The sequence below is a fragment of the Thermobia domestica genome, chromosome 6 (genome assembly GCF_964235325.1).
Source record: "Thermobia domestica chromosome 6, izTheDome1.hap1.1, whole genome shotgun sequence".
In the NCBI taxonomy this organism is placed as follows: domain Eukaryota; kingdom Metazoa; phylum Arthropoda; class Insecta; order Zygentoma; family Lepismatidae; genus Thermobia; species Thermobia domestica.
The window spans coordinates 59,428,480-59,500,568 of record NC_137459.1 but is presented as its reverse complement, the minus strand read 5'-3'; the positions used below and the strand labels follow the sequence as shown (position 1 = coordinate 59,500,568).

The following is a 72,089-nucleotide window of genomic DNA, read 5'->3' as shown; positions in this document are numbered from 1 at the left end:
GAACCCAAATTTTAGAAAACTGTTAAAATCAATGCATTTTTACGTATATATGAAGTAAATAGAACGAAATTTACTTTTTCACAAAGAAAAACTTATTTATACTTAGAATTCACGTAAAATTTTAAGTCTGAGTTGTGAATTTGTAACATGTCAGCTGGGAGGAAAATTTTTATTCTTGTTATCGGCAACATTTTACGGTAATTTGTGCATGTTTGGCTGAAGTAACTTCGAGCTATTCAAGATGCTTCTTTTTGCTACAAGCTGCAGTTGAAATAGCGTTTACAGGATAAAAATTGTTTGTAATATCATTAAAGATATAAACGTCAACTTGAGTGTCCTGCCCGTGACAGAAAACTACCAAAAGTTATTGTACTGAATTACTAAATTTGTGAATGTGGTTCGCACTTAGTAGAAGTAACAATTTTTACGTGTACTTCACATTTACCAAATTTTGGACTAATGCTAACAATATATTTCGATTTATTTCAATTTGAAAACTTGTCCTGCCCGTGACAGTGGGCATGCCACTGGTGGGATAGTTTGTGTACATTGGTTATTCACGATAGAAAATTATTCCATGTGTACTAAAATAAAGTTTTCTAAGCATGAACATTATTTACTTAAATAGAGGATTATGTATTACTGTCAGTATGATGTTTTAACTTAAAGTAAATGTCATATAAATATTATTATTAGTGTCACCTTTCTGTTAGTTTCAAGGGAGCAGTAGATGGGATTGAAGTACGTACAAAACGGCCAGTATGGAACTTTGTGAAACAAAATAAAGTAATTTTACAATGTGCTGCTTATTTCGTAGCAGCTTTAAACTCTTCGTTTCAAAATATATCTGTTTTACTACTATCATCAGCAGAAATTGAAAAAAAAAAAAAAAAAAGACGTTTTGAATAAAAGACGGGAAAATGCTCTTGTCAATTGAATGTCCCCAATCAAAAGTTATTTTTGCAATTTGACAGTGAAAATTTGGTAGTTCGTCGAACTTTTAAATTAGAGCTTCATCCGTATAAAATCTTTAAATTTCTAACAGACTTTTATTCAGATTCTGAAAATGGTGACTCCAAAAGCCATGAAGGTATCCTGAGGGACGACTTACAAGGCTTGTGCATGTTAACAAGGCTTGTGTTAGACCAGTTGTTGAAGATATAACACAATAAACATTTTTGTTGATGGAATTTTTTTCTAGTGGACAGAAAAAGAAAGCATAGACATGCAACTATCGCACAAAGCCCAGTAGAAGAGAACAAAAAGTCAAGGAAATTCGTATGAAGACCGTAAGCGATTGCGGTAAAATTTTCAAGACTGTTGAAGATGTGTCTTACGTGCATTTCGATCAAATAATACCTTTGATACCAGCAGTCCTGTGCCCCGGGGGAGGAGGGGGCGAGCGTGGTGACGGCCCCGGGCGTCAAAGTACGGGGGCGCAAAATTCAGGACGAAAAAAATTATATATATATATATATAAAATGGAAGGAAAACAGTATTAGAAAGTGCTCAAAATCAAGGAAAAGCAGAGTTTATTTTTGAAAATTTTCTTACGCATCGCGCCAATCATGGTGACGCTTTGCGGCTGGTCTGTCGATCTCACTCATATTTACGGGGGCGCCGTCGCGACGCGTCGTATACTCTCGCCCCGGGCGCTGATTTTCCACGGCACGGCACTGGATACCAGCACCTATTTTATATACTGTTAGACAGTGTTTTGTACGAATTTCCCTACAAGGTGGGTGCAAATGGGCAAATAAAACCATTTCCTAAAGTGTAGGTGGTGAGAAATAAGTGTACGACATATTATTATTTTTATGTGGTAAAAGCGGGCATCAACTAAAGTAAATATAATTATTTATGTAAAATGTTATAACAGAACAGCAGAAATTAACTTATTTTTCATTTTATTTCATTTTTGAAATCATTCTTATTGAGATGTTGTGTGTTGATTCACACGGTGTCCTGCCCGTGACAACCATGTGTCCTGCCCGTGACACAGTAAAGTATTGTTTATTCATCAAATAAATATTTGGCAAATTTCTATTATGTGAAGTTTGTTTAAAAATTTCATCATTTATACATTTCCGTTTAAATAAAAACATTTTGAGCTAAGAATTCACAGAGTTTTGTAACATTCACTTGGTGTGTCGAAAGTCACTTCTCTTTTTTGTCCCCACCCGTGACAGACATTTAGGAATTAATATTTTCTACTCTAAACAGAAATAAATACTGAAAACATCAGCTACATATACTTGTGTCTGTACTGCTCATATATCATACAATTAGTAGAATTTATGTTGTACTTTTAGGAATATACAACTTTAAAGCATCAAAAATGTAGTGCAAATGTCCTGCCCGTGACGATGGAATGGCCCTAGAGTCTCAATGCGTCCCTATATTCTCGCGAACATTCTGACATGGCCAAGTTAGTTACTTTTTATTTATTTATTTATTTTTTTGCAACTATTGTTTATTGCTAGTCTGCAGAGTAGTCCTTATATTAATATGCCATTGTCCTTGATAATCATTGCGTATTTACAAACAGTTTGTTATTACTGTTAGAAGATATCAAAAAACAACAGATAAAATCTACTACTTAACGGTTCATATTATTGTTTTACAGTACATAAACGATTAATAATAATAATAATAATAATAATAATAATAATAATAATAACAATAAAAATAATAAGAAGACTATTCCAGCATAAAAGTTATCAATTGCATCACACTGGCAACAAGCGACGCATATTTTAACTTCATAAAAACTCGTTTCTCACGATTTTCTGGAAAACTACGTATGATAACATCTTCATTATGTCAAGTTGTTTATCTCAGTGTGGTATATGTCTTACCTCTGGACAATATCACAGTAAAACAAAAATTAAATATTAGGAGTACATCGTACTTTTGGACTACATCTCATTAGCCATGGGAAGATTGAGTAGTGTATACTTTAGGATGTAAGTTTCAGCTTAACTTGCATCATACATTCTTAGGATTACAGAAAGGAAATTTGTTCGTTTGCATTTGAACAAAATTCTTAGGATTACAAAAAGAAAAAATAATTTTTCAGAATTCCGGATTTTTTCCGAATTCCGGAATTTTTCCGAAATCCGGATTTTTCCGAATTCCGGAAATTTTCCGAAATCCGGAATTTTTCCGAATTCCGGAATTTTTCTGAATTCCGGAATTTTTCCGAAATCCGGAATTTTTCCGAAATCCGGATTTTTTCCGAAATCCGGATTTTTTCTGAATTCCGGAATTTTTCCGAATTCCGGAATTTTCCGATTTTACTTTCCGGATTCCGGAAAGTAAAAATTCCGGAATTGGCCATCCCTAATATATAGATAGATAGATAGATAGATAGATAGATATAGATATAGATAGATAGATATTGATAAATGTTCTCTATGACTGGAATGTACATTCTGTAAATTTGGTTACCGCTTATTACCTTTTATGAGTAAAAATTATCAAACATTCAAAATTTGATGATGTTTGACCTATTATATTCTCTTTGATAAAATTTTAGTGTATCATATGTTTAAATGGATGAGTGCAGAGGTCAATTCTTTTTCATAGAAAACGGCATCGGAATCGCCCAGTTCTACATAACTGCAGTCAGCCACTGGTTCTCCAGGTTGGGGGTTGCGTTGAGCCGATCACCCGGCATTCAAAACCTGTGATCGAGCAAAGTACAAAGATAAAACTCGGTTGTGCACTGCATTTTCTGGACCCCAACCTTGCTATGGCCTGTTTCTGATAATTATATTTCGTCATTTGGAAGACGCATGTACCCGGAGCCATGGGTCGAAGGGGTGAAGTGCATGCTCACCTAAACTGGATAGAGTGCGCTAAATGGTTAGTGGGAGTCTTGGGAAGTGGATAGTCCGTGGACGTCTTTCTTCATCTTGTGTGGACGTGTACCCATCCCGGCTAGCTGTTGTGTGCGTCCAGTGTTCGTGTTGTCCGGTGCCCAAGTCTTAGAAAATATAAAAACATACAAAAAACTATTAAAATAAAAAAGTTAAAAGTAAAAATGTTAAAGCACAAAATATAAAAATCAGTAAATTTTCTCTTGTGGGCTGATGAGGTTTATCTCTTTTATTCGACAGGTTCTTTTATTTTACTTCTATTTCTCGGGGTCATGCATTTCTGTCGACGGGAACGGTTTTCTTGCACCTCCATTCCCTTTGACCTCATCGGTCACACGCTCATCCTACAGTGAGGGTGTGCTTATGGCATAGCCAAGGGAGTAGCGCAAGTTCTCGCTAGCGTCCCGGTGAAACGTTCACAGTTTCTTTTCACAAATGTATGTTTAATAGCAATTCTTAGTGGGTGCCAAAACTTTAAAAACGGAAAAGCTGACCCACTCGGAAAAAGTAAAAAAAATGACATTGAAAGAAACTCAAGGTGTAGATAGTGTGCAAAATACATGAATTGTGATACCCGCAGTCCGATATTTTGTAATTAAAGATACTGATAGAGCCAATGCTGAAGCAAATCATCTGAGTGCTATTAAGGGCGTCTTCGAATGTCCCCATTCTAAATTATTAGTTGTTACTTATAATGCCGGACAAATTAAAGATATCAAGAAATTATGAAATGGCTCTTTATTAATGGAAACAGTCGACGAGAATAAAACAGCGAAGTTACTCAATTTGAGTAACGTTGGACCAGTAAACGTGTCGGTAGAACCTCATCGTCTGCTGAACGTTTCTCACGGTGTAATATCATGTTGGGACCTTCTAAACGCCACCGATGAGGATATTAAATCAAAGCTGGCTGACCAACAAGTTGTAGAGGTAACTCGCATCAAAAGTAAGAATTCAGGTGAATTCGTTACTACACACTCACTGACTCTTACTTTCAGTTTACCTATATTTCCGGACTATGTGTAGACTGGTTATTATAGACTTAAGGTGTGTTCGTGTATTCCCAGTCCTTTGCACTGTTTCAAGTGTCAACACTTCGAGCACACCAGCACGTGGTGTAATGCGAATGCTGCTCTTTGTGTGAACTGTGGCCAGTGTAGTCATGGTGTGGAACCTTGTACAGCGACCAAGCTCTTTAGTGTCAACTACAAGGGCGAGCACTTTGCTTGGTCTCGGGACTGTCCAACCTTTCAACATGAGAAACTTTTCCGAGAGCTAATGGTTATTGAGAAGATCTATGCTGCTGATACGAAGCATTGCTTAAAAGAAAACACCCCTTCCTCAGTTACTGTGCCCTTTGTTATTGTTGCATCTACTTCTGTAAATCAATGGGAACCCAGATATGTGACTTTCCACCCAAATGTCCAGAAATTCTGACCCCAGCCGAATCGGCTAGTAAACCCCACGTGTTTCTATTAGTGATGGTATTCAGCGAATAGCGAATACCAGCTCATCGGCATCCACCTTTTGTCTCCGACCTAAAGCTTAGCTAGCATATACGAGAGTTCTATGATACGGTTCATTCCCAAAAGACCAAAATCTACGTCTGTTCGTAAGCCATTTAATTTCTATGAAATCTGAGATGGTGGAAGACGAATGGACACTGAGAAAATGGTACTTGACTCACGTGGAAAGGTTCGCCTCAAACGTTGGTTTCTGATGTTTTATTGTTTTTACTATTATTGTTAAATATTTTCTTTGTTACTATTATTAGTATTTATTTATTATAAATTTTCTACAGTTACTATTATTATTATTTATTGCTATTGATATATATTTTCATTGTTATATATTCATTTTCTTTTAGCTTTTCACTTTTCTCTTGCAGTAATATTTGTTATATTTTCATGTTATAAATTTTACTCGTCTTGATCGGGACGGAGGCAAATAGCCTAGATGCTGACGTCCGCATAAAACCTCAATCAATCAATCTTTCATAGGATATGGCTACTTCGGAAATTTAAGAGGTCTCATTCAAAATTTAAAAGAAAAGTACCATTGTACTCACATCCTATAAAAGAAAATTGACACCTATACTCATTTATTAAGCATATAATACACTAAAACTTCATCAAAGATGATATAATAGGTCAAAGAGCTCCAAATTTTGAATTTTTGGTAATTTTTTACCCGTAGGAGATAATAAAAGCTGCCCTAATTTACAAAGTTATATATTTGAGACCTAGAGAATATTTACAAGTTTTTTTTTTTTTTTTTTTTGACACTTTCCAAATTTAAAGGGTGGTCCTATGTATACCTCTCAAATTTTAAGAAGGGAGCATCAAAGTAAACGTGTCCTATGAAAATAAATTTGGTCAAAACCAACCATGTGCCAATACTAATGTTTGACAATATTTTACCCACTAAGAAATAAGCAGAACTACCCATATTTACAGTGGTATATATTAGGGTCCTAGAGAACATTTGTCCGAATAATTGTTTCTTGACAATTCCTAAAATTAAGGGATGATCCTAGGTGGGGTGACCATAAAGTTTTCAGCTGAAAACGAGACAGGTTCCGGCTTTTTAAAAATCATGAGAAATGAGAAGCAGGTCAGTGCGTAAATTAGTCCCTCTTTACCTAATACATTTATTTTAATATAACATAATACCTATAAGCTACAAAATATAAACAGCATTTAACCTACAATTTAGTAGGACATGATGCTGCCTGCATTTGCTCCTTTGCCCCAGCTTGAACCCTTGATATTACATCGGGTAAGAAGTTGACCACTGAAGTGAGCAGTACTGCTAACTATAGATCACATTTAATGTACGGAATTTCAGTTCAATGCTCGCCTCTTTATTAATTATTAATACTTTTACAGGATTAATACTGGGTTTGTTATTTATTTCACTTGCATAAAACGAGACAATACTATTTTTTATCTATTGACGGGACGGCCGAGACACGCCCCTAAAATGAGAGATTCCCGTTCAACATGGGACATATGGTCGCACTAGTCCTAGGTACCCCTCCGGAAATTTAAGAGGAAGAGTCAATGTGCACATATCGTATAAAAGGGAACGGTCTCCTGTACACACCCATATAACCGTACAAGGTAATAAGGCCTCGTCAAAGAGGACAAAATAGATCAGAAACCTTCGAAATTTAAATTTTAGGCATTTTTTACCCATGGAAGAGAACAAGATGGTCCCCCAAAATTTAAAGAGGTACATACTCCCGTCCTATGCTACTATACCAAATTTTTAAATTAAGCAATTTCCAAAACTCAATAGAGGTGGTCGAAGATACCCCTTCCAAAACTTTGGAGTTGGGCCAAGTTTTCTGCCAAAATCAAGAGATAATTGACCCCTATGACCTCGTTCCATATGATCAGGTCACGTGAAGTTTCTCAGCCACCCAGGACTACATGGACCTAGTTTAAAATAAATCCGAACCACAGTATTGTTGAGCTGAGCGAAGCGAAGCTCTTATACTCGGGTTAGCCGTTTGGTTGTCCGCGAACTCCTCCTAGACCGTTTGGCCGATCTCAACCAAACTTAGCACGCTGATAGAGTATGTCGTGCTGAGTGACAACATAGGTCGAAATAAAAAATCCGATGTACCATCGAGGAATAATCACCGAAAAACGCTTCCTCCTAGACCGTTTGGCCGATCTCAACCAAACTTAGCACGCTGATAGAGTATGTCGTGCTGAGTGACAACATAGGTCGAAATCAAAAATCCGATGTACCATCGAGGAATAATCACCGAAAAACGCTTCCTGATTACGTAGTTTAAGCTCGCTCAGCTCATTTCATTGCAATCGGGTATATCCATTGCATTCCTAGTATTAAAATTTTAATGATTTCTCGTACGCATTCAATTTATATTCCCACCGGAAATCAAACTCGGAAATACGTGCACTGAGGGCGCACTCACTGGCCACTAGATCAACAGGGAGGGCTTTATGACAGGTATATATTGCATTTCTAGTGAGAAATTCTAAATATCACTTAAATGTTTAATTGTAGCACGGTTGACACTATCGTTTAAAGTTTGCATTTACTTAGGTTACTACATTGCATTTATATTTCCCTTAATAACTATTAACATGGGTGTGCTTAAGTGATGTAGTAATTATAGTCTCACGTTTCTAAACTAATATTAAAAGTAATATTAATAATGCTATTGGCAGACAAAAATGTTTCCGATGAAGGAACATTACAGCTTGTGTGAAGTGCTTTAAATTTAAGTTAAATAAAAGATATATATTGTTAAATCTAATAAACAAACTCCATGGCTCTGGATAAGTAGAGTAACAAATAAAACAGTTCTGACCAGAGTAGAATGAAATATATTAAAAACTATACTTACAATGTGTTACAGTTTCACGGACCTAACGTCCTCTTCATCAGATACAAACACTCTCAGTGTCTGATGAAGAGGACGTTAGGTCCTTGAAACTGTAACACATTGTAAGTATAGTTTTTAATATATTTCATTCTACTCTGGTCAGAACTGTTTTATTTGTTATTGTTAAATCTAATGCATTACTTTACCTATATTTATAGTTCCCTTTCATAAGTCTGTTACATTTTTTTCGTACTTTATACAGGAAACTACTATTAAGTATAAGGACTGAAGTTGAGGCCGCGGTAGAGTGTTCACCTCTGGTGCATGGGGTCCCTGGTTTGATTCTAACTCTCATCAAGTGTACTTTATTGTGCACAAACAGTGTCCATGGGTTTTCTCCGGGCTTCCCGTTTCCTTTCACTTTCGTCATTCCACCATTATCACACCACCAGCCTCCTTTAGCCTGAAATGCATAATCGTGGGCCGTTGTGTGTCTGTGTGTACAGTTCGCAGAAAAAAAAACTGCAACATGAGCATGCAAGTTTATCGTGAAATTACGCGTAACAGCGCAGGGAATCTACATAACGTCTAAGTGCCAAGAATCACGCCAGGAGAAACCTCGACATCCTCCCCTGAACACTTATTTTGGAGCAAAAGATTTCGTCGTTTAACAATAAGCTTAAATGCTTATGTTGCAGGGTTTTTTCTGTGGACTGTACAAACTGAACAAACATTGTGCAGCTGTAGAATTCCAGTAGATATTGCGTCTTATTCAACTAATAGTGATCCATAAGTGCTAATTTAATTACAGGGAAGATGAAATGATAAATGAAAATCAAGGAAGTGAAATTGTTTAAAAAATTACTATTAAATTTTCGTCAAATCTAAATGTTCCTTTTTGGAAACATTGGGCAGAACAGGAATTCCTGTTCTGCTTTAAAAAAAAAAAAATGGTACAAAGTGCTGAAGCGTCATTAGAACGATGTCATTCCGTAGAAAATTCTGCGTACAGTAACGCAACGCAAAACATGCAAAAGGTCATTATAACTATCTTTCTTATCCCAAATATTGCGTTGCCTTTACGCCATCCATTACAGAATATGCCCATACGAAGACTTTTGATTTGATTTTAGTTTAGCGTCCCGTTCAGCAGCGAGGCTATATTAGACGTGGACCTACTGATTAACGTGGAATCCGAACCACATGAGTTCCCGCAGGGAATCGAACCCGGGTCTCTCACGCCAAAGGCGCGTACGCTACCCACACGAAGACGTCACATTAAATAGTGTAGTAAACTTTTCTTTCTTTTTTAAAAGTAAATATCATGAATACATCAGACATTCAGAATACACAATGCTTTTGCGAATACATAAGGCTTCGCCTGGGGAAAAGGTAGAAAAAAAAGCGAAATTTCACTTGTTTCAGTAAAATGTTTACTCCTTTTACACAGACAACTACACTGAATTTGCAGGCAATACTGACATGCAAATGATCCCAACTAATACCTGTATCGTATAATAGCCTGAGTTGATTTTGGTATTTAGCATTCCAGTCAGCATCGGGGCTATATAAGAGATGGAACTATATGCTAACGTGGGATCCAAACCACATTAGTTCTCACCGTGAATCTAACCCAGGTTCTCCACGTCAAACGGGCGTACGCTAACTGTATAACCACGAGAGAGTTAATAACGTGAGCTTCTGAACAGCCAAAGCATTAAGACCACCTACTTAATATCTGGCATGTATACTTTTGGCTAACAGGGAAACAGTAATGGAGTTCGGCATTGAAGCCTTGGTACGCGCCTAGGTGCATGGCGCACCACATCTGCACACAAGCCACTTAGGCATAATTTATGTATATTTCATGATCTCTGATCTGACGTTTAATGACATCCAAAAAGTGATCAGGTTAATTGGATTAAGATCAGGTGAATTTGGGGACCAATGCGGCAACTGAAATTCACCACTGTACTCCTCGAACTATTACAACATAGCGTTGCCCTTATAACAAGGAGTCTTGTCCTTCTAGAGAATTCCATTGCTAGTTGGAAACATGTCCGACATAAATGGCATACATGGTCAGCAATGACCTACCGATAACTAGGAGCTGTCACGGTGTTCCACACGCACTACTGGGCCCATGATGACAATGTGAGGTTCCTAAAATTATAACATTATTACGGGTCTGTCGTCGCCCTATTATGCACATCTTGGGCAGCTGTTGCCCTAAAACAACGACGGATTCTGACCCTTCCATAGATGTGATGCGGTTCATGGACCATGCAACGTTGTGCCATTGCTCGGGGGTCCAATGACAACGGTCACATTCTTATTACAGTCGCAATCGGCGATGCCATGAGATTAACATCAGTATACGTGTGGAACGTTGGCTGCGGAGGCTCACATTTAACAATGAACGGTGAACTGTGTGCTCAGACATACCTGTGCTTTGTCCACTGTTAAGTCTACAGCTAGTTGTGCTCTCTCCTGTTGTACTAACATCGACAGTTTACTACGACCGACATTCCTAACCATATGTGGTCACCTTATGTCTTGCGAAAAAGTCGTCTTAAAGCAAAGTACTGTTCTAGGGAGAGTGGAAACTTGTGTTTCAAGGGTTTTATGGTGGTTTCACCGTCATTTTCTTACTTTTGGAAGACATTAACAACAGCTCGTAAACACCCGACAAGTCGTACTATTTCCGAGATTCTTGTTTACACATGTCCGGCCATCACAAACTGGTCCCGATCAAACTCTGATAAATCGCTGACCTTCCCCATTATACACACAAGCATCAAGTAATTATATAAGGAACGTCATTAAAAAAGTAGCAAGTAAATGGAAGGATAAACTTAACAGATATTGCCTTACTTTTTTTCTTGCTTATGTATATCTATTATGTATCAACAATTTAATTTTGTATTTCAATATGTATAAGCAATGTAACTGTATTGCCCCTTAAAGTGAGTCCAAGACTCGTTGGGGCCTGGCGTCTGATATAAATAAATAAAATAAATCACTGACTAACCAAGTGAGGTCTGTCACCTCTCTTGCCCCGTTGCTTTTACGTCATCCCAAGGACCTTATTTAAAAAGTAGCGGCTGGTTAGTGTATTTCTGTGTTCCTGGTTAGAAACATTAAGAGCGCGAAAATATTTGCATGGCAAATATCCTTAACATATGTAATTTCAACACATGTCTCCTTTCCTCTCTAAGACTTTTCGGCCCTTTTCAGCAGACACCAATAATATTCACACTTGGTGGCCTACCCAACTGTTGCCAACTGTGGTAGTTAACAATGTTTCAAAAAATTAACGTGACCGCTATATTGCTGAGAAGAAAATAAACATGGGAGGGAGCAAATTTCAAACAATTGAAAATACCGCTTAACTACACTTTGTGCTTCTAATAAGAGAAGAAATTAAAAATATAACCACCAAAAATCTTTGTTTTTCTCGTCTCGAAGTGTTTGATAAGGGACATTGACCATAATTTCGAAACAAGTTAAGGTCAGTGTTTACTTTGGGAAAAAAGTCTGCTATAAAAGGCAAATTACTGTTGTAAAACCACAATAAAGTTTTTGGAAATGCATCGCAAAATAATTAAGAAAATATTGATTTCTTATAGTTTTCGGGGAAAAGGACATTAATTTTCTAATTGTTAGCAATTTTTTTAAACGATTGTCAATTAAAAGTTAACTGGAAACTTTAATTGAGTAAATTAAAAATTAATAAAATTTTAAACTGATTAATTTAATAGTTATATTTTTTTAACGGATTAATTACAAGCCTGGTTAGATTTCCGAAACTGTTGCACAGTGTTTATTAAAATAGATACATTAAAATAAAATAGATTTAGTGCTTCAGTCAGTTTTGTTTCATTAATAATGTCAAATATTTCCAAAGTTACAATGACCAATATATACGCATGTTATAGTTTGTTCTTTGTGGAATTTGAGTAGAATATGTGATAAATGTTTGGCCACGATCACAAACTTATATGTTCGGTAAAATTTACCATCTACTAATCCAGAATACTTTGACAGTCATTCTACAACGGTATTTGGTTTTCTCCAGTTTATAAATATTTGTGAATATCTCCACAGAATTTGCCCTTTTTCTGGACACGGTCTATATTCTGTGGTTCAAAAAAAATTTACTAAACATTGGTCGTCGTCGGTGTTTTCTTCTGAGATCACCCTGTATGGGAAGTAGCGTGTAACGGCTAAGTCCGTCGACTATATTTTCACTTTTGACATGGTTTGGAGTAAAAGTTTTTGTCGAAATTCCTTATTAGCTTTGAGATATGTTAGAGACTTAGGGAGTCAGTTTTCGCAAAATCCTGCGTACAACAACGTAAAGAAAAAAAAAAAAAAGTCCTTATAACTGCTTGTTTAAACAGGCCTACATGTATGCACAATTAGTCTCACTAATTTGAGTCTAGTACGGATGGATTATGAAATTAAAACTCAGCACAATCTACCATAGAGTCTATATTAGCAGGAGCTCAGTAATAGAAACTGCAGTGACTACCATCCTAACGTGGTTAATATTGTTCGGGATCTAAATTTTACCCAAAAAATAGATAAAATCAGATAGCTTCTACCATAATTTGGGCTATGAGATTAAAATTCGACAAAATCTAACATAGGATATATAATCCTAGCGAGAATTCCGTAATCAAAATCCGTGCGATAACCACCATAACCTATTATACAAATTTCTGTTTGGATTGGCATAGCCGAGGAGAACCTGAACATCAAGATTAAAGCGTAGGTCGTCAGAAATCTGTAACACAGCTAAAATGACAACTTGAGTATTGTTATCAATCAATTTCTAGGCATTAGAAATTAAATAAAGGGTTTAGACTTCTTTGAGATGCGTTTGACATTACACCACACCCAATAGACTCGAGTAAATTTTATCTAATAAGGTCTACTTGATAGTAATGGCAGGTCTTAAATATTATAACTACTCCAAGATTGTAAACGTAATGTACTTACTAATCATATATGTTGCGATGAATCTCTTATCTGCACCAACTTCTAACTTTAGGTCTAAATTTCCACCTCCCAAGCTAGCACTCTATACTCTCCAAGATCCCTTGTTTCCCGGGATCTGTGAACTTCCTAGTTCTAGAGCCTATCTATCTCATCTATGCCCTCGGAAAGTATGCGAACTATACTTCGGCTCCACTCCCGCCATCCTCTAATGGAGGAAATTCTCCCTTTGCTTACGAAAAAGAATTGAATGACCTCTGCTATGTTGCCAATTTGTCATTTAATCGTTTGGTCTTGACGAGTGAAGATCGTAGGCTATTTAGAATGGCTAACAAGATAGGGGACAGCGAAGTCCTTGAAATAATTCATTTTGGCAACGCTTCCGCATCTAACAATTGAAAGATCTTGGCCGCAACAACTTCTCCCTCCCCTTTTGAGGGAGGTGCGGGAAAGCACACATCGACTGCAGCGCCAGAAGGGGCAGAGATCAAATAGAAAGGCTCTAGTATTGCATTTAGTTCAGACCTTGTTATGAAATGCTTTACGATGTCTTTCCTTGCAGAGTACTTTCTAGTTCTGTGACGTGATGTCTACGTTACCTCTAAACACAGCTTCCTTCTTATAGAATTCACAAAATAAATATACCAAATTATTATTGAAGTTTGGGTACTTTATAAAATTTTATTTTTCAAATTATATATATATATATATATATATATATATATATATATATATATGTAACCCCTTCACATACTTCTATGTATGGGATATGGATAACCATCGTTAAAATTACTGTTACCCGTCAAGGTATGAGAAGATTGACCCCGTTATTGATCTAGGAAGAGACAATCAGTCTAGCTGTCTATTGCAACAAGCAGAATTTAAAAATTCGGTTTCGTTTAAGTTATCGTGTGGACTAACGGAAGCACGGACATACTAACATTACTATCTCATAAGCCCCACTACCGTTGTCCTAATAATAAAAATTCAAAGAGTATAGAGTGAGAGACTTTGCCGGGAAACAAACACGAATTTCCAGTTTAGACTAGGCTACCCATTTCGCTTCCTGACCGGTCACATATTGTCACTCTGTTGAGGAGGCATTTGCTAATATGGATATTGAGTTGTTCAAACACAGAACATGAGTTGTGGCACAATTTATGTGGTATGAATGACTAAGAAACGACCTGAAGAGTAAAGATAGGTAGCTGGTCGGGAAACGCAATGCATAAAGGAAAGGTACGGTAAGCAAGATACCCAAGTTGGTTTTACGGTCCAGCCACTCGTTTTTCCATTCTTTGTGAATTTCATTGAATTCAAATCTATGAAGGATATTGTAGTGCGGGAAAACATAACATTGTTCCCTGTTTCATTTATGATCTATAAAATATTCTATTCCATTTCATCTCATGTTCGATGAATGACACAACCACGGTAATAGTATTGATAATTACCTGAAGATTAAGCAGTTCTTAAAGACTTTACACCCTCTCCCTTCACTAAAAGGCATAGAATAATATTAGGTGACGAAATGAGGCGTTCCGAGTAGCAACAGGGAACTTAACAAAGACTTGTTTCCTAGAAAATATACTCTAGGAATTCATATACACGTATACACAACAACTGACTGCCACAGAGCAGTTTGGCATTACTATTCGACCACCTCAAGAGGTGGCGTGGCTCAGTGGTAGAGCGTTCACCTCTGGTGCATGGGGTCCTTGGTTCGATCCCACCTTGCACCAAGTGAGCTTTATGCTGGACAAACACCGTGTCTGAGGGTTTTCTCGGGGTTCTCCAGTTTCCTCCCACTTTCTTCATTCCACAATTTCATTCATTTCTTATCACCATCATCTCCTTTAGCCTAGCAGTCATAACTATGGGACATAAAGATTTCATTTCATTTTCAACCACTACAAATGTAATTTCCAAGCGTTCAGATTACACTGAATTTTGTTTGAGTTTGCTCTTACTACCCGGAACGCCTCACATGTAACGACTAATTGTAGTGATTCATGTCCTATCCGACATCAGTTGTCACGTGCTTCATAGTGGAAACTGAGTTTTTCCTTTAAAAGAAATCCTTTTTTTGTAAGTATTCGTATATCTTTCGCAAAACTTATGAACCTTTTAACAAGTTCCAGATAAACACTAACCAAGTAAAACTAGCAGTAAAGAATGAAACAACTGCGAAGTAGAAAACTAATATTAATTGATAAGTTTTATTGTTATTGCAATATAGTACTTGTTTTATCAAAATACTTTACAAAAAATTTTCCTTATTTAAATATATTAGTAATAAAATTATTTTCATTGCACTAACAATACTTGGTGATATACTGGTATAAATTTCATAAATGTAAAAATGTAACCATGATTCATTATTCAACACAGTACATAATACCATTTACATAAAGACTCAATACTTTCAACAGATTACATTCATTCCAATGATATTGATAAAGAACTGCATTGATCCATCATACATCACATGTATGCCTCCACACATACTCGATTATTTACAAAAGGAAAAGTTATTTTGTACCAAGAAAATGATGAAATACTCATAATTCACAAAACTCACATACAATCCTTGAAACAAAACATTTGATTAATTTGTTACTTATCCTTTTACCATTAGTTTTTGATCATGGAATAATTATATCACATCTCTTTATAAGAGCACATACATATAAATATATATATATATTACGCTTATGATAAAGCTCACTCAGTATATATATATATATATCATTAATACACATCACACGACTACATACTATTAGCAGGCGCATTTCCTTGGAGGAGGCGGAGGTGGTCCTGTCAACTTCAAACTTTCCGATGAAAGATCAGTTCCTGCTTCATAAAGCCCTTGCTGCCTCATCATAACATCGACCAGAAACCTCAATGGATAAAACATTGAATAAGACTAAACATGTCATTTACTACTACAGAAACAAATGTGTTGTGTTGCTTTACGGGTAAAACCTAGTAAGTGACTAGCAGTACAAAAACAGTATACGATCATAAGAAGTGTCACGTTGCAGATGTTTCAGAACTAATGTATTTACGCGATTCTAAGACGCACTTTTTTGTCGATTTTTTTTTCCCTCCAAAATCAAGGTACATTTTTAGATTTGAGTTATACAAATTTAGGCCAGATTAAAAGGAGTTTTGTCAAAAATTGCTAATCCCGTTAGTCACGATTATGTAAAGAATATGTATTTTGTGTGTATTTGGCAACCAAAAGTGGAAAAGTTGGAAAAGATAGTGATGCTGATGAGGAAACAGATAATGAGCAATAACGTGTCAGTGTTGGTTTTGCGAGTGTGACTGCAAAACAGAAGAAAAGAAACAAGTTTAAATAATTGCTGAATAATTATTTGTTTGTGTGTGTGTGTAAATACTGTTATAGTACGATATAGATAATGGATTGCTAGAAAACTGACGCAAGCAAGTGTTGTATTATCTGTCAGGAAAGTAAATGTACACCTATTTTTCGAGTCTGGCATTCCTGCGCTCCATCCGTGGAGAGTATGAGAATTAAATCAATCAAATGTTTACTGAGGGGCAAAAAGAAAAATTTAATCTGAATAAGACATTGCAGAGGGGCACAAGCTGTGAATACGAATAGTGCATAGTGTAAATAAAGGACGACACCGAAAGAGAAAGCCAGAAACAGCTGTTAAACTTAGAAAAAAGAGTAAAAGTTGTCGAAGTGGGAACATAAAACACAAATACAACAAATACGCCGACAACTAAACATTCACCACGCCATGATCTTGGTGTAGTGGTTAAGGTGCTGGCTTACAAATGCAACGGACGCCAGTTCGAATCCCCATCAGGGACGTTTTTAAAAAATTTTGTTAATAATACATACAGCTCATGAGAGATGGTAAAAAAGGTCGTATTTAGTTTATCGTAGCAATTATTATTGGTAATGTTTAGTATTGATAATACTTTTTGTCTCTGCGTATTGCTTTTATTCTTTTCTTCATTTCGAAAAAGAAGAATGTCCGAACAAATGCCACCAAAATTTCTCATATTTTGAATGTAAACGCCATTTGCGATTAGTAAAGAATAAAAATTGAACGTTCCGATGTAGCTGCAAAAAGCAAAAAGAAAAAACATGGAAGTGGAGTGTTCGAATCCATACTCATGGTCATTAAAAATACAATTTCTACATGCCTTACACCTCCCGACTACGTTTCTACGTTAGCAAGCAAGTGGTTTGTGTTTAGGTTAGGCTGGTCAATACGTTTTGCGAAGGGGCCCGGTTTAGCTCTGTCGCACCACAGGTGCGAGAAGGGAGCAAAATACCTTCTCTCTCCCTCTGTGTGTCTATTTATCTATCTATCTGTATATATATCGCTATTTTGAATGCCATAACCACCGTAATTTTCAGCGGATTGAGACGAAACTTGGCACAAACATTAATTGCTGAAATATCTTGATGAGTCCGTTAACCAGAATAATCAGATGAAAATGTTCAAAATGGCGGCCCTTCAAACTCTTAAAAACTTCCAAGGGAACCAAATTTCCCCATAAATAGGTATTTAGAAAGTTTGATACATGCAATTTCTGGTTAGATACTGAAACTGCTGTCGATTTCAATACATGACGTATTGCAGGATACAAAATGCTTTGCATTACTTGTTTGTTTGTAGACAGCTACTAGCTTAGTGTTCTGAAAGGTTGTGTATAAACCTAAAGTAACCAGACTAAAAACGAAACGTTTACCGCGTAGCGATCGCGGTTCAGTGGTCAAGGTGCTTGTGCGAATGCACGTTGTATTTTTTTTTTTTTTTACTTTAGGATTTTTGATGGCGATTGATCGTCGATAACATACGTTTTATTATATTCAGATATTTGAATACTCGGATGTTTCAATACTTGAACTATCAAATCTTCAGGAATAATAATAGTAATAATAATAAACTAATAATAATTATTTTTATCTCGTAGAAGATTAAAAGCTAGGAGCTAATTATCGCTCAGGTCATACCATTACAAGCAGAAATGTGACATTTGGAAAGAATATTTCGGTTTGGTTTAATGTTCCTCACGAGAAGAGGAGTTTCTCATCTCGTTTCTAAAACAAATAAAATAACATGAGAATTAACATTTTACATTCGAGACTGGTCAAGGCTAACTCAAAATTTTCGTCTCTCTTTAGACATGAGAATCGAGACGAGACGAAAAGTATCGTAAACATTTCCCGTCTTGTCTCGATTCTCCAAATAGTGTATGTCCATTCTTTAAGTAACAATTGCTCTGTAGACTGAATCTCATAGGCTATTTCATTACATTATATTTCAGAGTTCATTGAATTATACTCTGTGTAGGTATTTTGTAGCAAAGCTTTTATATTTACCTCTGCATATACTACAAATTAGTTTATTATATGCCTTACTGTTGCGTGATATTCAGTTATATTTATTACAGTTATTTTCCTTAAAACATACTGTAGAATACTTTCTACATGAAACTTCAATGGAACGTTCTAGTTTAAAATGTTAGTAGTTTCAGAGGTGTGTCTTAAAGGTACGGAACCCTTTCCCCGAAATCTCTACTTTTAAGTAAGTTTTGGCAAATTTAAGGTCAAGTTTTAAATTATTATTATTATTATTATTATTATTATTGTTATTATTATTATTATTATTATTATATCAACACCGTGTATAATCTTTGAAAGATATACGGTTTGTATCTGAATAGTAAAAGCTAATTGACTGTCGATCTCGGTCGTCGAGAAGTCTTCAGGAGGGAATGACATCGGTCACGTTCTGGGTTTGAGTTCCGAAGGGGCAAGTATTCGGGCTCGAGCCAAAAATTGTTAAAAGTTATAGGCTTCAGCCAAACATGTTCAAAACAGCTGGGACCGGGTTTAGGCTCGCCAACGGCTCGAGCGGCTCGGCTTACAGCTCTTTCACTATCGAACCGAACCGAGAAGTGGGCCTAGCCAACAGCTCACCCAACCGAGCCGATTTGAGCCATCGGCTTAGTTGAGCTCAGTCAAAACGTGCCGATGGACTATTTTCAACTTAGCGGCTCGAACCGGTTCACATGATCCGAGTAGGTGACCCATCCCAACCGAGAAAGCTCGAACCATCGGCTCAATTGAGCTGAGTCGATGGCTCGTTCCAACTGAGCCATCTCGGGTCATCGGCTCATCCCAACAGAGCCGACTCGTGGTGTTCGCTCAGTTATACGAGCCGAGCCGGTTGATATCACTACCCGAGTTGGTCTTCTGCTTGGGCTCACGAATTCGACCGTGCAGGTCTCAGCCTTGATTTTAAGAACTACAGTATATACTTATATTGGTGATTACGACATTTGAAACTGTCTCGTAATAATAATAAAAAAAAAAAACTCTTGTCTTCTCATTACTTAGACGAGACGAGATACACTAAAATTGCACCGCGAGATGCACTAAAATTACGAGACGAGACGCACCCCTGTCGTGAGCAACACTAAAAGTATTCCACATTACTGCTTACATTTCTCATGGCTTTCGCTTTCCAGTCTAATCAGGCCATTATTTCAAAACGTGTTAAAACGAGCTGAACGAGCGAGCGAGCCATTATCAAACTCGACTCAACTCGAAACTCGACCTCGAAAACAGCAACTTGGCTCGGAACTCAACTCCAGAAAATTACTCGAATTAAACTCGAGTCGAGTCGAATTTTGGCTCGACTCCTGCTCACCCCTATTCGTATTTGTATTTTATGTTTCCACTTCAACAATTACTACTCTTTTTTCTCAATTTACCTGCTGTTTCTGGATTTCTCTTTCGGTGTCGTCCTTTATTTACACCATGCACTATTCTTATTCCCAGCTTGTGACCCGCTTCAATGTCTTATTCAGTTTAGGCTTTTCTTCTTACCTTGACTACACATGTGATTGATTTAATTTTCACTTTCCGCGCAGGACCGATGAAGGAATTTTATTATTATTATTATTATTATTATTATTATTATTATTATTATTATTATACTATTGAACTTGCACGGCGAAATTACTGTATAATACGATATCATTTCTGTAATTTTACTCCATTGTATGTTATTTAGTTTATTAATGGACACTAAATTGTCTCCAGATCAACGAATAAATTAACTACGGCATGCACTTTGGTGGAAATATCATTACATGAACATGTTTGGAACGAACCAATTGAGCCGATGACCTGAGCCGGCTCAGTTGGAACGAACCATTGACTCAGCTCAACTGAGCCGATGGCTCGAGCTTTCTCGGTTGGAATGGGTCACCTACTCGGATCATGTGAACCGGTTCGAGTCAGCTAAGTTGAAACTAGTCCATCGGCACGTTTGGACTCAGCTCAACTAAGCCGATGGCTCAAATCGGCTCGGTTGGGTGAGCTGTTGGTTCGGCTCACTTCTCGGTTCGGTTCGATAGTGAATGAGCTGTATGGCGAGCCGCTCAAGCTGTTGAGAAGCCTAAACCCGATCCCAGCTGTTTTGAACATGTTTGGCTGAAGCCTATAACTTTTAACAATTTTTGGCTCGAGCCCGAATACTTGCCCCTTCGGAACTCAAACCCAGAACGTGACCGATGTCCTTCCCTCCTGAAGACTTCTCGACGACCGAGATCGACAGTCAATTAGCTTTTACTATACAAACCGCATATCTTTTAAAGATTATACTCGATGTTCATATAATAATAATAATAATAATAATAATAATAATAATAATAATAATAATAAAAATTTTAAACTTGCTCTGAAATTTGGCAAAACTTACTTAAAAGTAGAGATTTCGGGGAAAGGGTTCCGTACCTTTAAGACACACCTCTGAAACTACCACCATTTTAAACTAGAGCGTTCCATTGAAGTTTCATGTAGAAAGTATTCTACAGTATGTTTTAAGGAAAATAACTGTAATAAATATAACTGAATATCACGCAACAGTAAGGCATATAATAAACTAATTTTTAGGATATTCAGAGGTAAATATGAATATCTTTGCTACAAAAATATCTACACAGAGAATAATTCAATGAGCTCTGAAATACAAAGTAACGAAACAGCCTATGAGATTCAGTCTACAGAGCAATTGTTACTTAAAGAATGGACAAACACTATTTGGAGAATCGAGACAAGACGGGAAATGTTCACGATACTTTTCGTCTCGTCTCGATTCTCATCTCTAAAGAGAGACAAAAATTTTGAGTTAGCCTTGACCTGTCTCGAATGTAAAATATTAATTCTCATGTTATTTTGTTTGTTTTAGAAACAAGATGAGAAATTCCTCTTCTCGTGAGCAACATTAAACCAAACCGAAATATTCTTTCCAAATGTCACGTTTCTGCTTGTAATGGTATGACCTGAGCGATAATTATCTTCTAGCTTTTAATTTTTTACGAGATAATAATAATTATTATTAGTTTATTATTATTCCTGAAGATTTGATAGTTCAAGTATTGAAACATCCGAGTATTCAAATATCTGAATATAACAAAACGAATGTTATCGCTGAGCAATCGCCATCAAAAATCCTAAAGTAAAAAAATAAATTACAACGTGCATTCGCACAAGCACCTTGACCACTGAACCGCGATCGCTACGCGGTAAACGATTTGTCTTTAGTCTGGTTACATTAGGTTTCTTTGTCTCCGCTTGCAAACTTGTATGTTATATTTCTTCGAATCAAAATGTCTTTCCTATTTCTTTTATGAAGTCGGCAAAGTTTACATTAGTACCTTGAGTTGTTCTTAAACCGTTGGTTCACAAGTTTGTTTTTTGTCCACACGAAACTACAAATATGACGGATTGAATTCTCATATTCTCTATTTCTTTCAAAGCTGTCGCCATTACCTGGTCAAAGACTTATTTCCGCCACTATTCATATTAACCAAAATAAATTCATTTTTCGGAAGCGGAACTTTCACTTTCCGGATTTCGGAAAATTATGGAATTCAGTTAAACTCCCTAATTTAGAAGAATTCCGGAACTCAGGAAGAATCCAGAATTTAGAAAATTCCGGAAGTGAGAAAAACTCCGGATTTCGAAAAAGGCGGATTGTTCCGAATTCCGGAATGTTAACGAAATCAGAAATTTCTCAATTCCGGATTTTTCCGAATTCCGGAATTTGTCCGGTTTTACTTTCGGGAGTTCGGAAAGTAATAATTCCGGAATTGACTATCCCTAGTTTATACACAACCTATCAGAACCTAAGCTAGTAGCTGTCTACAAACAAACAAGTAATGCAAAGCATTTTGTATCCTGCAATACGTCATGTATTAAAATCCGACAGCAGTTTCAGTATCTAACCAGAAATTGCATGTAGCTAGCTACTGGAAGCTGAGGTATGAAGAACTGTATTGTGTCTTATCTTTTTGTGTCTTATACAACCCTGCAAACTACTGAATATCTAAACAGCTTTCGTTAAATCCAAGTTGTAGTACTCACAGTTACATTCATTTGTGTCCATATGATCGTGTTACTAAAGCTTACTATATGATAGCGTTAGTGAGTCTTTCTCTGTTCTCCCGTAAAGTTGTGATACGATCTACTACAGAATAAAGAACCAATTATCAATTTAACCAAGTTGTTCTATTACTACACATCTGCTTCCGCCTCTGTCAACTCTGGTCAATCTCGTTGACACGACATATTTGCTTTTTATACTCCTTTCTTCGTTTACTGAACTAAACAGTAACTATTCTGAAATATACTACTGCGCATGCCTCATAGATAAATATTTCTGATTCCAATAGTTTCCGTTTTGTCCAAGGAATGTTCTTTTTCTTATTCCCAGCATGATCCTTTTATTACATTATATGAAGAGCATGTAGGTCTAAATACCTCATGTATTACATAGAATGTAGGTTTAACGCTTCCAGCAAAGAAGAAACATGTGATCATAGTATACAACCCACAGAAGTGATAGCTGGCAATAGAGTGGTCGTAGTCCCTAACGACACAAAGAGTGAGCGGTGCCATCCCCGCTGGTCTAGTGGCTAGCACGTGCGGCTTTGGTGTATGGTGTCCCGGGTTCGATTCCCGGCGGGAGAGCATCTATGATTTTTAAATGTCCTCGATGTTTCTGTTTTCGTGTCCCTGTCGTTATAAGTTATTAGAAAAAGCAAGTTAAACGAGTGAAGCAAGTAAAATTAGCAATAAGTAAGTTACTGAAACACGTTCGGTGAGTCAGTTAAAAAAAAAATGGACAAAGCACTGGCTTTTCGCGCCGTCCATGCGAGTTCAAATCTATCTCGGCTTGATTTTGTATCCATTTGAACGAAAGTATTGTTTCTTTTCGCTACAGGTATTCACTCTTTTCGTATTTTTCGCCGTCGTTCACAGTTAAAGTAACTGACTATTCTTATTGTTTCTACGAATGATGGATCTTCTCTTTGGTTTCATGTCAAACATGTTCACGTAATGAAAAGACGCTGTCGATAATAATAGTAATAATAATAATAATAATAATAATAATATGAAATATTACTAGCTAACTCGTGTGTGTATTTCGACAATATAATTTTATATTATTATGTGGAAATAAGTACAGCTGGCTGGCGCCCGCCCCCCAAATTTTTCGATGCGCCTTATCGGTCCAAGGTGTCCAACGTTGGTCCCATCCCACTATCACCTCATATTCTCTCGATATGAGTTATCGACATTTTGCCTAAAGAGGGCTCTGCCGTGGCTTCATGACTACCCATGACAACGACTCTTCGTTCATTTTGAATTGAAATCGCTTATTTTTCTGAGTACTATGAGTGCATACTGTCCAGCGTTGCTCCCATCACACTATAATTTCCCGTTCTCTCGTTATAAATTGCCAATATTTTGTTTGTAATGGAGATATGGCGTTACAATCATTACGTTTGAAGAAGAATTGAGGCAGATATTGCTTTGCAACAAACAACACCTATTATTATTATTATTATTATTATTATTATTATTATTATTATGTTGTTGTTGTTGTTTTACTTAGGCCTATTACTAATGTTGCCTACCTTTATTTGCAATACAATGTGTTACTAAAAAGCAAATCAAATAACACTCTTCGCCATTCAGGCTCCCGAACTCCAAATACATGATTTACAGTTCTCTGTGTTAGGGGAAAGCACATTTATTATATTATTCTTTCAAATAACACGTTTCACAAGTTGCTTCACTTTCAATGTGTAATTCCATATCATCACTAATAATCATCTTGTTCCGATAGGAAAATAACCCCCCTCCTGCAAAAAAAAATACATATATACCCGTGTAATGTGGGTTCCTGTCACCACGGCATGGCGCGTCCTCAGGTTGCGGATCGAGGAGAAGGCCTCTAGATATAGAGGTTAGCTGCGAATATACTGAATAAGCAGTCGCGGACAGACGACTAGGAGTGGTCCTCCAGCTTGGGGGTTTGGGTAAGGCTAACACCCTCATCCTGTAAAAAAAGGTACCTGTTCAGAAACATTCACAAAAGCCTCGGACAAGGACTGATAACTTGGCACGACATCAGCAAAAGAAAATGGACATGAGATTTGGAACATGGAATATTAGAAGTCTTTATAGGGCAGGTACGTTAAAATCTGTAACGAGTGAGTTAGAGAAATACAGGATGGACTTAGTAGGAGTTCAGGAAGTTAGGTGGGAAGGAAATGGATCTGAGAATTCCGGAAATTTTACGTTCTTTTATGGAGAAGGAAATAAAAATCACCAGTTAGGAACAGGGTTTTTCGTTCACAAACGAATATTACCAGCAATTAAACGGGTTGAATTTGTTACTGACAGACTTTCTTTTATTACTCTTAAGGGACGGTGGTGTGATATTATTGTTTTAAATGTACATGCCCCAACTGAAGATAGGGATGACGATATAAAAGATAGTTTTTACGAAGAAGTGGAACGGATATTTGACCAACTCCCCCGATACCATATGAAGATTCTATTAGGGGATTTCAATGCGAAGGTAGGACGAGAGGATATTTTCAAACCGATTATAGGGAACGAAAGTTTGCATAAGGAAAGTAATGACAACGGTGTTAGACTCGTGAACTTTGCAACATCCAAAAACCTAATCGTGAACGTACAAAATTCCCACATCGCGACGTTCATAAATACACTTGGACATCACCAGACGGAAAAACACATAATCAAATTGATCACGTTTTAGTAGATAGAAGAAGACAATCCAGCATAATTGACGTCCGGTCGTTTAGAGGGGCTGATTGTGACACTGATCACTACCTGGTAGTAGCGATAATACGGGAGAGATTATCGTTGAATAAAGGTAATATTCAATGTCCGAAAACGGAGAGATTTAATTTAAAGAAATTAGAAGAGAGCCAGGTAAGAGAGGAATACCAGATTGAAGTTTCGAATAGATTCGCGGTTTTAGAAGACTCAGAGTGCACTAGTGTTGAGGATATTTGGATTGAAATTAGAGATAGCATTAAAAGTTCAGCAATAGAAAAATTGGGACACGCGGAAATACGTAGGAACAAACCATGGTTCGACCAAGAATACATTAAACTAGCAGAGAAGAGAAAACAGGCAAAATTACGGTGGCTACAAAATCCGAATGAAACAACTACACAAAATTTCGCAGATATCAGGCGGGAAACTTCCAAAACTTTTAGAACAAAGAAACGGGATTTTTTGAAAGCTAAAATTAAGGAACTTGAAGATAATAGTAAAAATAAAAATATTCGGGACATGTATAAGGGGATCACCGAATTTAAGAAAGGCTATCAACCTCGTGCTTATATATTAAAGAAATCTGACGGAACAGTTATCACCGATACGGATAGCCTCTTAAATAGATGGAAAGATTTCTTTGACGATTTGCTGAACACGCAGCCAAAAACTAATGTGCGTGGAGAAAAGGAGATACACACCGCAGAACCGTATATTCCAGAACCCAATCGAATAGAAGTGGAAGCCGCTATAAAGAAATTGAAGAAACACAAATCTCCGGGTGTAGATGAAATTCCGGCTGAGTTAATTTTAGCTGGAGGCGAAAAATTGTGGAACAAGATACACAAACTCATTCTCCTTATCTGGAACAAGGAAGAATTGCCACAAGAGTGGAAAGAATCAATCATTGTTCCAATTCACAAGAAAGGCGACAAAACTGACTGTAATAATTATCGAGGCATTTCTCTTCTGTCAACATCCTATAAAATCCTTTCAAATATTCTGTTAGCAAGATTGACCCCATACGCAGATGAAATAATTGGAGATTATCAGTGCGGATTTAGACGAAATCGATCAACTATCGACCAAATATTTACAATTCGCCAAATACTCGAAAAGAAGTGGGAATACAATACCCCGGTACATCAACTATTTATTGATTTTAGAAAGGCTTACGACTCGGTTAGGAGAGAAACATTATACAACGTTCTTACAGAACTTGGAATACCGAGAAAGCTAATTAGATTAATTAAGATATGTTTAAGTGAATCCCAAAGTAAAGTCCGGGTAGGAAAATTTTTGTCCACGAGCTTCCACGTCGAAAATGGCCTGAAACAAGGAGATGCGTTGTCGCCATTATTATTTAACTTTGTGCTGGAATACGCCATAAGGAAAATCAAAGATAGCAACCAGGGACTAGAGTTGAACGGCATTCACCAGGTTATGGCATATGCTGATGATGTAAATTTAATAGGGGATGATAGGAGAACAGTAGAAATAAATGCAGAGATCTTATTAAACGCTTGCAGGGACATGGGTTTAGAAGTAAATGCAGAGAAAACTAAATACATGGAAGTGCGTCGGGACCGTAATACGGCAAATTGTGGAGGCGTTAAAATATTAAATAATGCTTTTGATAAAGTGGATACTTTCAAATATTTAGGATCAATATTAACAGACGAAAATCATATTCACGAAGAAATTAAATGTCGACTAAAAGCAGGGAATTCGTGTTACTATTCGGTTGAAAATCTCTTGTCGTCGCGAATTCTGTCGAGGAATTTGAAGCTTAAAATATATAAAACGATAATCATGCCTGTTGTTCTGTATGGTTGTGAAACGTGGTCGCTTACTCTGAGGGAAGAACATAGACTGAAAGTATTTGAGAACAGGATCCTGAGAAGAATATTCGGACCCAAGAGGAACGAGAATGGGGAATGGCGGAAGCTTCATAACGAGGAACTACATAGTTTATACGGTTTACCCAACATTGTTAGGGTCGTCAAGTCTAGGAGGCTTAGGTGGGCAGGTCATGTAGCTAGAATGGAAGAAAGTAGAAACGCTTTCAAAGTCTTGACTGGTAGACCCATAGGAAAACGACCATTAGGAAGACCTAGGCGCAAATGGGAGGACAATATTAAGATGGATCTCGCAGAGATAGGAATACAAAGTAGAAACTGGTTGCAATTAGCTAAGGATAGAAGTCAGTAGAGAGCTTTTGTGAACGCGGCACTGAACCTCCGGGTTCCATAGGCCATAGAGTTAGTTTAGTTAGTTATATATATATATATATATAAAATAAAATAAAGAAATAAAAAAAGCCTGACCGTAGCGAAAGGGCGTGAACCTTCTTTAGGCGATTAATTCGGTCCAATATTTCAATAAAAGAGGATTAGTCCCTGCACACAAATATTTCAGTAAAAGAGAAAAAGTTATTCAAACTTTCTGAATACCTATTTATGGGTGAAATTTGGTTCCCTTGGAACTTTTTAAGAGTTTGAAGGGCCGCCATTTTGAACATTTTCATCTGATTATTCTGGTTAACGAACTTATCAAGATATTTCAACAATTAATGTTTGTGCCAAGTTTCGTCTCAAACCGCTGAAAATTAGGGTGGTTATGGCATTCACAAATAGCAAATAGACACACAGAGGGAGAGAGAAAAAGTGTTTTGCTCCCTTCTCTACCTGTGGTGCGTCAGAGCTAAACCGGGCCCCTTTGCAAAACGTATTGACCTGCCTAACCTAAACACAAGCCTCTTACTTGCTAACGTAGAAACGTAGTCGGGAGGTGTAAGGCATGTAGAAATTGTATTTTTAATAACCATGAGTATGGTCTACTTTCATGTTTTTCTTTTTACTTTTTGCAGCTACATCGGAACGTTCAATTTTTATTCTTTACTAATTGCAAATGGCTTTTACATTCAAGATATGAGGAATTTTGGTGGCATTTGTTCGGATATTCTTCTCTTTTGAAATGAAGAAAAGAATAAAAGCAATACGCAAAGACAAAAAGTATTATCAATACTAAACATTACCAATAATAATTGCTACGATAAACTAAATACGACCTCTTTTACCATCTCTCATGAGCTGTATGTATTATTAACAATTTTTTTTAAAAACGTCCTTGATGGGGATTCGAACTGGCGTCCGTTGCATTTGTAAGCCAGCACCTTAACCACTGCACCAAGATCATGGCGTGGTGAATGTTTAGTTGTCGGCGTATTTGTTGTATTTGTGTTTTATGTTCCCACTTCGACAACTTTTACTCTTTTTTCTAAGTTTAACAGCTGTTTCTGGCTTTCTCTTTCGGTGTCGTCCTTTATTTACACTATGCACTATTCGTATTCACAGCTTGTGCCCCTCTGCAATGTCTTAATCAGATTAAACTTTTCTTTTTGCCCCTCAGTAAACATTTGATTGATTTAATTCTCATACTCTCCACGGATGGAGCGCAGGAATGCCAGACTCGAAAAATAGGTGTACATTTACTTTCCTGACAGATAATACCGTAATTATATTACGAAAAAAAAAAAAGTGCCAGCAGATGCACATGAATATACCGGAAATTCCAGCAGTAAATTGAATGTTTCATTATTTTGCCATTACATTAGTTTTCACATGTTTATTACTTTCTTTTCTTTTTTTTTTTTTTTTTTCATTCTTTAAAATCATTACTGTGTAGGTTTTCTCTCATTTTCGCGAAGGGTGCGTCTTGCATTTGACGATGTCTTAGATTCGCGTAAATACGGTACTTCGTTTTATTGACGGCAATCAACCTCGGTCACCTAACAGAATTTAACCTTTAAAGAACAATCAGAACAAGAAGAACCTTTAAAAATCAATCGTAATTTACATAAATTTTTGAAACTCTTTGCAGGAATCATTCAAATGATGTTCCCCCAAAAAATGTATTATACACGTCTTTATTTATTTATTTATTTATTTATTTTTTTTGAAAAAAAAAAAACCTCTGAAGTAGAAACAGATTTTAAATCTGTTATGTTCCCTTAATCTATGAATCAAATTTTATTCTACTTCCTTACATGGACAACTTTTCATCATTTCTTGAAAAACCTTCTACAGTAGCCCTTCCCGCTGGTATAGTGACTAGAGCGTGCATCTTTTATACACTAGATTCCTGATTTGATTCCCGGTGAACGCGCTTTGAAATTTATATACATTACGGTTATTCGGATTCAATCTCAAATTTTAGGCAAACGTATCGCATAGCCTCGGTGCTGAAAAGAGCCACTAAATTTTAACAAACAACAAACCACTTTCTATAGTAGCCAGCAAAAAGCTTCATAGCCGTCCTCACACATGCTTCCTTGTCAACAACTTCCGAAGGAGTGGCCTAACTGAAGTAGTTTTAAATAATTTCCACATAGTTATTAGGTGCTTGAACTAATTTTCGTTACTAACAGAAGTCAGTAGTTGTGATATTTCAACAGAGCAGAAAGTGACATTAGACATATATTAAAGAACTATCAATGAGCTTTAAAACCAGAGTGTGATCTTCGATTGGAGTGGAAAGAACATTGTTTATTGCCTTAAAAAATTGGGTTTTGCAGGCGTACACACAAAAAGGGGGGAAGTATTACTTTTCTGCTTTCATCTTACGAAATCTGCTAACGAAAGTCATCCTTTACTACTGGAGGCGTACGGAGAGTATGCTCTATATAAAACAAATTATAGAGATTGGTTTACAGGATTCAATGACGATGATTTTGACGTAACGAAGAGCATCCTCGTCAACTGAAAAAAGTTTGATGATGGAGAATTAGAAAAATTACCGGAATAAGATTCATCTCGATATTTAAGAAGTTGTCGGAAACACTAAATGTCGACGAGTCAACTGTTAGGAAACGTTTAAAAGCAATGGAAATGATCTAGAAATTAGGAACCACATGAACTGAGAAAAAGACTTGCGAAACATTTAACAATTTATTAATTGCTGCTTTAAAGAGAAGAATGAAAGTCGTTTTTACAAAGTAAATTGTGATTGGTGATTAGAAGTGGATTCTTTAAGACAATCCTCAGCGGAGGAATTCATGGGTGCGTTCCGGCGAACTATCAACATCAATGCCATAATACGATATTCAAGGAAAGAGGATCATGCTGCGCACTTATTGGTATCACGTCGGTGTAGTCCATTATAAACTGCTGCAACCTGGTCAAACGGTCAATGCTGCACACTAGTGAACACAATTACTCAATTTTAATCGAGCACTCAAAGAAAAAAGCTTGCAATATGCCAAAACTCATGACAAAATTACTTTTCTCCATGATAATGCCACACCAGATATTGCAAACCTAGTGAAGGAAACCTTGCAGGCACTTCCATGGAATGTCTTGCCCCATCCGCCCTATTCGTCAGGAGTCGCTCCTTCAGTTTAGCATTTCTTTCGACCAATACAGCATGTTTTTTTTTTTTTTTTTTTTTTTTTTGAATACAGTCCAGCCCACTTATAACGAATTTCAAGGGAACAATACAATGAGTTCTTTATATCTGAACTTCGTTATAAACAAACTGGTGTATTTTTCAAAAATTATGGAAAAAACAAAGGATTAGATTACAAGCAGATATGTTTAAAAAAAGAATATAGAGCAGTATAGCATTACATCTCAAGATAATTTTATTAATTGGGTTCTTATCTAGCCTATCGTACATACTGCAGTTCTTGCTACCTGTTCAAGCAAGCTCGAAGAAGTTTGTAATTTTCTTCTGAACCGTGTTTGCTGCCGCCATTCGTAGCACCACCGCCTCCACTTCCTCACCAAATCCCCGAAATGCATTGCCCGGGACCGTATTGCTGTGTTCGAAAAGATAACGTTGCAAGTTTTCCAAACTTGGGATCGCTGTTTTGGAACTCACGGATTGTTTCACATTTTCCACTTCTCCCTCATCATCGGAATCTGCTTCATCTTCCTTCGAAGGCTTCCTCACGCTTCACACATTTCAATCATCAACATCGAATTCTCAGTTACAAGTGCATCAACTGTACTCGACAAACGTAATTTCTTGTGTCGCTGCTTCCTGAAGTTCACTCATTTCCGACGCATTGCAGGAAATATCTGCACCCGGGGCGTTTTCTGCTGTCATCCGAGTGAGAGGGGGAGGAGTGAGTCATGCCTGGCTCGCACAGCGACAACAGCTATGAAAACCAGTTCTGCGGTACTGAGTTATCCACGAGCAGAAGAAAAGAAAACATTATCCCGTTTTGAAAACTTCACTATAAGCTGTCCTTACGAAAAATATTGTTCGTAATATACGGTCATTTCTTCCATGTTTTAAATACACGGTGTAACGAGGGTTTGATTTATGTTCGTAATATCCAATCGTTCGCTATTTCCGAGTTCGTTATAAGTGGGCTGCACTGTATTTACGTAGATATTTTGAAGATATATATATAAAATTTGGATCGATGAGTGAAGCGTCTGAAAAGAATCCGATTTTTCCCCCCGGAATTCATGTTATCCGAAAAGTGGAAAAAAGTTGTAGCTTCGGAAAGACAACACTGAAAAACATGATGTAACACTGTTTTAAAATGAACATGAGCTTTTATTGAAGAACAGCGAGAATTAACTCAAGCACATAATAATTTCACTTTTAGCATCAAAGAAAGCTACATTTAGTTCTGTTAATCAATGTTCTGGTGACGTTTTGACGAACAGTATGACGGAGATCAGATTCTTCGAAAATAAGTCCTAAACCTATGTGGAGAACCGTATACGTTAATATGTTAAAACAAAATGACGGACTTTGTTAATATATCCATAACAATTAATATTCTGCCATAGCTTGAGGTCACACTTATTATCATCATAGATATTCTGCCATTATTGAAAGGGCACTTGCTGCAACTGAGGAACTTCCATGCTTCACGGTCTTCAGTTGACCTCTTCGTCTTCACATACGATTTTTCTGTTTTGATATCGTCCATCAATTTTTGCCTCCTTCGCCCTCTACTTCTCTTTCCTGCCACCATACCCTCGAGCAAGTCCATCATGATACAGTTTCTTTTTAGCCAATATCCAAACCTATCTCTCTTCCCATTCTCAATTATGTCTAAAATTGTTATTGCCTCCCCCCCCCCCCATTTCTAACAACCTCTCATTCGTTTTCTGCTTGATCCAGTTAATTTTCTCCATTTTTCTCCACACCCACAATTCGAAAGCTTCCAGTCGTTTTCCATAATTTTTTGCGTAATGCCCATGTTTCTGTCCCATGCAGTACAACACTCCATACGAAGCATTTTATGAGTCTTTTTCTCAACTCTTTATTCAAAGTTCCACGAAACAGACTTGTCTTCCTCTTAAAGGCTTCTTTCGCCATCCCTATACATATTTTTTTTTTTTATTTTAAGTCCACACTTCATATCATCAATAACAACACTGGTGAAGTTTATATATATATATATATATATATATATATAGTTTATTTTTTATTTACCTGCAATTTCAGACTGTGGGCACGAAGTTTTTTTCCAAAGTATTATAACCTTTTTGTTTCTTTTCCTTCCTTCCTTCCTTCCTTTTTTTTTTTTTTTTTTTAAAGGAAATTTTCTAAGATATTTTTCTTAACATGACTGGTCTCAACCAAATTCTCTTAGTCTTCATATTTCTAACTCAGCAGGTAACAATGTCAGGTACTAAACTCCAGAGGTTGTACAGAAAAGAACTTTGCTGACATAATAGCATAGGGTTTGACGTAACTTATTCTGTTCGACACTACTTGGAAACTGATTTAAGCTTGTCCCACTAACTGAGATAATATGAGACACAAAATAATTAAATACATACATAATGTACATGTTTCTGGATAAACAGCTTTCAATTTGTATTGATAGTACTAATTTCCTTTGTAGCGACTCAACTGTAATTCGAAAGCTTAGTGCTGCAGTTTTCGTAACAGTACACAAAAGCTAAAGTATACAGAATAATTTGCCCATCTCTTCTCTTTCTTAATTTTTAGAATGTTTTAGAAGTGCGTCGTAATAGTCTCCACATACACAATTGAAATTAGAAAACGTTTTTTACCAGGTGTTTTGCTTATTTATACACAACATAAATATCAAAATTATATATAAACAGTATTATTTAATAAAATTTCTAAATTACTGAATCGTAGGAATACAATTAATTCCTTATTTTCAAGAGTAGCACCAAATTAGAGTGCCTCTCTTTTTCTTACTTATTAATATCACAAGTGCAAAGATCTGAAAAATTTTGATGCCGGAAGATGTGTTTGTGTTTATCAAATATAAATATACACAGTAGTAGTTACCTCATGGAATCCTGTACCATCAAGCCTTCTTTAGCAGATGTTTCAGTCCATCCCACGAAATTGTGTTCTCTATATACATTTTCTATTTCCATTTGATCCACTTGGCGATGAGGTAGGTCACACTGTAACGAAAACAGTTACACAAAAGCTTTATTTATCGCACTTGTTGTGGTATCAAAAGGGTCTTTCCTAGCAAGATAGTGACATCGGCCCTTGATACAAATTGGGTGGCTATTGACCGCCCCCCCCCCCCCAAAAAAAAGGACCACCTACCCTTGTTTGAAAATTTCACAGATTGTAGATACTATCTGGATGTGCAATTTTTTTTCAAAACCATCGATGCGTACTTCCTTTATTTTTTTACGTGTTGAAAATTTTAAAAAAAATGTAGAAAAAAAAATTTGGGGGGAGACACGTCACTGATTTTTTGCTTAAAAAGTTGTTATACCCTTAGGTACAACATATATTTTTTTCGGGGCCTGAAAGTGATGGCAACATTGTCAAGAAGAAATAAAACTGAAAACAAACGTGTTTTTCGCACAGTTTTCCCACCATTTTAGGGCCCTCAAGGTGAGGGCCCCTTCAAACAATCCTTTGCCGAAGTTCAAAATTTTCATTTCTCTTGCGTCCCTTCCGCTTCTGTCGTTCTTCGGCTGCTTTGATTGTGTCCGTTTCGGAACAGAAACACCAAATATATCTTCGTAACAGCGCTTCCACTTCAGCCGACTCTTGCACAACAAAGTTACACACAGCTCGTGGTAGAGGGCGCTACCGGTAGAGCGCACCACTGTGTGCGACTAGTGAAGCAATCACTGATAGATACGAGAAGCCGACGCAAAGTGTGTGTAACTTCCTTGTGCAAGAGTCGGTTGAAACAGGGGCGTCATTTCAGACTTCGCTTGAGGGAGGCAAGAGCATCACGGTCATAAGACTTTCACGTTTTGTACTAGTATATTAGTAGACAATCGGTTCAAGTATATGTATTCCTCAAACTCTTGCGGGGGGAATGCTCCTTTCTGCCCCCCCACTAAATGACGCCCCTGGGTTGAAGTGGAAGCACTGTTACGGAGATATATTTGGTGTTTCTGTTCCGAAATGGACACAATCGAAGCAGCCGAAGAACGACAGAAGCGGAAGGGACGCAAGAGAAATGAAAATTTTGAACTTTGGCAAAGGATTGTGGTGGGAAAACTGTGCGAAAAACACATTTGTTTTCAGTTTTATTTCTTTTTGACAATGTTGGCATCATTTTCAGGCACCGAAAAAAATATATGTTGTACCTAAGAGTATAACATTTAAAAAAAAAAAAATGCGACGTGTGCCCCCCAAAAATTTTTTCTACAATTTTCTGAAATTTTCAACACACCGAAATAATAATAATAATAATAATAATAATAATAATAATAATAATAATAATAATAATAATAATAATAATAATAGTAATAATAATAATAATAATAATAATAATAATAATAACAATAAATAAACTACGTATCGATGGTTTAAAAAAATGTACATTTACATCTAGATAGTATCTACAATGTGAAAATTTCAAAATTTTGCGACCAAAATTTCGACCTACCAAAATTACAAAATATTCAAATTTGAGCACGTATGATACGATAATTCGGTAAGGGTAGGGGGTCAAAAAAATTTTTTTAGGTTGTTTTAGATCAAGGCAGTGTTACCACAATCCTGTCTCTGGAGTGGGCTGAAAAATAGTACCAAATTGAAACAAAAAGGGCTGAATTCATTATTTTATACCAGCGTAATACATGACTCTATAACACGAAACGAAAAGAGGTGAAGTTCTAGAACACTTCCATCCCCCTCTTCCAAGAGTGCAAACCAAGAAAGTACTCTTTTTACAAACATTCAAATAAGAGTAACCCGAACAACCGTGGAAGTAGATGAAACTTTTATCCCACGTAGGAGTTTAACAGAGGACGCAAATTAAAATGGAAAATAGTTATTTTCGGTATGTATTGTAAGGAAATCAAACGCTCCTTTATTTCAAAGTGACCAATAAACCCAAAAAGTATTATGGCCATATACACTAAGAAAAATCCATTCTCCGGATAGCGTTATACTGTACAAATATACGGAATCCTCTTGCTTACTACAGAAATCAGTATGGAGCATACGTTATCCATATGCTTCATACGCACTGCCCTTAAGTGTTACATCATGTCGTTGCAGAATGCCTGACATTTAACAATTTTCTGCATATCATATGCATATACTTATGTTACATTCCTCAGCTATATGTTATATAGTATACGTCCACTTGCATGTGAGATCCTGACCGTCTATATTGTTTCATATGAAAAGTACGTATAGATGGAACACTTATACGGAAAGTACACGTCTGTTACACGTTTTCAGTTACACGTCTGCTGTACGTTAAGTACAAAACCTACAGGAATTATGCATGTAACCTAAGTACGCCATCTACATTTTTTTTCTCAGTGTATGAAAAAATATAAAACTAGAAACAAATCAATCGAGTTTGTGTGTAAATACTCCGTTATAATAAAATATTAAGATATAAATTATTGCTCCTTGTTCTTGCTCATTTCACAACCGAAGGAGAATAATAGAATGTAAGCAGAATATAAGGCAAGTAAACTGACATTTGTATAATAATAATAATAATAATTAAAAAAGTCCAGGTACGGCGGATGGGAATTCCAAGCTGGTTACCCACCGTCACTAACGGGTGTCCGTCATACAGGGTCCTAGAACCTTCCCTGAAAGACATCAAAAGAAAGAGATGTAGGAAAAGTCTTACTGACACTTTTGAAAATGTGACAAGTATTTGTTAAATGGTGCTGAATTGGGTAGAATAGAACCAACTTTTTCACAAAAGGTGATGAAAATGCCAGCGTGGTACCAACGGGCCGATGAATAACAAAAAGGGCTGAATTTGGTACAATTGCACCAAGTGTAGCAACAGTGGATCAGGGGTAACCTTTTGGGTCAATAGCGACCCAAGTGAATGTAAATAAAAGCAAAAATGGTGGACTAAAGATGGCCAGAGGAAATGGGATAACTTCAAATCAGGACCATTTGTATGAGAGGCAGGGGCGCACTCACGCGGGGGTCAACCGTTTTCGGACCGTCCTCCCCATCTCCGAAACTTTGTACACTTTCTTATTAAATCTATATTTCCTTATCAGAGGTGATTAATGAAGCATCAAGTTTTGATCTTACATTTCATCTGTACTCTTACTTTTCTTATAAAAACAATCTAGTTCTATATTTTTTTCTAAAAATATATGTGAGAGTACATAACAGGTGTTTATTGTCTTTTCGGGTGTAGAATAATCACTAGAACGTAACGTCCAATTGTCATTTTACCATTTGAATATTTTCGTAAGTAAAATCTTAACTTATACTCTTAATGTGCATTCTATTACATCATTCAATATGAAAGAATTCGTATCACAAAGAGTATTTACTACATCTTAATTCTCAAACTATATATATATATATATATACAGAGGGTTGATTAATTCGTGTGTCAATTTCATTTGTTCACTGTGCAAAAGTGGTAGGAGGTAAAGCGCCGTGCAATGTGGTATAACTTTAGACGAAGGACATAAGTTTTGTTTTGCCATAGAAGCATGTCACTTGTACTAGAGATTGAACAGATATAGGTTCAAAGGCCAAATTTCGATTTTTTTCCTTATGGGACTGCAATGGTAAATTCTGAAGGAGTCTAAAACAAAACAAAACAAAACAAAACAAAACAAAACAAAAAAAAAAACGAAATGATGATAAAGGGTATGATTCTGCGTCGCAAGTCGACAAAATATGCGTCAGTCGAGGTCAGGTCAGATTAAGGTCACAGGTCACCTTGAGAATCCATTTGAATACACCGGAAACAACGCAATGTCCGTATCAAATCATGTTAAACATCAAAATGCAGCAGCGGAACAAGCAAGGAACACTCAATAGTAGTATGAGGTCAAAGGTCACTGGGAAGACAACGTTAAGTTGTAGATACCGTTACACTGTAATTTAGTTTTTAATAAACAGGTGTATATACTTACAACGGTATGTTGTATAGTGTTGTACTGTTGTACTATTATTTACCTGTACCGGTATTAAAAAGACGATCAGAGGTGCGACAACGGAGCATATTTTGTAAAGAAGAAGAAAAAGATTATCATTGCTCCTTGGTTACTGTAATTGGATATATAAATAAGAGAGGTTGTTAAGTAAAAAGATTAGGAAGTTCTCAGAAGAATTGATGTACAAGAAATTAACGGTTTGTAAACGAAGGTATAAATAAATAATATTTACGATTCAATGTCCTGTTATACATATTGTGGCTCAAGAAATACTTATTAAGAACCAGTGGTGTTACATACTCTGGTCAGAAGTGTTTATTATTTCTTTAGTAAGTTCCAGAATCGTGATGGATAGAGTTGCATGCATTTTGATGTTTAATATGATTTGTTACGGACATTGCGTTGTTTTCAATGTATTCAAATAGGAAAAATGAAATGAAATCTTTAGTTTTACGTCCAACGGTTATGCCGGTTAGGCTAAAGGAGACGGTGATGATGAGGAATGAATGAAATAGTGGAATGAAGAAAGTGGAAGTAAACGGGAGAACCCCGAGAAAACCCACAAGCACGGTGTTTGTCCACCACAAAGTCCACACGGCGCGAGCTGGATCGAACGAGGGACCCCAAGCACTGGAGGTGAACGCTCTACCACTGAGCCACCGCGCCCCCCTGTATTCAAATGGGTTCTCAAGATAACTTGTCACCTTGGTCTGAACGTGACCTCTGACTTTGACATTTTGTCGGCTTGCGACGCAGAATCATACCCTTTATCATCGTTTTTGTTTTGTTTTGTTTTGTTTTGTTTTAGACTCCTTCAGAATTTACCATTGCAGTCCCATAACGAAAAAATCGAAATTTGGCCTTTGAACCTATATCTCTTCAATCTCTAGTACAAGTGACATGCTTCTATGGCGAAACAAAACTTATCTCCTTCGTCTAAAGTTATACCACATTGCACGGCTTTACCTCCTACCACTTTTGCACAGTGAACAAATGAAATTGACACACGAATTTATCAACCCTCTGTATATATATATATATATATATATATATATATATATAAATTTTACGCGAATGTTTCACACCAAAAATATGCGCCAAAGCTAAGTGTACACACTATAATTCTGAACAAAAGTCTTCCCCCCCACTCATCTCACCCACCAAGTTCGGCTGGAATACAAAATTTCATTTTATTTGATATTATATTAATAATTGATATTATATTAATAATTGATATTATATTAATAATATTCTAGACACAGCTAGAGATATATCGAGCAATCACTGCATTATAGCCGCCCAAATATTGGAGTCAACCGTTTTGCCTAGCCGGGGCAGAGGTGTAGTCATGTAATCCATGTGTACTGGAAATGAGATAATATCGAAGGAATGACCTATACTGTGAGGGCTGGTTTTATATGATGGTATGTGCAGCTGACTACTGGATCGGATTTAAGGCACGGCCGTGTTTCGTGAAGCCCACATGAAGAGTAGGCGCTCCCCTTCATAACCTCGGTGTTGCCTACGGACGTGAAATTTAAAAAAATACAATTCGATTTTGTTATCATGTGAGTCGTAATGATTTAGCCAGTACTCATCTCGGTATTGGTTTACTAGAATCTAAGTAGTCTGTCAGTTCTGAGAATTCGCACGTGATGATGAACGTCAATTATCAATGTTTCAACTAAAGCCAGACTGTGGGATCCCGAAGGGCTGGTGTTTCAATCACGCAAGTGGTTACACGACTGGGAGTTCGAAAGCACTTGTAATGAAAGTGTATGAAGAGTAGGTGACTAACCATTGGAAAATCTTCAGAGAATGAGAACGAGTTAATTGTTACGGTTAGCATCACATTCAGCAACCAGTAGAGCAGCAAATCACTCAATACAATCATGGATAACTCAATACAATCATGGACTATGCGTCGTGCTTTCGCATGCGTGACCAATGCCACCGGATACTCAAGGGATCACATTCCCTTACTGGGTTCGGCAACATGGACTTACCTGGTGCAGCGAACATGCGAATGGTCGATACAAGATTGGAAGATCTGTTGGTCTGACGAGTCGCAGTTTTTATACGCCGTAGATGAGTATGTTCATATTACAAGGATATCCGAAAAAACGATTGAAGCCCTGTGCATGGTATCATGGTGGCAACGGATGAATGCTGTGCGGCATGTTTACATGGCAAGATCTTTGTCCCCTAGTAGTTGTAGGTAGAAGTCTCCGTGGATGCGGATATCCGCATCATTATAGATTTTTGCTTAAATATTTTTAGTTCCCGTGTGGATGACGGGTATTTGTGAAAAAGAAGAATTTTAGTGATCGTTCTTCTAAACACTATTATTTACATCTTGTAATAAAGTGTTATTACCTTTCGGGGCAAATAATTATAACAGTCAGAACAAACTTGAGTTTCGTTAATTCTTTTCCTCTCTGCTTATTGAAACTATACTAAATATGAAGTGCTAATTTGATTTTAAAGCAGTTTGTGTGAGATAGCTTATTCTTCTTTCTGGAGAGTCTTTTATCCACATTTTACTTTTGAGTTCTCAGCAAAGACACTCATGCGAACAACAGGCACTTTTCTTAATGACAACACATAAATCCATTAAATGTTGATTTTCCATGATACACAAACAATTCTCCGTTTAACTCAGCCTCAAATGAAAGCTTCGCTTAGCTTTCCCTTACATAACCCATTATAACTATCGATTCCCTAACTAGATTTGCACACTCGATTAATGTGTTAGACACAAACTTCCGCTTTAAATGAAAGTGAAACTTTGTTACAAGCACCACAAATATACTGAAATTTTCTTAGTGCTTCAGTATACAATGACTGTTTTCCTCTATATTATAGTAAAAATCCAATTACTTTGTTTCTTATAGGTATTAGGTGAAATGAGAGCAGTATCTATGGCAGATTTGAGCAACCGCGGGTAGTCTTAAGTGAAATGACTACGCAAGCGAAAGGCAATAGGTAATGTAAAATTTATTCAAAGTAAAACGAGAGAAAATAAAAAAGAAAATATAAAATCTTCCATTATTATTTATTATTGAGTATTCTGTCTGTCGGCAATTCCTGAGACTACTCAGGGTTTTATCTTTTTTTCTTCTTAGATTCGGGTCTGCATGACATTGTCTTTTTCCACTTTACTTGATCTTCCGCTTCCGCTTTTAATTCTGAATATTTTCTGCTATTTTCAAAATCATCAATCAATTGTGTTGTTCTTCCTACTCCTCGTTTTCCTTCCATCTTTCCCTCTATGGCGTTATGAAGAATAAAAGTTTTTCGCAAGATGTGTCTAATCCAATTGTCCTTCCTACGAAGAATGTTGGCTTAAAAAGTATTCTTTTCTCCTACTGTTTTAAAACCTCTTCATTTGCTACTCTTTCCATCCATTTTATCTTCTCCATCTTCCTCCAACACCACATTTCGAAGCTTTCTAAATATTTCTTCTCTAACTTCGGTAGTGTCTAAACCTCCGACCTATAGAATGCAATACTCCATATATATAGCACCGACCAGTTTCTTCTTTAGTTCAATGTTAAGCCTGCTAGTTAAGATTGATCTCTTGCTGAATCACTTTTTGACTCCGCCAATTCTTGACCTTATTTCTTTGACGCAGTAAGTATCTCTCGTCAAAATACTTCTAAATATTTGAAATGATCAACTTCTTTCAGTTCTCTTGGTCGTACTCTGATCCGTAAGGACTTGTTTGAACGAGATATTCTCATGACTTTCGACTTTTCGAAGTTGTTTCCGTTCCATGCAGTTTCCCAGTGTCAACTATTTTAACCCATCATCATCTGTAGACCTCTTCGGTTCTAACTATAATAACTGAACCTCGCATACCTCACCATGATCTTCCCTTCAGATTTGAAATCTCCAACTTAAATTAATGCTTCCTTCTTTACGCATTCACTGTAAATGTTAAATAGTTGGGGTTACATATAACATCCTTCTCTAACTCCTCTCCCTATCTCCACACTATTTGTTTCGCCTTGATTCAAGTGCAACTTCGCTCTTTGTACCAGGTATAGGTCGCAAATGAATAGATGATCCTCCAGTTGACCTTGATTTCTTTAAATATTTTTTAGAACTCTGGTCCAATTAAACCGGTCGAAAGCTTTTTGTCACTCGATGAAGCACAAACACTACTCTTCCCTTATGCCAAGAACTCGTTCTGATATATTTCTTATCAGCCCAATAGCATCTAAAATGCTTTTTCCTTTCCGGAACCAAAAATGATCTTCCTTCAACATCTCTTCTATCTTACTTTCCAACCACTTATTCAGTATGCGCGCAATAATTTTTCTTGTGTGGGGAAAAAAAAAGTCCGAGAGTTCTGTGATCAATGCATTTCTTTTCCCGCTTTTTCTTAGTCCAGTCAGGTAGATATTGTTAATAAGTGAATTCTGTAATTGTATTGAGTTATCTACTAATTCCTTGAGCAAATCCACTGGTATGTCGTCATCTTTAGTGGCCTCTTTCCCTCGTATGTCTTTGATGGCTTGTACTACTTCTTTTCAATAAACTGTGTCCTTTTTTCCTCATCCGTTTCTTCCTCTGCTTTGATCGTAATACCACTTGGGCGGTTCCTCTGGTCATAAAGATCTTTTATGTATTGCTCCCAAATCCTATATTTTCCATGATAATCAGTGATTACGTGACCTTGCTGATCTTCGATTCCAAACGCGCCTGTATTTTGTTAGCCTTTCCTCCCAACTGTGTTTTCTGACACATCAGATCATATCTACTTCAGATATCCCTTCCATGTACTTCTCTCTAGTTCTGTCAGATTCTCTTTTCAATTTCAATTAATTATTCAGACTTCTGTATCATTTTATGTCCGTGGTTTTTGCCCTTGGGTTCCTCCATCTTCTTAAGTATCGCGCTTTTTTTTTTTTTTTTTCGCTGCTCTTTCCATCTTACAAATATTGTTGTTTTGTGTGCCTAGATCATCCCAACTTTTTCTCAGGTGTTCTCTACGCTGCCTACCATATTGTTCTTTGCACACAATTTTTCTTCTATCCCTTATTTCACATCACTGTCCACATTTCTTAGTCATTATAAATTCCATTTTTGATTTACTCTCTCGTTTTTCTTGATTGACTTTAACCAGCTTTGCACTTCCGTCACTTAGGAGATTGAAGTTCGAATCAATGTCCATTTTTTAAGTGTCTTCACGTCCCGTACACTATTCCTAAACTGCTGTTTGACAAGAATATAATCGATTTGGTAGTGTTTATGTCCTGGACTTCTCCACGTGTATAGCTTCGTACCTTTTAAACCACTATTCGTCAGCATCATCATGTTGCTTACAGAAGCAGATAAACATCTGGTTCCGTGCCTTTCTTCTATCTGGTCCACATGATCTCTCACCACACTGTTGAAGCTTTCCATTACTATGGTGTTAAACTCCTGATGCAATATGTCACTAATCTCGTCATGTATTACATCTTCTTTATCATCATGGTTGGTTGTTGACATATAAACTTGTATTATCATAATATGCACTGGTTTTGCACTTAGTTTTACAAATATCCAACATTCACGACAGCATTAAACTTTAGTTACACTTTTCACTATCTCGTTCCTCATTGCTATTGCGACACTCTGCTCGACCTAAACGACACCTGAATAGAATATTGTATACTTTCTTGATACTATTTCACCTTTTTCTGATCATCGCACTTCACTCACACCCACTATGTTCACTTTACACTCATCCACTTCCACTTTCAAATTTTCAAGTTTATCCGCACTTCGTAAAGTTCATATGTTCAAGACTCCTATGCTGAAATGAAAGTTATTATTTTCTCCTTTGATCAATCTCCCGGGAGTACCTGGAGATCCGAACGGGGGACTATTTTACCTCTAAAATGTTTTACCTCAGTAAGAATAATGATTGTATTTATTTTTCTCGTTCGTCTCTCCTAGGAAAAAAATAATGTGGTAACATTTCCATTTCGTTTTCAGATCTCCATGCTTTTGGTCACCTTGTGGCTCATCTACCTTTTAGGACAGTTTCCCTTCCTAAGGACAAGAAGGTGTCCTGATCAATTTCAATGTAACTTGGTACACATATGACTAGCCTGAAAAAAACTGAGTGGACCAGCACCCCGTTAGGGTGTAAAAAGGGATGACAAAGAAATAATCGAAAAAACGATAGATATTAGTATCGAATCCATAGTTTTCAGAGTCGCTAAGCTGATTGGTGATGGTTCCTACGGCATGTAAGCTCAAGTTTGGTTGAAGCAGTAAAACATCTGTAGAACCCCTAGCGGTGTGAAGGAAAGGGTAAGACGTAAATCGGGAACATCCTATATTAGTGTTGAATCCAAAGTTTTCGGGGTCGCTAAAATGAAGAGCGACACTCCTGATGCCGTGCAAGTTCAAGTTCAACCCCTATTACCAACCTTCGGGGAGGGGGATGGTGACGTAAATATAATCGAAGACGACCGATATTAGTATCGAATCCATTGCTTTCGGGTTTCCTAAGTTGATTGGTAACAGTTCCAATGACCTTTAATTCCAAAATCAGCCCGCTAGTACACTTGTGAGGGAGTGGAGGGGAGTGACATGTAAAAATGACAGAAAACGACCGATATCAGAGTGGAATCCATTGTTTTCGGGGTTCGTAAGTTGATTGGTGACAATTTCGATGCTCTTTAAGTCTACATTCAGCTTCTAGTTGAGTAAGACCTGCCTAGCATAAAAGGACCGTCGTTATTGTCGAATCCATACCTTTCGAGGTTGCTGAGATAAATAGTGACATCCCCGATGCAGATCAAGTCCAAAATCAGACCCCGTTAGTATTCCCTAGGAAAAAAAAAAAAAAAAAACTATCACATTCAACCTACATCAATTTCGAATTCTTAGCTTTCGGAGCCCCTAAGTTTATTTGTGAAAGTTTCGATGCCGTTTAAATCCAAGTTCAGCCCCAATTAGCACATTGCGAGGGGGTGGAAGTGGAATGGTGACATGTAAAATAATCGAAAACGACCAGTGTCGAATCCATAATTATAGAGTTCCTACGTGGATTGGTGACAGTCCCCATGCGCTTTAGGTCCAAGTTTATCCAGTGGGAGATAAGACACCATTGCGTGCCTAGGTGGACGTGGGAAGTAGGATTGTATGTAAGTAATAAAAAATTACCTATATTAGTATCGAATCCATATTTTTCGGAGTTCATGAGGTGAATAGTGACTTCCGATGCCTTTAAGTCGACGTTTACCCCCATTAGCAACTCTTGGAAGTTGGAAAAGAATAACATGTAAGAACAATCGGTATCAGTGTCGAATCTATAGTCTTCAGTACCGCTATGATTAATAGTCACACCCCTGTTGGCGTTGCTCCATTGGCATGGGAATGAAACACAAATAATCTGAAATGACCGAGATTAGTGTTGGGTCTATAGTTTTCGGGGTCTCTAAGCTGTTAATTGATAATCCTGATGACATTTAAGCCCAAGTTTAGGCAAGAGCGGGCGTGTCATCTGGATTATATATATATATATATATATATATATATATATATATATATATATATATCCATGGAGCGATTTCAACCAAACTTGGTAGACATATGACTTACAATTTGGAAAAAATACTGTAGCTGTAAGACACCCCGAAGGGTAGGATTTGCAAAGGTTGACGGCCGATATTTGTGTTTTAGTATGTCTGATGAAGCTAAAGGTTTAGTTAGCGAAACTGTTACTTATAGATATTCTATAAAACATTGTGCTTTGCACAGAGGCTGTGCGTTATTTCTATTTTGAATTACTAAAGCAAAGCTAACATGGAATAAATAAACGAAATTAGTGTGCAAGCTACAGTTTTCTGGGTCGCTGAAATGAATATTAAAGCTCCCAATACCGTTTAAGTCCCACCAACAGGAGGAGGGAAGAGGTGAAAAAATGTCTCAAATGATTAATATAAGTGTCGAATTCATATTTTTTGGAGTCGGAACAACGGCTGACTCATCTGAAATGACTTTCAGAACATAGTTTGTACCTACCGCAAGCTGAAATTTTTAAATCATATCAATTTGATTAAACGATCCCCGCCAAGTGAACTTTGTGGTGGACAAACACCGTGTGCGTGGGTTTTCTCGGGGTTCTCCCGTTTCCTCCCACTTTCTTCATTCCACCATTTCATTCATCACTCATCATCACCGTCTCCTTTAGCCTAACCAGCATAACCGTGGGACGTAAAACTCAGATTTCATTTCATTTCATTTGATTAAACGACGTATGTGTGGGTGGAGTATTTCAAAATTTATATCAAAAGTAGAGTAATTGTTGTACTTTTATTATTACACTTTCATTGAAATACTTATCCTAAGGAGGGAAGAAGGTTCAAATATTTTCGATGAACCTATTTCCCGCTTGCGAAGAACGAGTTGGTTTCAGCTAGTATTAATATAAACTTAAGGAAATTTTAATTAATATTATTTTTAAAATATAACTAAACTGGCAGATGTTCAAAACATTTTAAAAAAATAATAATAAATTTGTTTTCGAAGAGGACAAGAGCAAGGCGGTCCGTAGATGCTGAAATGAAAGTGGTTTCGAGTTCAGAAAAGCTTAAGAAACGCTACACTAAACAAACAAAACTTTAAAGCATGAACACAACAGCATATTTACCTTGTTAGCTAATAACATGCATGGTATAGGACTACCATCGGGAAGGCAACATTTTGTGTCGACATCCTTCTTCCACTTTAAAGTATTCACGAAGGAATTCTTGTTTGTTAAATCAAACATAATTACACAACCATGTGCATCTTTGTAGTAAACCCTTGTCATCCACGTGAAGCGTTCTTGACCTACAAGAGAAATAAACTTCTACTGCAAAATAAAAACTAAATATAATCATAATACTTGAACCATGCAACTACCAATCACTACATTATTTACATTTTTACAACATCTACGAAGTATTTGAATTACATACTTTTATACAGAAGATCGAGTTTGATCCAGGAACTGGGAGTATTTATTTCCTGCTGTAATATTACAGTTTTATTTTTCTGTTACTTTTAATTATTATTATTATTATTATTATTATTATTATTATTATTATTATTATTGGTTCCAATTTTTGCTATATACTTGTTACATCTAATACAGAGCCTTGCTAAAAGAATTACAAGATCCTAAATGCTTCTCATTTGTCTCGTGTGTTAAATTATTGCATTCTTCTTTCTGCACGGGAGCTCATGTGGTTCGGACACTACGTTAATCACTAGGTCTACGTCTCATATAGCCTCGCTGCAGAAAGGGACGTTAAACTCAAAATCAACTCAACTCCTTTCTGAAGGCTGTGAGAGAACTCATAATATCTTTTCCCCTGGAAAGGCGATGTTGTTGCGTCATCAGGTTTTACCTCCACTTGACTTTCACTAATCCATTTGCCGTAACGGTGTCGGCCGGGTAGTGCGACGGCGAATCCAATCGTGAAAGTGCAGTGCATTATTTAGCTATTGAAGCTAAATCCTCATCACTGTGCAACTAACTTTCGTCGGAAGTATGAGTATCCCTGTCAACATATTCGTAAGCGGCTGAAACAATTATAAGAAACAGGAAGTATCTTGAAAGGACTGGTGGTTCCCTGTAGCTATGGATAGAAAAACAGTTTCCTGCTAGATGGATCGGCAGAGGACCAATTGCTTGGTCTCCTCGCAGTTCTGACCAGACGCCTTTGGGGCACCTAAAAGATCTGGTGTATGCTCAGAAAATTCAAGATTTAAATGACCTTGAACAGTGAATCCATTCTACCAGATATGCAGGCAAGGACATGACAGGATATAAAACCTTACTTGGACATATGCAGGGTCACCAAAGGTGCATATATCGAAATTATTAGACGCAAAAATAAATAAATAAACTTTCTAATACATCAGTTTATCGCATTACTTTCATAATCCAATGTGTCTCATTTGGAATGTATGATGAGTGCATCAAAAACTCTAGATACCTTTTGTGTAAACTGTAGTTTCTGCTCAAAATGGAGCATGCGCTGTTTAAAATTAATAAATAAACAATGCATAAAAAAACGAATCATGGTAAATCCGTCATAAAAAGAAGTTAATATTAATAATAATAATAAACACTTCAATCATTTTATAATATACTAAGACATTTATAAAGCAGAAAAAGTATCCTTATCAAATCAATAAATAAATTAATTAAAGACATTGCAATGGTTCTTGTAGGTAATGTTTCTTGTACAGATAAAGGTTCACTAGGATAGTCTGTTTTCTTTCTTTGAAGTTTATCAGTGGGTCTCCTTCTCAAACTTCAAGATATTATAAGTACAACTTTTACTTAAACCCAACATACATAAAACATCAAACGCCTAAATCTGAATCCCACTAAACAATATTTGAAAACAAGCACAAGCAAACCTAAATATTATGGAAAAGAATAAAACTAAACCAATGGAGTCTAATTAACACACCTCTATGCACTCGAAATTACAATTTCTTTTCAAAAGATAACTATTACACGAGACTTATTAAAGAAACTTGCCTAATATTAAGTAGTTACAATTTTACTAAATCAGTAATGAGTATAAGTACTGTATATGTGATTTGTATAGCACTGACAGAAACAAAATTCAGGCAAATCAAGAAAGTGGAAAAATGAAATGAAATCTTTGAGTTTTACGTCCCACGGTTAGGCTAAAGGAGACGGTGATTATGAATAATGAATGAAATGGTGGAATGAAGAAAGTTGGAAGAAACGGGAGAACCCGAAGGAAACCCACGCACACGGTGTTTGTCCACCACAAAGTTCACTTCGCGGGGGCTGGGATCGAACCCGGGACCCCAAGCACCAGAGGTGAACGCTCTACCACGGAGCCACCGCGGCCCTCAAGAAAGTGGACTGCAACGACAAAACTTTCACTTAAGGCACGTGCTTTCGTAACGAAAACGTTATAGGAGATCGAAAGACATAAAGACTTGTCATATAATGGAACCTTGGGTTGCACCTGAAGGAGCAAAATATACGTCAGAGAACATGCTGGTATAGTCTAATTGAGGTTTCTTCTTCGTCATACACTGCGAGTCACACGCAGTGATAAGACTGAATAGAAATCTAAAGCCTTCTGCCCTTCAAAACGATAGAGTTGTGACAGGATTTTACCCTTAATAATAATAATAATAATAATAATAATAATAATAATATAAATTAGCCTAGAGATTTTGATTGAACCTCGATGCAACAGACTAAATGCTGAATATTTTCAATTATAATAAGGTTCATTATGGACGTCAAAGTAATGAAATTGGGATTTACACGTAAGATTAATAGCAATTAGTACATTCGGTAAATTCCGTGGTTATAGCCCAATAAAGGTTTATGGTCGACCAAAAGGTCGTTTTGAATTAATGATGCCTAACTTTCAGCGCCATTACTTTCGAACTTTCTAGATCAGCGTTTACAACCTCTTAATTCAAGTAGCTTCCTAACTAACAATACTGCATCGAACATTCCACATTACTTCCAGGAACCGAACTCCAAGACCGCGCACACTTGCTATTCAGCTACGACCCGTAAATTAAAACATAAAAACATATCACAGACCATATTTCGTCCATACGAACACCAAGCGGGGATGGTTTTGTGGATCTATTAACTTTAAAATAGGAAAATTCTATTTTCTTCCACAAAAATCTCTAATGTTTTCCATGGTCAACAGCAATAACAATCTAATGTCACAGTGGTTTCGTTTTTAATTCCCATTACTAATTCCACGGGTAAAGGAATAACTGAATCAGTGAGTGGAAAAAGGAGAACTTTCCCCAACACGTTACTTTTGAAAAACGAAAAGTAAAACTGGTTACCGGAAATACCATTGCTTATATAAAAATATTTGTATGGGAGATTTGTAGCGTATGTTAAGTCCTTTCATTTCCCAAAATTCCAAAAAATAATGGGATTGGATATTTAGTTATAGAGAAATTGTTATCGTGGAATGTTATATTTTTGGAATGATGTTCTTTTCCCACTCACCGATTCAATTATGCTTGGATTATGCTAGTGCTGCTACACTGAACTTACTTTCTTTTTTTTTTCTTTTTATAAATTAAAATAAAATGGCATTTTACACATGCTACGATTGCATTATTTAGCACCTTACCTGCAATGTCCCACAGCTGCAATTTAATAGTCTGAGTTTCGGACCACTTTAATATTTTCAGGGCGAAGTCGACTCCAACTGTTCCTTTATAATCTCGCTTATATGTGTCCTGCACATAACGCTGAACGAATGAAGTCTTTCCCACGGTTGGATCTCCTATTATGATGACTTTAAACAGTTTTTCGGGCATAACAGGAACCTCTGTAAAAAATCCATTTGAAAAATTTTGTAGGTTGATGTTATTATACGATAGACGTGACACTCCATTCATGATTCTAAACATACTAGCTTTCAGCACAGACAGAGTCAATTAATCAAGTGTTCTGATGGAAATCCTCTTATATGCGTTAAAGAACCATCTGTCATGTATACGTATAAATAATGCAATCGTAGCACCAATTGCATACACCAGATGTCTAACCTCACAGGAACATATTTGAACGCATAACTTGTAAGGTTTCAATATTTTTACGCATTATTCTTTGCCTTAGAGTAATTTTCCTATAGGAGAAACTATTTTCTAAACAGATAATTACTAACTTTAATTTATGATTATTATCTATTTATGACTAAATATATATTTTTCTTTCCTTTGTATGTCTATACAATGAAATTCCTTATGTACCTAGGTATAGAATACTGTCTGTTTAATAAGTTAACTTCAGAAAAACAGGTCACTGACAATCAAATTTGTTAGCTTCATTTTAAATAATAATAACACTACCTAGCATTTAACTATTATTGGCTTCTTCATAGTTTTGAGTTAAGTTGATTTTGAGTTTAACGTCCCGTCCAACAGCGAGACTAAATGAGACGTGGACCTAGTTATAACGTGGAATCGGAACCGCATGTGCTCCCGCCGGGAATCAAACCCAGGCTTCCCACGCCAAAGGCGCGTACGCTAACCGCTTAGCCACGAAGGAGTTCTCTTCATAGTTTTGTCTCAATTTGTTTAGGTTTAGCGCCCCTTTCAGCACCGAGGCTATGAAACGTGGACCTATAGTTCAAGATGGAATCCGAACAACCGTAATGCGTTCGAATTTCAAGACTCTCCGACCGGGAATCAAATAACGACCCCTTGCACAAAAGAGAAGCGTTAGCCACTAGACCAACGGGGTGGCCTTCATCGAATAACATTAAGAACTACTGATGCATGACCCACAACGTTAAACTTTGATGTCGCCAATAATGATACAGCTGTTACGCTATTAGCTGTGTATAGTTTCGTGAAAGGTGAATGGTTTCACAAACACATCAAATTGATACCTAAAATTTTCTTCACAAATAAGACACACATTTCATCTCTAGGCGGAATGAATAACATACAGCATGGTCGTACTTAAACACACAACAATCTTTGTGAAATTATTTTATAACTTTCAGCATAGTTTTCGCCACTAACTGTACGATGCTGTGTAATGTTACCGCTAAATTAAACCCTTGTTTAACCCAAGAATACCGACTGCAACACACTGCAGGGATTTCATGGGCAATTACATACAAAAACCTTAGAGCAAGTGCATTCCAAAATGTAAAGAAACCTGTGGCTACACCATAATAAAGTTGCTGCGTACTAAGAACAATCTGACACAAAGCAAGGATACGAATGACGAAAGAAGCATTTACGAGAAAAAAAAAAAGTCTGTTTTGTGGGACTTTGAGAAAGAAAAATAAAATTAAATCTTTACGTTTTAAATCCCACGGTTATGCCGGTTAGGATAAAGGGGACGGTGATTATGAGAAATGAATGAAATGGTGGAATGAAAAAAGTTGGAGGAAACGATGATGAGAAAACCCACGCAAAACGGTATCTATCCACACAGAGTTCACTTGATGCAAGCTGGGATCGAACCTAGGACCCCATGTACCAGAGGTGAACGCTCTACTACTGAGCTACCGCGGCCCCAACATTGAGAAAAGTTGGGGAAAAGACTCATAAACTGCTTCGTGTGGAGTATTGTACTGTATGGGGCAGAAGCATGGACAGTGCGCAAAAATTATGAAAAACGACTGGAAGCTTTAGAAAGGTAGGTATGGAGAAGAATGGACAAAATTAGTTGGGTCGAGCGGAAGACGAATGAGAGGGTGCTACAAATGGTGGGGGAGAAAAGAACGATTTCAGATATTATCAGAAAGAGGAAGAGAAATTGGTTGGGACATCGGCAGAAATAGGAGGGAGGTGTTCGATAGAGGCTACAATTAATGGACGATATCAACACAGAAAAATCGTATGTGAAGACGAAGCGGTTATTGGAAGATCGTGGAGCATGGAAACTTCTCAGTTGCAGCAAGTGACTTGCCAATAACGGCAGAATACCGATGATAATTATGATTATACTAAGAAGTGCCTAAGGCGTGAAGAAGCTGTCATAGTTACCCTGGTCACCAAACGTATTCCCATCAGATCTCTATCTGTGAACGATGTGATAACTTGGGAGTTCAGTGCATATTCACACTTTTATAAGAAATACAAAACCGATCGTAAATTTGCAAAGGGCAAGATACTCACCTAGCCTCTAAAGCAGCGTTTCCCAACCGGTGTACCGCGAATGGACCGCTGGTGTACCGCGAGGAAATCAAAACAAAATTATTAATTTTATAGCAACCAAATTGGAAGACATAAGGAAAAATGTATATATTTGTATTTCACATTACTATGAATTTCTACCATGGAAAAAATTACTGTCTACATCTATTACTGTGTAGCAGACAGTATTTCGGCTCGTATACATTTCCACGGTTAGTTGCTATATTACGTTTCAATTGAGAGTCATACTAACACCGAGAAATGGAAGCACTTGTACGGTACGCGTCAAGTGAACGTTCGTAGAACACTCATTCGCACGTGAATGACAGAACAACAATTTGTTCAACAGCTGTGTTTTGACTTCGACGCATCGCAAGCTGTGAGATTGCAATAATGTGCACCGGTTTCGGTTAAAACAGCAAAGTTAAAAGTACAAGACATTTGTTTGTTCGTTCGTTATTTAGTGATCTTCGTTCTTAGTGAAAGGTTGGATACAGTTTTCGAAAAAGAAAGCGTACTTTTAACAATCTGAGTACTATATTTCATTGCAATTGTTTTCTATTTTAAAATTAGAATAAAAAATAAATATAATGAATTAGCATAGGGGAAAAACCAGTGATCAAGCTTTCATCTCTGTGAGAAGGAGATCAGTAATCACAAAAAAAAATACCATGGTATTTTATATTTGCAAATAATAATAATAATAATAATAATATGTATGTGTGCGCCGCGAGAATTCAAGTTGCACCTGTAGTGTGCCACAAGTTGAAAAAGGTTGGGAAACGCTGCTCTACAGCCTACTGGGTTGTGTAACGTTCAGAGGTCTCCAAGTAACGAAAGAGCACGTAAGGAAGCACGACTATTATTAATTACAGCTTTTAAAAGGAAAAATGAAATCTTTGAGTTTTACGTCCCACGATTATGCCAGTTAGGCTAAAGGAGAGCTTTTAAGAGGAGTTGAGTTGATTTTGAGTTTAACGTCCCGTTCAGCTGCGAGGCCACATGAGACGTGGACCTACTGATTAACGTGGAATCCGAACCACACGAACTCCCGCCGGGAATGCAACCCGGCTCTCCCACGTCAGAGGCGCGTACGCTAACCGCTTAGCTATGGAGGAACTCTAGCTTTTAAGAGGAATTACTAATGTTAGAGAAGATTATAGTGTAGATTAATAATACAGCTACAAATATACAAGGTGTAGAAATATACGAGTACAATCGTATTTTGCATAAAATCTATTAGCAACTTTACCTTACTACTGATACCTGCAGAGATAAAGGATGCGAGTACCAACATATAATGTTTGAATGCACTAATTATGTCTCTTAAAATTCATTTTATATACTTCACTACTATTTTGTAACTATGCTTGTATGTAACTATGTATTTCTTACTTAGTCCATTGGGAAGGCAAGGAGCCACAGATACTTAAAGCGAACGGAGGCAAGAGAATACCGCAGAACGTTAGGGCGCCGTTATTTGTAGTGACTGTCATGTAACATTACAACATACCCATGATAGTAACCTCTTTGGGTCTCTCACTTGAGGGGGCCGCGGTGGCTCAGTGGTAGAGCGTTCACCTCTGGTGCATGGGGTCCTTGGTTCAATCACAGCCCGCACCAAGTGAACTTTGTGGTGGACAAACACTGTGTGTGTGCGTTTTCTTGGGGTTACCCCGTTTCCCCCCACTTTCTTCATTCCACCATTTCCTTCAATTCTAATCAATCACAGTCTCCTTTAGCCTATCCGGCATAAACGTAGAACGTAAAACTTAGATTTCATTTCATTTTTTCTCTCACTTGAGGATTGCGTGGTACTGATATTTGCATAGTTGACTTACTTAAATATTAAATCTTTCCTTCCCAAAAGATTATTCGCTGGTTTTCAGAAAGTGTTTATTTAATGTGCGTCTCTTACATATTAGAGATCTCTAGAAGTACTTTAACCATATTTGGTGCAAAAGTGCACTTTGAGCATTCACAGAATGAGATACCTAACCTAGCCTCACATATTACAATCAAAAAACGGTGATTCTATTCCTCCAATATCACATTCTTCTCACTTGCTCTGCTCAAAGTGCACTCTTACTATATTTGGTTATGCCACATAGAATTATAGGGTAAACTTTACCGTAGTATCCTATTTTATGCGAACATACTTGTGAACTTCTCTTAGCAGGGAATGTACTTTTTCTATCTTAGATACCATTTCTTAAGGGAGGAGTTACATTGATGGGTGCAAATACACTTTAGAAAGGCTGAAAATAAAACAAGATCAAACTTCAAAACACAAAAACAAATTGTATTAGGTGTCCACTAAAAAGCACGACAGGTATCTAATCAAGTCAGGGCAGGATCACAACAAGGGAGCCCTAACTATAGCAAGGGGATGCGTCCGTAAGTAGTATACGCGTCAGTGATGGCAGGGATGCTTGTAAACTACATATAGCACCAAAACTAACATATCGTGCCTTCCACTGGAATTTTTCACAATCCTTTCCTTTGCAATTTTTCAGTACTAATTTTTCAAGTGCAGATTTACTATACGGATCCATAGATTGTAAAATGTATAGAAAAATTTTGGCAGTCTTTAATTTGCCCATTTCATGTCGAAAACAGAACCCAACAAGCTACCGATGGGCTTCTAACCCGTTCCTACTACTACTACTTATACTTTGGACCCGTATAGTAAAACTGCACTTTGTTTCCTTTTATTTCACGTCTTACATTACATGTTAAGCCATCAATTGATATACCTATTTCTCTTTGTTACTGTCATATGCTCGTCACATTTCTGACACATTACATCAGACTTGAGTAACTCACATTCTTGTTTCAAAGTTCTTTAATATGTGAACACGACATCAATCAGCTCCGCCATACCTTAACATTGTTCTCGGACATTATCAGCACCCTATACGTCACTTCAGACTGCTCACTGGAACGAGCCGGACAGATTTCGGAAATTTCGACCTTGAAGCATCACGACTCACAACACTGCCTGTTATCGCTTCCATGTTTAACAGTACGTTCTTTTGTGTTTACAACGCGTTTTACGCATGCTACAGGCTAAGATCCGCATATATGTTCCAATTTCTTATATGTTCCTCTTTTGAAATCAGAATTCATCTTTCTTCCGTAAATTTTGTAAAAGTGTGCCCCCTTAAAATAGTATCCCACCAACTTTATAATGCTGGCAAGGTACTAGAATACCCATTCTTCCCCCCATGCAGTCCTCCTTCGCATTTAGCTGTAATGAGGTTCCTACCCGCCTTCTCTCGCTAACTCTCACTCGGCAATACTATGTGAATTAAATATTGAACTTCGGTAGAGAAAGGAACCAACCTAGCAACTAACCTATATGGCAGGACCTGTTTTCTAGAACCTTCCCTAAAAGTGTTGTATCGCCGAACCAATTTGAAAATCGGAAAAAGTACAAAAATGTGGTGCATTCGGTTATATTTGTTGGATTACATTGAGTTACGTTAAAATACGTTACATTAGGCATGCAGTATCACTATAGTATCCATAGCAAGGATGTTATATATCGGATGTTTTATAAGATCCTTGATCCATAGCATAAGTTGTATTGGAGGACTAGTAGTAGTAGGGACGGGATAGAAGCTCCGCACGGGTTGGTTGGATTGTCTTCTCGACATGAAATTGGCAAATTAAAGACTTGTCAAAAAATGGTTTACGTTTAGCAGAAGGGGTCCAGCTCTTTTCTCTTAGAAATGTTACAATTTTGGTAATTTCTGTTCACATTCGGTTAGGTTAGTTAGTTTGTTGTATTAGTTTACGTTATGATTTTCCAAAAATTATAGAATTTCGCTTATTTCTACTAATATTAGATTAGTTTAGGTTAGTTCATGTTAGGTAAGGTTAGATTTGGTTACGTTACGTCTAAGTACTTGCAGCATTCATTTCTCATGTAAATTTTGTGTTTTTTTTTTTTTTTTTTTTTTTACGTGCTTCTGGACCCCTTGTAATAAACATACTCCAAAAAAAATTTCTGTACATTTTACAATCTATGGATCCGTATAGTAAAACAAGTTTACCTCTCCGCGAAATAGTCCATCCGCCTCCACATATATTACCGCTTACATCATTAAAAACAAACAAATACAGCCACTTTCTCAAATTTTACTATTCCCCTTATCTGACTTTCACTCATTCTTCCTCACAAACTTATTTTCCAATTGACCAGGTAAATTTCCTAAAATTGGTCCGGCGATACAGCACTTAATCCCAACAAATTTCGAATAATTTTAAGAAAATGGGTCAAAACTCCGGTAATCTTAACCAAACTTGACCCCACCTTACCCTTTATAGCTGCCCAAAGTATTGACATGCAGTTGGAGCGTGTATTGTAAAGTTTACCCCATCACAGTCTGTCACTTTTGCATCCACCAAAAAATTGAATCAAACTGTACCACTTCGACAGTTGTAAAGAAACTGTGTAACTTTAATGATACACAAAGATATTTGTCATAGCCACTTACCTAAACGGTGTCTAAAGTCCATTCTTTTTTCACCACTGCAACTTCTTTTCGGCAAAAACTATTATTCATCATTTACTGCATATAGCATTTGCTCTTGCATATCAATGCACTCACAACGTACGAAAAAAATAAGTTTGTGGAGAAAAATATATAGTAGACAAATTGTACACGAATATTATAGGCATAAATGTCTACACGGTAGTGTCAAGAACTAATTACAGTTAGAAAAGAAGACTGCCAATATAACATATATGAGGTATACAATGTTTTCATGTTGAATTCTCTCTTTTATCTCAAGTTGACTTTTCCTTCTTTGTTAATCGCATGTCGTTTGATCATCTGACAACAATTATCACGCAATCATTTACTTATCGTCTGCCCGCCGAAACTGTGGCCACACTGCAAGCAGTTTCTAGCAAAGATATGAAACATCAGACTGTGTTAACTCAATATTACAGAACAACAAAACAATGATTTTGGCAAAGACGGATTTAATGAGAGAAAATGAACTATTAACGTCCTCATTTCATTTTTTGAACATAGCATTTTGCTGAAAATTCTGTGGTGCTATTCCATTTTATGAAGGAACAAGATTGTAAGGTCTACGGAAGAAATATGTTACTAGATTCCGGAATGGGATTGTATAAGTAATTATGATATATCAAAATTTTACATCACACACGTATAGTAAAGTAGGAATACGAATTGCAAAATGTGGACTTTACCACGTTCTACTTCATAAGGAAGACGTGATGCAGTAAGTGCTATGTGAAGGTAGTGATCAAAGTGGTCATAAAAGTATCATACAGATGCATCCTCTCGCTGCGGCTCGGGCTCTTCCTGCGATCCTACTCTGGCTAGGTTAGGTAGTATTTCTGCTTTATAGTGGCCACCTAGCATAAGTTGGTTCGTACTTTATGAATTGTAGTTATGCTATAGCTATGTACACTCATGCCCAAAATGATGTCGCATATCTATAATTGTCTTGTAAAAATATAACGATTTTGCAGGCGACTTTTAATGTTGACACTATGTGTATAATCGGAAAATGTATATTTGTGGTAAATTTCATAGCAAAAGTATTGTAAATACGAAAATTAAAATGAATAAAACAAAATATTGGTAAATGGACAAGAAAGTTTTATTTTCGTTTTATTGTCTTATTTTCTGCTCTTTTGACATGAAATTTACCACATACATGACTTTGCCGATTATACACATACTAACATTGGAAGAAATACCGGGCGAATTCGTTATCAAATAATATTCCTACAACATATTTATAGACATGCGACAATAATTTTGGACATGATTGTACACAAAATGTATTCATACTCAGTCCTAGTGAAATTAATTTGCACTCTTTAATGAAACTACTACAAGAAAAACTTTTTAAGGTAGTAAGAGTACAATTCTTGCTTCAAAAAGTTCATATTTCATAAATGGAATAGCATGAATGGGAGCAGGAAAATTCGGTGTAGGAAAATTCGGTATAAGAAAATTCGGTGTAAGAAAACTCGGTGTAGGAAAATTCGGTGTACAGAAAATTCGGTGTACGGAAAACTCGGTGTGGGGAATGTTCGGTGTAAAGAAAGATTCGTTGTTGTAGACCGTAGGATTTATTAAAAACTCAACTTTGAGGATAAATGAGCGTATTAGTTTTAAGTTCAAATTTTGTGTAGAACGTACTTTTACTGTCTGCTATACCAAATTTTGAAAAATTGTGATCGTGAAATAATTTGAATTCTAGATTTCGACGGATTTTAACATTTCATGGCCCTTACATGACGAGAAATTTGTTTTTTAATGTCCGTTTGTGTGATTTAGCGAAGCGACCATCGCTACCAATTGACATTTTATTTAAAACTTAAGTTTTTATGCTGTTTTTGAGGATGTCTCCTAGAATTTTCTATTTCCAAAAAAAAAAAAAAAAAAAAAAAAAAACTAGACGGGTAAAGTTGAAAATTGTAGATTTTTCAAAAATGTTCAGACGATTTTGTCTATTTTATAAATAAATATTTAAATTTAAATTCTTCAGAAACGACATAGTTTATTTATGTTACTCAAAGGTGTAAAAATAAATGCCTCAACTAAAGTATCTACGCCTGATTGGAGGAGAAGTCAATAAGGAGTCAATAGGGTTGCAGTATTTGTTTACCTTAACTTAAGGCAAACAAACTAAAGTGTCTGATTGGAGGAGAATTAAACTATTTGTACAAATATTATATGATAAAACCATACTGCTTTCTATTGCCCTTTCCACTAAGACTTTTTTCATCAATATATTTTTGCAATTACATATGTATATGCAGAGTGATACTCATGGATTCATTTGGCTCCAGAATTTCCAACTGAAGTCCGGTTTTCATGCGGTTTGTTGCAAATTATCAAGGGAGAATGGGAGATTTATGGGACTATGTTTACTGGTTTAAATTCATCCGGGGTAATATCAAGCAGGCTGCAAGAAAAACAGCAAATATTCGCCATTGTACGTTACAGTTCGAATGAGATATTGGATATTTGAAGCGAAATTGAAGAATACAAATTAAGTGTTAGTGAGAATACAAATTAAGTGTTAGTGAAATGAAATGAAATCTTTAAGTTTTATGTCCAACAACATCCGCCACTGGTGTCCGATGCTTCCCTGCCTTACTCAGAAGCGATCCTGTTTCCTGCAATTTATTCACTAGCGACCATATTATGTTCCTGTTTGGGGCAGAACGTGAGGCAAAGTTGCGTGTAGCTGCCCTTTGCGTAGCAACAACAGATCCCGGCCTCCAAAACCTTTTTAACGATAAAATAGAGTTGCTCCAAAGAGTACATTATTGTAACTGTGTCCTGATCATATTGGTACAGTAGCACAGCATAATTCTCAACACAACGGCCCAGTTACCCGTTTCTTATTGACCGTCGCGAGGTTGCCATCTAACGAAGAAACTCAAAACTCCATACCGCACCTCACCTAATTCCAATTCGGTACAGTGGCAAATATTTGCTGCTTTTCTAGAGGCGTGGCCTATATTACCCCAAATGAATTTAAACAAGTAAGCATAGTTCCATAAATCTTCCAACGTTCCTTGATCATTTGCCACAAACCGCATGAAAATCGGACTTCAGTTAGAAAATCTAGACCCAAATGAAATCCATGAGTTTTAAAAGAATCACCTTTTATATGTTCTTAGATGTACTATATAGGAAAGGTGTTTTTAGTTGTTCCTATAACTATTATCTGAACTTATAGTTGTAATTGTTTTATTTCTGACAAAAAGTGTCAGCTTCATTGTGTGATGAAAAGCAGTTATAGTAATACCCCGCAAAAGACATGCAAGAGGTATTGGACTCAAGGCAGAAAAATAAATTTGCTTTTCTTGAAATAGGTAATAACATTTTATTCGTTACATTATATGGTTTTCCTTTTCACAATATGAAATGTCGTAAATTATCATAAGTGGTAATATTCAATATGTATTACACCGAATCTACCTTACACCAAAATTTCCCCACACCGAGTTTTCCGTACACCGAATTTTCTGTACACCGAATTTTCCTACACCGATTTCTCTCACACCCAATTTTCTTACACCGAATTTTCCTACACCGAATTTTCCTAGACCCAGCATGAATTCTAATTAATTTTCGTTCAAGAGTAATGCGATCGAATGGTCAGTCAGTGATGCCAACCTGAAACAATGAAATCTCATGTCGAGATGCAAAAAAATCCCATTTTACATGTGAATATCCCACATTATACTAATTAAAAGTATGCTGTAATATTATAAATTAAATTTCTCTGTGATAGTCACTTTTTACAATATCTAAATGAATAAGCCGTAAATTTCGATCCTCTCAAAAAGTCCCATATATATTGTTTATTATCCCTTTCCGAAAAATGAGGTCAAAACTCCCACGAAATGGGATTTTTCCCATAGGTTGGCATCACTGTGGTCAGTGCATTCGCGAGTCTCTTTTTTTAAATTATTGTATTTATGGTCGCTGCTTTTGAGCTATGTCGACCAAATCACTGAAGTGTGTTATGTAGAAATTGTAGTATTTTATGTAGAATGTACAAAACGATAATTGGTTTAAAATATGTAGTAAAACTGAGAAAATTAGAAAAATGGATAGCATGGACAAACTAAATTTCCTGATTCCGAATAGTTTAGCACAATTATAAAATATTGATTAAATACGAAATCGTGGCAGACAAAGATTATTGATATAAAACATACTAGTAGAAAACTGAAAAAATGTAGAAAATAATTGCATGTAAAACATTCGCCATGACAAAACAATTGAATGACAAATTGGTAACACAGCCGAGGGCATTCACTACTTTCCCCAAAGCAAAGAGAATATTTCCTCTATAAGAGGGGGGCGACGAGGGCACATTTACAAGAGAAAGGCACTAGCTCTGTTTAAAGTGTGATAAGTTATGATTAATGAAAACTTATTTATCGATGAGTTTATTTTGAATAACAATGCAAGACCATTCTTTTATGTAAGGTCCCCTTCTTATTCAGTCACTGCTTGTGAAAAGACAGGCAACCGACAGCAGGTACCGATGCTTCTTATTCTTTTCTGTTTCCCCATCCTTTTTATTGCCCAAGTTATGAATGTTGTTGCCAGGACACACAGAAATACATGGAACGAGCAGAATCGCGCATATAGCCATTCATGGTTCGAGATTTCAGTGTCCATTCGGCGACTATCCGGTTCATATAGTTCGTAGAAGCATTTCCACCGTCCCAAGTTATTACACTTTGAGAAATGGCAGTTAATAGTCATAATCATAATCATATTTTATTGCATCCGTTCATCGTCATACAACGAAGGCAAGCACTTCTTATTTTGCTGCTCAAAAAGAAGAAACGTAAAGGAAACAAAAGAATGTCTGTGCATCCTATGCTATCAACGAGATTGCAAACTGGCCTCTATATACTGTAGCGAACATGCAGCCAGAATGGGCAAAATTATAAGTATATTAAAAAAAACACACACACATTTTATTAGTAAGAAATTAGCATTTCTTGTTTGGAACTGTGAGCGTCCTTTGCGATTCCAGAGTAGACTGTTATTCCGGAAATAGGGACACGGATGTCACAGTAACACACTTTCATCGACTTAAAATTAAAACCCATATGAGTAAACTAGGATGCTTATCCATATATAATCTCAAATTTAGAAAGTTTACTTGTCCAATTCAACACGAGTGAATAGAGTGTCAACGCCGTCGCTCTGTGGGCCGAAAGAAAGGACCCGACGCCAATACTTCGGTGATGTAGCATCTAGCACCAGAGATCCAAGTAGCTGATCCGACCCACGTTCAAGTGTCCAGAAACGTTTCTGCCTGAGACGACCTCCAGGGAGGACTTTACAGACCCAGTCCAGCTCCGCCGAGGTTGACGACGAGGACAGCCGCCAGCCAAGTTCGAACCCTGGACAAGAAGGTTCCAAGCCGAGTAGCGAGGCCCGGCGAGCCTACGAGGCGACGCCACAAGGGAAGAAGAAGAGAAACAGTTTCCTGGCGGGTTTGAACCAAGGACCTCAACAACCGAATACAAGTGCATAGTGCGTCGTATGAGTTCCAACAACAACACTTTCAACAGTTAGCCCAGTTCTTTGGACAGCATCCAGCTGAGAGATATGTGAGTAAGCAAAACCATATTTTGAATTGTTTCTCAAAGAGGTTCATTTGAGGAAAAAGGAAGCTAATATTCTATTTCCACACATAGCCTTGCATTGGCATGTTTAAATTCATTTGTCTCAATTTCATTAGCCTTCAGGTAACGAGACACCCGGTCATAAACCGAGACCCCTCAGGTCAATGTGTAGACCGGTCTAGTTAAAAATTTAAATTATCCCCTTTTAGAACTCCGGATCTTTCATCTCATTCATTCATCTTTTCATCATCATTATCTATTTTGTAATAAAATATAAAATCCAATTTCCAGTCTTTCATTTACGTGACATATCATCTCTAACCAAAACACCGTTGTAATACTTTGTATCGTGATCTGTGTGCAGACAAAATGAAGTTCTTTAACTATTTTCGTATGTCGAAACCTTTATTTGATCAACTTCTGGAGTTAATACGGACAGATACATTTTTGAGGTATTACTGCTCCAAAGTCAACATAAACTTTGTAATTAATTTCTCAATTTATATTCTTTTGTTAGACGCAGGTAATACTCTTTCACTTGCCAATATTTTTGTTTATATATTTTTATTAGAGTTCAACTTAATTTCAACACCTACGCTACTAGGCTACATGGGACGTAGATCTACAAACCAGATTACCTGCCACCGGAAATCGAACCCGATTCCTACGAGGGCAGCAAAGTTCTAAGCACTTAGCCACAAGGAATCCCATCAATATATGTTTGGTTTTGTCAACAACATATATTTGTCCTTTACTTCTTTCCTTAATGATTTAATAATAATAATAATAATAATAATAATAATAATAATAATAATAATAATAATAATAATAATAATAATAATAATAATAATAATAATGCATAATTCTGGTAAAGACAATAAAGAGGAGCGCGCCAATATTTTTTTTTTCAATTAGTATGGAAACCAAAAATGGTAGATGTATACCACGTTTGGTTTTAGTACAGAGATTAGAGTCGAGATGGAATAATATTCTTGGGACAGAATTGATTACAGAAAACCCCTTTTTCCTACTTATTACCGCTTTTACCTTATAGTAATAAACGTTTAAACCGGGAGTAGTTGATTTATGCTATTTCTGGTTTCATTAGAGGGTTAAGAGAGGAGATAGTACATATTTTTGGAATGTTAAATTGATTACAAAAACACTTTTCACTATCTATTACGGTTTTTATTCTATGGCGATCAACACTGAAACCGCAAATGGTTTATTTTTGCAACTACCGATTTGAATAAATTGTTAAGAGAGAAGATGCGAACTATTCTTAGAAGGCTAAGTCGATTCCAAGGAAATCGAACTTGCTCTCTTATCGATTTTTCTCTATATGGATTAATATTAAAACTGGAATTCTTTCTGAATTTCTATCACTTCCAGTTTTAATACAGTATTAAGGATGTACATTTCAGTTATTCTTGGAACGCTTAATCGAATTGAGAAAACCCCATCTCGGTATCTATTACGGCTTTCACTCTATAATGGCAACGTTAAAACCGGAAATGGTTGATTTTACCACGTCCGATTGATTAAGCGTCTCAATTAACGAACTCGGACGAGATACTATAATCGCTTCACATATCTAGTGCAAAAACAGAATATAACAATTTGGCATTTATCCTAGAGTTATCGTGGAAGTAACGGACTCACGCACTAAGAATAGAATATAAATCCTGTTACGTAATAATAATAATAATAATAATAATAATAATAATAATAATAATAGAAGTTAAACAGTCTCCAAATAATATTTGAGTTAGCAAGTCTATTGGTTTTAATCATTGGTCGTCGAAGCTAGAATTTTAACGTTCTACTTGCAGTAGACAGTAGCGAACAGGCGGGTAATTATGGCATACTGCACATCCCTCACATCCCTCCTGTGCATGTGCTCCTCAACACCTTGTCACAATATAAATCTAGATAAATTTCAATAATCTGATTATTTTATTCCTTTTAATGAAATTATTAGTGTTGGAATATTCAAACTATTACGGACGAAAATTCAAAACGAATTTCTTTCATTATTGCGCCAACATATATTGTAAAACTCAAACTCATCTTCTCAGTAACTATTTGTATTTCAAATAACAAGAAAATATCATGGATTTGTAGTAATTAGTCTTTCTTCACAGCATTTGTAAAATGGAAATTCATTAAAATTTATATGCATAAAATAAGTTTTTCATTATTATTTTCTATTGTGTTAAAAACTTCCCCATCGGGGAGGGGTAGAAAACCCGCGACTAGGGCAGGTACGGAAAGATCAAGTGTGCATATTTCGTCTGATCAGTACTCTTTTTTAAAGCATATACATACATTGGCATCAAGATACACTGGCAACATTGTACGGTGATGGTCACTGCAGTGTCCCCCAGGGGCGGATCCAGGACCGAATTCTGGGGGGGCGGTGGGTTGTCATACTGCCACTTTTAAGGGCTTCAAACTTTGGGATTGCTTTTATTTATATATATAAAATAAGAAAGTTTCCTCTTCTGGGGGGGCGATCGCCCCGATCGCCTCCCCCTGGATCCGCCCCTGGTGTCCCCGTACGAAGGCTACAACTTAAAGCAATGCTTTTCCTCGAGTGACGGACACTGAGAGTTGCTCGAGACAGTTGAGTGAGAGAGGTCGGTGACGGCAACCGTTTTAGTGACGGCAACTGCAGTTACCTCGTACAAACGCAACAATTTAAAGCAATGCCTCACAAGCAGTTGTGTCACCGAGTTGCGTCACACAGTGACTGCATACGAAGGCTCAGTAAAGCTATGCTCAAATTTTGAAAAGATTGAATCTAATAAGAGTACTAATGATTCTTAACTTAATTCGTAATGTACGATATAGTTTGTTAAGTGCATTCCGATGAGTACTTAACGCAGGATCATAAGTCCAAATGGATGAATAAGGCGACGAAAAAGCAGACAACTAAGAAATAATAATTTCGAGATTATGAACTCCAAAGTAGTGAAGTGTTACATTTGTCCGTACCAACACTATTAATATTAGAACACACGAGGACCAGTCACCTCTTAACACAAGTTTATTAGTTCGACTGACGCTCTCGAGGCGTCCCTGAGTTTGAGCAAAGTTCCTGTTTACTCGACTTAGGCGTTCGTTTGTTCGGTTAATCCGAGATGCCTGAACCATTCTTAACGAAATTTGACATGGTGATACGAGAGCGCGCGCTGAGTATCATAATTGGTTGAATATCCTGATGGGACATACCATTGACAAATAATCACTGAGAAACGGGATCCTCAGTCTAAATTTTGAAAAAAGCATTTGGCGCGCGAATTCTCATTGTAAACAGTAGAAAATAGAATTTTTATCATTATAAATAGGGCTAAGACCTATTCGTTTTGTTCTTTAACTACGATTTTTCAAATCTATTATGGTTTTTACTGATATGCCAAAATCAACTATTTGTATGTGAAGCTCTTTCACGAAAACAGTTGATGTTACTTTTATATTCTTCACACACTATAATATTTAGTTTGGAACACATTAAGGACACTCTTTCTTTAAATACCAGCTGTAGTCAAAATCCTTACAGATACCGAAAGGGAAGTTTATTTCTTTTCATACATCTTTTCCATTTGGAGACCCTTCTTATTTATACGTATATGGGTCTATTTTAATACAGAACCAAGGACTGAGCTGCATAGTCAATGTGTTGCTGACTACAATATGATATTTTGCAGTGATCGTGATTGTAGTTTGTTCGAATTTCCTCTCGCCCGAGAGGAACCGGTTCTGTATTATGCGCTTGTATTAGGGGATTAAACCAGTGTTCCTCCCATAATTGCACTCAAGGAGTGCATTCACATGTTATCATCTTAAATATCCAGTTTTTCCGTGAACAGGATGCATAACATGTGGTTCGCTTCTTCATTTGGAAGGAGAGAGCACTACGAATAACAACTGCAGCGTTGTCAGACGCACAGCTCGGAATTATTTCAAAACCTGATCCAAATTATGCTAGATCCTAATACTTACTTAATACTTCAGGAGTTTTTTTTTTTAATCTCTAAAATTAATAATAACTCAGGATGAAGAAAAGCCTTTCTGTTTTTTTTTAGTTTTTTTGTTCCTAATTCAAACAAAAAAGTGATTGAAGTTCCAACACAAACATTAAAACTTCTGGAAACAAGAGGTTTTACGTACCTTCTGATTTTTTTCATTTTTAATTATGGCTGTTTCTCTTGTGATGCAATAATTTCATTAATACTTAAAAAACTCGTTTTCTACCTCATTTTCAGAAACACTAAATTGTTTTTACTCTAGCGCCCCTTCTCTAAGGCATCGGTAAAGGGATGACCTCCCGCCGTTTGTCTGGTTTACCGACTGTATGAATCAATGGAAGAGGGTACATTTCTGCTGCTCTTTTTCTTCCCACGACGAACTTCTTTCTCATATGCAGGTTTTGCGGCTTTTTGATAAACTTGCTGAAACTATGCAGGATTTCGGAAGGATGTTAAAAGCAAGATGCTAGATGATAAAGCAGGGACGGATCCAAGGGGACGATCGGGGTGATTGCCCCACCAGAAGAGGAAACTTTTTTTCATTTTATACATAACTAAAACCCATCCCTGAGTTTGAAGCTCTTAAAAGTAGCTCTAACTACCAGTATTACAACCCACCGCCCCCAGAAGTCCGTCCTGGATCCGCCCCTGTGCTAAAGACATGCAAATTATGCTAGACCTAGCATCATTATGCTAGTTCTGGCACCGCTGACTGCGCGAGATTCTGCTACTTCGTTGAAGGGAAAATTTCAGGCTAAAAACATCTTCCTTCTGTAACAGTATTGTAATACGAGAAAAGAAAGAAAAGAATGAAAACTCCCTACCGCAATTACGTGTATCTTGCAAAAGCGTAAATTGGACAGCATATATGGGACATTTTCTAATGTCTGTTTCATTTTGAACAACGAAATAAAAGGTAATAACACTTAGCCAAACCAACATTTCAAACCCGAAAATCCTAAATATCAGTAGAAGCGCTCTAAAATGTCAATAGATATCACAAAAATTAGTAAAACATTGTTGAACAACCAATTTATAGGCATATTAATGTAATTTGTGAGCTATTTAATTAAAGAAACTTTCACAATAATGAATAAATTTACTGCACTAACTTATGTACATTATCTTAAACTAAAAATAAAATAAACTTTTTGTTGGTGAATAATTAAGATTTAAGGAAATAAGATTTTCTTATTTATCTGTTATTAGTACTAATTGCGTTACCCTATCGCATTCTTGGTTATTCAATGTAGGACCCATGGGTCATAGTGTTAGTGCGAATGAGTTAGAGGTAGTTTGGCCCGATTATTGCGTCACCTATTGAAATTTTGCTTATGCTTACTCAGGGACCAGGAATGCATAGGACCACTCAGGATACATAAGAATACCTTGATTTACCTCAGGAGGGTTTTATAAGATCCCGTTATGTTTTATGGATATATAGGTTCACCAAGGGGGTCGATTTCGTTCCCTTTTATGGGTATAAATTTTGCCGATTGATATTCCCTTTTTTACCTTATGATGAAGTACAGGTGTATGTATAGCCTACCTTATTTTTGTTCTCTTTGATGGGTAAAATTTGACGCCCGGGCGCCCACCTTAGCATTGCCTTTGGACCTTATGATGGAGTACAGGTTCATGTAGAGTAAGAGGGGGTGAAATGCCCAGTGGGGAAAATGCCCATCCTCGAAAAAAACAAGGAAGAGGACATGCAATGGCAACAGTGATACGATTGTTTGAAGGCGCAATTCTATGGAAGACGAAGGTGACACCAAACTACATCGTGTGAACAAATTGAAGGCGTACAGGCTGATTTAAATGTGTTAAATACATAATTTTTACTTGGAATGTTTTTTGAACATTTGAGATTTATGGAGAAAGAATGATTATATCGGTGCATTGGGAAATCCAATGCATGTACGTTGCATAAAGTAGGATTCAGCTGTTCTGATGCAATAATGGTCTGCCGCCATGCCATGCAGTGTTGGGAGTTTAATGAACTGAAACTATCGTGTTTGACATCAGGGTGATCTGCCCACTTGGTGTCGGGGTGAATGACTCGTGGGCGTTTCACCCTACGGACACACTTGCCATTCCAGTAATACTGAAATACTTGATTATGCTGCAGCGAATGACATAATTTTGTTATTTCTCACAAGTCACTCAATCCATTATCTGCAACCACTGAATCGTGCATTTTCTTAACTTCTCAAAATACATTTATTAGCAGCATGTTCACATTGAATCAAAGCAAATTCTGATCACAAACTCACACGCTTCTAATTTGGAGAACTAAGTAATCAAGCATGGTCAAAGGCAGCGACAGTAGAATACCGAGCGGCTGGATTCCGTGCCTTTACAATATTCCCTTTCAATATTAATATAATTCCATAACACGCTTCGGGAAGAGTGTCGCTCTAATTCCAGTTCCAGTTCCAACTTGTCAAGTCCAACGTGCCCTCTCTCACAACGTAAAATGTGCCATCCACTTTCAGTGTGGAGCATGATGTCATAGTAGAACTAGAATCCTCACAGCAAATGAAGCTCAACATGTCAATAGAAACATACGATGATTTGAAGACATTACACCGATACTGTTGTACCAGCTTCTACTTCCAGGCGAAGGCTAAGAGCGACAATTCTGACTGGACATGAGATTCGCTTTCGACACAGATCAGCAACATCTAGTACAGCAGCTTCCGTTCCTCCTAAGTAGAAGAAGAACGTAGGTGATCCATATAAGTTCGAAAAGTCAAAACAAACTATGCATTCTACTAATTATTCGAAAAAAGTTTAAATGCTTCAGGGGAAACTCAGTACAAGTGTACGCATTTATCTGATACAGATGAAGATAACTATAGCAGAACGTGTGGTAGACATTATTATAAATGTATTGGACCTATGTCTTCATGTCAGTGGATCAAGTGTATTCGTTGTCAAATGTGACTCCATGAAGTGTGTGCACGGTTTCCAAATGTGTATCCTAAATGACACTCACTGTTTCAGAAAAGTAGAAACATGTAAATTCTGTCATTTCCTTCACTGAGTGTCTTTTTTGCTTTTATCATATTTTTCATTTGGAGTTAGCGTAGTACTCCCGTAAGAGTGCTTTATGTTATTAATATTGTGTTGTGCAAAACTTACATTTTACTTATATCAAGACACTTATATTTCACAATTAGAATGGAGCTAAACAAGCTTTTCCATATCGAATTTTCAATTAATGTGTTTTTTCTATTCTGTACTTTCAAAGATCAGGAAGTATATCCGTAACTAAATGGTAGATTTTTTAATATACCGTAATATAATTTCTTGTAGCGTGAGAACACCTATGCTAATGTGATTTTCAAATGGTATGAATTTTCGCCTTATATAGTTTGGTGTTAGGTGGGTGGGCATATTACCCCATGTATGTGGGCGTTTTACCCGGACGATGGGGTAAGATGCCCATTTTGCTCTTACTTTACAAATATCAGCGCATCTCCTTCAACATGAAACATTACATAATGGAGCCTCCAGGTAGGAATACTGAAAGATGTATCTTCCATTTCGTATAGTTTGTTTTCCTGTGCATTTCGATTCATAGTCGCAAATAAATAAAATATAAAAATTGGGCGTTTCACACCCGCTTACTCTATAGCCTATTTTGTGGTACCTGATTTTAACTTTTGCGCCCCTGAAGTGTGACGCCCGCCAAAATTTTGCGCCCATCTTTTTTTGGCTCACATGGTTTAATGTTCCGACTTTATGAGTCAGTCCCACCGAAGAGGTCGCTTTTGTTCCCTTTTACGACATAAAATTTTGGAGATTGTTACAATTTGATGGAATACAGGTGTATTTATAGTTCACCTTGCGGTATCTGATTTCAACTTTTGCGCCTCCCTGGAGTGAGACGCCCGCTGAAATTTTGAAGATTGTGTTCTCCATTTTCTTACCTTATAGGGGGTATTTATAGTCCACGTTAATTTATTTTCGTTTTCTTTGATGAGTATTAATATTAGATTTTTGGACCTTATTACGTTATATGATTATTTGAAGGCATACTTAAGATCATTCCCTTAAATTTGATATGATAGTATATGTACTTCGTGATCCATTTCGTTCCTTAAAATAAACCTCCGGGATGAACATGGATACATTAAATGTGTTGATTACTACGTTTATAGACATTGCAAACGGTACCGAGTTGAATTCTTGGTGTTAGTTTAAGGAAATTTTAAGTTTAACGTCCCCCTCGAGGCTAAGCGAAACAATGATGATGAGAAATGGTGGGATGAGAAAACATCGTAAACTAATTTGTTTGCGGATTGAAGCAGGGATTTCACACATCAGAGACAAGCGCTGAGCCACCGTGTCCATTGAGAAGTTTCAGTTTTCGGTGTAAGCCGTTTCACGTATGGAAAGAAGATGAGCAGAATTAAACAGGTTATGTTACATTACACATTTCTGCTCATTGTTACGGATACCAGTTTGTTATTGTAAAAGTGCAGAATCTGCTTTTAGAAAGAGTACAATGTTTTCACCATCAGGAAGTCGCTATCGGAAAGAGGAATTGCTATCGTCGACGGTGGCGGGCCGCAGAAGGCAGCTGGCACCCGTCCGCGGCGGCACAACGATCTACTTGTTCAAAGTTGCTGACCTTTTGCCCAGGCGGTAATCGGTCGAAAATCGTAAAATAAAATGTCCTTTTCCGACTGTTTGACGAATTTTGCCGACCGTCAAAGTAGGCAAAACAGTCAGAAAGGCCTCTTTCCTACCGTCTGCTGGTTCCTTACGCTGGCCTCTTTTCGACAGCGGCGCCGACGCATTTAATGCTCGTTTCCGGCTTTTTGCCGACTGCTCGGCAAGGCAACTATTCGTCGCGATCGAAAATCGCGCGGAAAGATGCCGGTGTGCGGCGCCGGCAATCTGACCGCGGCATCTGGTTGGGATGGACAAATTGTCCGACTGTACGCGGCAGGATCCTGATGGAGTTACCACTTCAGCATTTTTCTCTCAGCTGATAGTGCAACGACGGGTTTTCTAAACTCTGCTTTACATTTATGTCAGACAGTTTCGTAACTTATCGATCAGTGTTACATTTTTTTCAATCAAGTTTATGGAAAATGAATCATTTTTAGATATATTAATTTGAATGTCGTAATAAATTTAACGAAAACATTTTGTCTTTTTGTTAATGGTATGATGTCATGATCAGAATTGCGATACTGGATGATTAATTAAAATATATTGACTATCAAGCCCTATGTCGTAATTATTGATGTGTCAGGAAAAATGTGAATTTGTAATTATATGACGTCACAACAATAATCAACCAATCAGATTGCTTGTTACATGTCGTTTTGGCTCGTGGTACATAATGTTCTCTTTATTGGAAGCTGTGGTTTCATTGGTTCTTCGTGATGTCATTTATTAATTTCCACGTTTCTGATTGGCTGATA

General features: G+C 36.8%; 1 protein-coding gene across 2 annotated transcripts; it reads right to left on the bottom strand.

Moving 5' to 3' along the window:
• Positions 1-15,434: 15,434 nt before the first annotated feature.
• Positions 15,435-57,823, bottom strand: LOC145688029 (ras-related protein Rab-29-like). Of its 2 annotated transcripts, none has more exons than XM_081761708.1 (5): positions 56,958-57,823; positions 49,929-50,129; positions 46,427-46,608; positions 33,695-33,816; positions 15,435-16,142 (listed from the first exon to the last, which is right to left on the bottom strand). In XM_081761708.1, exons 1-5 carry the CDS (start codon positions 56,977-56,979, stop codon positions 16,022-16,024), a joined length of 648 nt encoding a protein of 215 aa, XP_081617834.1. In that variant the 5' UTR covers positions 56,980-57,823; the 3' UTR covers positions 15,435-16,021. The 2 variants fall into 2 exon arrangements, with proteins under 2 accessions (XP_081617834.1, XP_081617833.1); XM_081761707.1 differs by lacking the exon at positions 56,958-57,823 and adding an exon at positions 56,779-56,914.
• Positions 57,824-72,089: the final 14,266 nt, after the last annotated feature.

Bases quoted from the DNA above. Each gene is read 5' to 3' on its own strand.
- LOC145688029 (XM_081761707.1), bottom strand. From the start codon at position 56,806: ATGTCAATACTTTGGGCAGCTATAAAGG. The intron at 46,609-49,928 runs GTAAGGTGCTAA...TTTCTCTTGTAG, and splicing joins GCAGCTGTGGGACATTGCAG to GTCAAGAACGCTTCACGTGG. The intron at 16,143-33,694 runs GTAACTACTACT...TTATCCATTGAG, and splicing joins ATGGTACAGGATTCCATGAG to GTTTCTGGTCGATGTTATGA.